Here is a 65,409-nt window from a genome sequence, read left to right on the forward strand (position 1 = left end):
AGAAAACACCTTGCGTGACATTTCATGGTTGACTAGTTCCATCCGAAATTAAACAGTTTTCTTATATGCTAATGGTGGCCAAATTTAATTCCCACGATCCTGATCCGTGAAAAAAAAATATTTTAAATCAGCATCCAGTGTTGTCTTGAATTACCGTTTAAAGATTGAATAAACAGCTCTGAAAATGGAATATTGGAGCAAATAATTAAATCAAATTTGAGAAGAAACTTTAAAATGGCGTTTTTAGGGCTTCTTTAGGATTAAAAATTCATAAAAAATTAATGGAGCAAGAAAAGAAAAATCTGAGACACCGTTTTTTAGACCAATATATGTAGATCAAATTCCACATAAAAGTTTTGGCTCTCATGTAAATGTGTTCTCAAATAAACCTAAAGTTGCGCAACATCATAATTGCAAACAAAATGCTGGCGTTGCTTATTATGGTCTATATGATGTAAACAAAATCCACAATTACAATCTTTATTCAATAAGCTTTCAGAAAATATATACTTTAATGGGGTTACCATTGATGGTTTGCACACAATTTGACTTGGAACGAAAATGCCAATTTTCCTTCCGTGGTACCTTAAACCTTTCAGAGCATTGCGTGATTCTTGCCGATCAGTGCCTTGTGAAAGTAAAAATTTGTTAACGCCAGCACATTCCAGGACACAAACGTAATGTAAATAAGGTAAATGTAAATTCTTGCCCGCTAAAGCGTATTTATTTAAAGCGTGAAATTTTAGTATTTTCTTCGATTCAAACGCTTCAAAATACTTCACACTGAATTTTGTAACTAAAGATTAATGGATTCGCAAATATTTGAAAGGTAGCTGATAATAGCTTTGAAAAATTGCGTGACTCGAGGTCTAGCCGATCGAAAGTGAAACTTGTCATGTCAGCACATTCTTTTACACCAACGTAATGGTATTTATTCACAGATTCTGGCCCGCTGAAATATATTTTTCTTTCGACGCATGAAAATTTAGAATTTCCTTTGAATAAAACGCTTCAAAATCGAATATTTCACACTAAACATTCTTTGCAGCTTTGTTTCCATTTGTTACTGATTTGTAGCTTCTAAACATCGCCTGACCGAGTGGAGGTTTGGTAAAGGGCACAGACAAAACGAAAAATAATAAACCCCGTGCAGAGCAAGAACTGCGCAGCGCAGTTAAAAAGAGCTCTTAGAGCTTACAACTGCGCTGGTCTCGTGAGCACTTTAGGGGAGCCATGTGCCCCCCCCCCCCCCCCCTTATCCCCTTTACCTGCGGCGAACAATGTTGCGACTGACAAACAAGATGGTAAGAAAACACCTTGCTTGACATTTCATGGTTGAATAGTCCCATCCGAAATTAAGCTAATGGTGGCCAAATTTAATTCCCACGATCCTGATCGGCGAAACAAAAAAATCTTTTAAATCAGCATCCAGTGTTGTCTTGAATTACCGTTTAAAGATTGAATGACCAGCTCCGAAAATGGAATATTGCAGCAAATAATTAAATCAAATTTGAGAAGAACACTAGACCTGTGTTTTGCTGAATGGGAATTCTCCGGGGAATTAATTTAGCAATGACGTAACCCTTGCAACTCAGGGCATGTTTGTCTCAGTGGTCTTCCTTTAGATTTCAGAAATCCGTAGATGACACAGCTCCAAAAATACGTAAAGCTAAAAAGTCGAACATTTTACACTTTTAAGTGTAAAATGTTCCATTTGTAGCAGTTAAGCTTTCAGAGCATTGCGTGATTCTTGCCGATCGGTGCCTTGTGAAAGTAAAAATTTGCTAACGCCAGCACATTCCAGGACACAGACGTAATGTAAATAAATGTAAATTCTTGCCCGCTAAAGCATCAATTTTTAGTATTTTCTTTGATTCAAACGCTTCAAAATACTTCACAGTCTTTAAGTAAAGACCAATGGATTCGCAAAGATTTCAAAGGAGGCTGGATAGCTTTGAAAAATTACGTGACTCGAGCCGATCGAAAGTGAAACTTGTCATGTCAGCACATTCTTTGACACCAAGGTAACGGCATCTATTTACAGATTCTGGCCCACTGAATTATATTTCTCTTTGAAAACTGACCCAATGAGAATGTTTTGTAGTTTCTATACTGTTAGTATTATTTTCGCCCCTATTTTGGTTTTCGTATTACAATAGGCGGTTGTAAAAATGCAGCGACTGACAAACTTTGTGTGACATTTCATGGTTGCCTTGTTCCAGCCGCGATTAATAATTTTTCATATATGCAAATTCTGGCCGAATTCCCACGCGCGGACGCTGAAGCTGTTTTTAGCACAGAGGGTAATTTCCCAAGCATACCGAATGACGTAAGCGGTACAGGGCATGTTTGTGAAGGGAATTTTTCTTCATATCTCTAAAATCCTTCAATGACACAGCCAAAAAATAGATTACGCAATAAATTTGTTTAGTAAGGACCAAAGGATTCGCAAAGATTTGAAAGGTAGCTTATAATAGCTTTAAAAAATTACGTGACTCGAGGTCTAGCCGATCGAAAGTGAAACTTGTCATGTCAGCACATTCTTTGACACCAAGGTAATGGCATTTATTTACAGATTCTGGCCCACTGAATTACATTTCTCTTTGAAAGCGTGGAAATTTAGTATTTTTCATGAGTCAAATGCTTCAAATTCGAACATTTCATACAAAACATTCTTTGTTAAGACAAAGAATAACCATTTGTTTCCATTTGTTACTGATTTATAGCTTCTAAACATCGCGTGACATAACCTCGACCGAGTGGAGGTCTGCGTCTGGTCACCGACAAAACTAAAAAAAATAATAATAATAATAATAATAATAACAAGAGCTCTTAGAGCTTACAACTGCGCTGGTCTCGTGAGCACTTTAGGGGAGCCATGTGGGGGGAACAAAAAATGCGCCGCCCCCCTTATCCCCTTTACCTGCGTCGAACAATGTTGCGACTGACAAACAAGATGGTAGGAAAACACCTTGCGTGACATTTCATGGTTGACTAGTTCCATCCGAAATTAAATATTTTTCTTATATGCTAATGCTGGCCAAATTTAATTCCCACGATCCTGATCCGTGAAACAAAAATATCTTTTAAATCAGCATCCAGTGTTGTCTTGAATTTCCGTTTAAAGATTGAATAAGCAGCTCCGAAAATGGAATATTGGAGCAAATAATTAAATCAAATTTGAGAAAAACACTAGACCTGTGTTTTGCTGAATGGGAATTCCCCGGGGAATTAATTTAGCAATGACGTAACCCTTGCAAGTCAGGGTTTGTCTCAGTGGTTTTCTATCAGATTTCAGAAATCCTCTAGATGACACAGCTCCAAAAAAAAATAACGCTAAAAAGTCAAACATTTCACACTTAACATGCTAAGTTTAGACCAGAGGATTTGTTTAGTTTCCGTTTGTGGCAGATTTAAACCTTTCAGAGCATTGCGTGATTCTTGCCGATCAGTGCCTTGTGAAAGTAAAAATTTGCTAACGCCAGCACATTCTAGGACACAAACGTAATGTAAATAAATGTAAATTCTTGCCCGCTAAAGCGTATTTGTTTAAAGCGTGAAATTTTAGTATTTTCTTCGATTCAAACTTTTCAAAATACTTCACACTGAATTTTGTAAGGAAAGATTAATGGCTTCGCAAAGATTTAAAAGGAAGCTGATAATAGCTTTGAAAAATTACGTGACTCGAGGTCTAGCCGATCGAAAGTGAAACTTGTCATGTCAGCACATTCTTTTACACCAACGTAATGGTATTTATTCACAGATTCTGGCCCGCTGAAATATATTTTTCTTTTGACGCATGGAAATTTAGAAATTTCTTTGAGTAAAACACTTCAAAATCGGACATTTCATGCTAAACATGCTTATTAAGACCAAAGCATTTGAAAATTTCCCATTGGTAAGTTTTTTCTAGCTTTTAAACCTTGCGTGACCCGAGCCCGGCCGAGCGGGGCATCAGTCTGGTCACTGAGAAAAAAAAAACCGCTTGCAGAGCAAGAACTGCGCAGCGCAGTTAATAATAATAATAATAATAATAATAATAATAATAAACCCCGTGCAGAGCAAGAACTGCGCAGCGCAGTTAATAATAAACCCCGTGCAGAGCAAGAACTGCGCAGCGCAGTTAATAAATCCCGTGCAGAGCAAGAACTGCGCAGCGCAGTTAAAAAACCAAAAAGACCAAGACGACAAATAGAAGCCATCTTCACCGACCATTCAGGCGCAAACAGCGCGCCGACAAAATGACGTTTATTGGTTGATCAAGCACTACATGTGCGCTCTTCGTTTAAATTTTATATTACAGATATAGAGTTTCTATGAGATTTTGTGTCTTTCAGACCAGGTGAACTGTCCGTTATAAAAAGGCCCTATTACTATTATATAGAAGTTTCCGACAGTAAAGGCTCAACTGTAATTTTCATTGGTAAGCTTACATGGGGAGACTGGACGACCCCACAGGGTTTTACTTGGGTTCTTAGTTACCCCACCGGATGAATTTACCTTGGTAATTTTTTAGCGAGGAAAAATTGGTGGCACGTTAAAATCCTACTTTTCCCATGGAAACCTTGCATTAATGTATTTAAATAAAAGCCCAGCTTAATGCCTTAGAATGAAAAAAAAAATACACTGGAGAGATCGTATTTTACGAGGGTGCTGTAGTCACAGCCAGTCTTGATAATATCAACGGAGATAGATTGTTGCTTACCGTTCAAAATCGTCCCAAAACTTTATCTTTGTGCAAGTTGATTGGCTATCGATTGGCTGTTGTAGAGCTTTGCAGCACTCGGCCTCCTCCAGTCGAGAAATGACATCTGTGCCGCCGCTGTTGGCACTGCGATAGAACCCTACTATGAATTTATTTGACGGACATGTTGACCACCCAGCACGTTGAAATTTGTCCCACCAGTTCGCACGATTACAATCATAATGACTCCAACACGAATCCTCAGTGAGGAACAAAAGAAATAGGGACATCAACAGTTTCATCTTTTCTGCTGCTGCTGGTCTACCTGTTTAGGCCAAGTAAATACAAACTGTTTGTGAATCAAGACTTCATTAGGGACCATTCAATTTTTTATGGGGTGGGGGGGGGAGGCTGGTGGGATTTGATAGATAATCACTGTTTTATATAATGGCCCCCTTTCTTCATCGAAACATTTTTACCTAGCCCCCCCCCCCCACCCCTCGAAATCGATTTTTTCATTGCCCCACCCCCTCCCCCCCCAAAAAAAGAATAATAATAATCACGTAAAATCAAGATTATCATGCCTTATGCATGACTAAAGAATGTACCAGTTGTTCAGTTTTAATAATAGACACATTACATTCCCCATAAAGCTGACATTGCCTTGACTGTTGATCGTGGAGGCCGTTTGTTAGTACGGGTTGACTGCATAAGTAACCAATACGTTGCTGGGTTAAGTTCATGACAAAGAAGGGGGGTCTAGGGGCATGCTCCCCGGGAAAATTTGAATTTTCAGAACTTCAGGAATGTTATTTTGGGCATTCTGGCAAGATTTTTAACTATTTCATAAGCCCTCATTGCAGCACTTTAAAGTATGATTTTTTTCAGTAACCCCCCTCACTGACCATATTTTTTTGCTTGGCCCCCTTTGAGGCCATATTTTTTCGAATGACCCCCCCCCCCCCTACCCTTCCCTTCAAATTCTACCAGCCCCCTCCTTCCTCATAAAAAATGAACGGTCTGTTATGTTTTCGCAGAATGAAGAGAGCGTCATCTAATTTCCGCGGTAGGGCCACTATGTCATGGGGACAAGGAATGTGTAACCACTCGATATATCATCGTGACCATTTCGCAATCACTCGACTACAATAATAATATACAAGGAGATATTCGGAACCCAATTGAAATAAAGCACGAGCACAAAGAGGATATTCGGAGCCAATTGAATTCGAGAATGATCACAAAAGGGATATTCGGGACCAATTGAATTTGAGAACGAATATACCGCGACGTTTGCGATGCTCTGTGTCAGTGATAATGCATTTGCTTCTAGTAAGGATCTGCAGCGGAACTAGCTAGCAGTGTTAGCTAGCTAGTTTGAGAAGTGTATTTCGTAGAGCAAGAAAACGCTGAAGCTGTCCGACTGAAAACACCTGTGACTGACTAAACATCTGCAAAAGCTGCTGAGTATTTAATTTATGTGGACAAAGTAATAATAGAAGTAGTAAACTACTTGCAAATCATGTAAGCGTTGGTCAATTTTACTATTTACGTCTAATGATTACAGCATATAAAGTGAGAGCTTTCATATTTAGGAGATCGTTGCCTTTAAGAGCACGAGAAATTGCGGACACTTCTATAAACACAGCTAATCTACCGCTTAAAAAAATCACATAATTTTCGGGGTAACAATGGCCTTTATTAAGCGTGCAAATGCCCTCCAAATTCACCCAAATTTTTTGACACTCAAAACTCAAATTACTACTGAAATATTTGGCTACTATTGTTGTAGCCTGCGAATACAGCCGCCTCTTATTCTATTGCTCCCGCTACTACGTGCGAAACGCGCCAACTGGGGTTATTGCATAACTAGCAGAGCCTCCCAATCAAATTCAGAATATGTAAGCGTGCTCAATACCCCGATAGTGCACGCTGATGATCATGACGTAATCGACTAGTGAAAATATCTCTGAGTAAAGCTCACACGCTGTGTTTTGCGAAAGCGATGACATCTTATCTTACAGTTACTTATCTTCGGAATATGGAAAGTGAATCCTTTCAATATTTTTCCAAGAAAACGAGCTACAAGGTAAGCTGTTTCTTATCACGAGACGGAGAGCGAAAGAGAAAATAAATTCGATTTTGCCGTCAAAGTTGCTTGTGTGCTTTTCTTCATTCAAACAACAACTAACGTGCGAGTCTCGAAGGACGAAAATCGTTTTTTTTCACGGCCCTAACGTGGAAGAATGGGCCAACCATGAATGACAACAGTTCGATGGCACTAAAACCTAGCTGCCTAACGAAAGTTTTTGCGTTTTAAGCATTAAACCAAAGCGTCTACGGCTCTGTTGTGATTTTGCCGCTCGGGAAAAATTTACTTCATCGGGCGCTTCATTCAACTACCGTTTTCAAAACTAAATGTTTATTTACATCAATTACAAATAAAATCGGTCCAGAAAAATACTTAAAACTAAGCATGGAACCAAATTCTTTAACTCTTTAAACCCTTAGTATCTGTTCGGCTGTTCTAGATAGTTTAGTTTTAATTTTCTTCCACTCGGGAGTAAACACTTTAATTTTAATTCAGCGAAAACTAACCTCAGACTCAACAGCAGCATTTGCTGCATTTGCTGTTTTCGTCAAGTTTTTTTCCTTCGCTCTACCACCGAATAATCTTAGTCAATTTATCAGCCATTTGACACAAACTGCTCCAATCGACCGCTATGTTTAACTTATGTTCTCACACTGCACACAATAAACACATTTTATCCCCCGGGGCCGGTTTTGATGCACAAATCCACCGGCAATGTTATAAAACAATTGGTTCATGCTTTTAGCTGTGCACTATCGAGTTATGGAGCACTTGGGAAGTTTGGAGAGCACTCAAGAAGCTAGAGTTGCCCTCGGCGAACTCTTACGCTTCTTTCGTGCTCTCCAAACTTCCCGCGTGCTCCATAACTCGATAGTGCACGCTAAAGCATGAACCAGGGGGGGGGGGGGGGAGACGAGGTCTGGGACCGAGTTGCGATGCTCTCACAACTTGCAACGCGATCAATTCACGATGTAGTCAGCGGGTTTTGGACGATGATGCAACAGGCAATTTTTCCCGCGAAATGGAAGCTATGGCAATCACGACGACCATGCCGTGGAATCACTTATTATAAGGGTTCAATTCTCTTTACTAAAAATCTAAAAACAGTGTGTTTATCCGAAAATTTCGTCATCATCGTGTAGTTTTAAGAACGCAGAATTGCACACAATAAATGGAAATGGAATTTTGTTTGTTTACTTCTCATCTCTGAGCTCATGAATATGAGGTCATCATGTGTTGCACGAGACATTCCGTACACCTCCCCTAGAAAGTGGCTTTTGTTGTTCCAACTTGCATATGATTATTTGCAGAAGAGCTCGGGCCACGGATGGTTCGTTGAGGTTTACCACAGAAGTAATGTCATTTTAACGGGAAAAGGATGTAACATTGGGCAATTTTTCGGTATGTATTTTCAGAATGATTATCGTAGCCTATGAATTTGAGGCGTTTTGGGTGAGAAATGGCAAACTTTGAGAATTACAGCTCATTTTGTGAACACGGGTCGGCATTCTGGCGGCTCGAGTGTGCGACCTTTCGCTTCGCTAAGTTATTTGAGAGCAATTTTAGTATTAACATGTATTATGCTAATTTTCACTCGTAGAACAAAGCTCACATGAACATGTAATAGAAGATAGATAAAACAATAAGCAGTTGATAATTTCAGATCATTTTATTAAGTTTTCAGATCATTTTATTTTTTTCAGTCGTATCTTAAGCTTTGGCTACCTGTGTTCAGACCGGGCTTTTTTTGGACCTTCTCTGACCTGGGGGGAGCCCCCCCCCCCCCTATGTATCTTCCAGAATATTAAAGCAATCACAATGAAACTTATAGGATGCATTGTATGTCCTAACATCTGTCTTTTGGTATATGTCACGTGGATTGGTGACGTCACTTCACGTGACTATGACATTACGATGTCAAAACAGCCGCCATCTTGGATCCGCCATCTTGGATTTCAAATTTTTTCCAAAATGCTAGAAAACCACCCCAAATCACTGCAAATTACTCAAAATCAATAAAAATGTGCTTTAAACTCATAAAAATGTAAAAAAAGTTCCATTTAAGTTGATTTTTATTAACAGAAACACGCAAAATTACAAATCTGGGAAAACATGCCTGTCAATATGTCGATGCCATGGTGATGTCAAGTTTCTGACACATCATCCAACCCTATCAAATTATTGCCAGATAAATTTTAGGAAAACTCAGAAAGTTTGGCAGCGTTTGGTTAAATCGTAAAAAAGTTATAAGACTTCAAAGTCAGCGCGGGCCTCAAAAGCCCCCCCCCCCCCCCCCCCCCGGTCTGAATAGGGTTAACAAGAAATCGCCGCGTAGAACACAAAAGCAAAATACTCCCGTGAAGTCAGAATGGAACACTACAATGTATAAACGAAAGAGACTAATTTTATAAGGTGGGATCTATTAAATTAAGTAGACAGAAATTTCTAATTCTTATAATATACAGGGCCACTGTAAACAAGAGCTCGTTTGACATTTCTCGCAGCTTAAAAGCTAGCTCCCGCGTATCTTATGTCGTTTATCGGATGTCACACACTACAATATAACGCAATCTACTGTTCTTCAATTGAGCAACTCTACGAAGAAAATGTATTATTAACTTTGCATCCTTGGCCTGTGAATTCATAACTACTGTATTTATTTGAGTATCCACCTTGCACTAGACACATGTTCGCATTGCGGACCTGTTATTGCCCCCGCAGGGCTTTCGCCTCTTTGAGGAGGCATTCATTGTAGCTTGCGCGTATATATAGAGAATGTACTTACAGTCAAAATGTACGGTATGTATACCAGAAAAAATCTCGATTTGTTCGAAAAAAGGCCGCGAGGAATGTAGGGTAATGATGACGTTTTGCCGCAAAGCTTCTCTGGGTATTGATGACGTATAAGCAAAAGATTTCCGAAGGAGTTATGGGTATTATGACGTTACAGTAACAGGGGAGTAGCGGTAAATGAAAATCCCTATCTTGGGTTAGAACGGTATTAAAAAGACTGACGCGGTTTCGTGTTCTTGGCTACGTGTGTTCCAAGAGCTGGTTCGAGCTTTAAGGTAGTTTGCTTTCGGGGGTTGCCTGTATCGTATACATCTTACAACCAGTAATAGACAAAAGCGTGAACTTTGTCATGTAATACAAGGCAATTCGTTTCGCTAACAAACTGTCAGATTATTTGATCCAAAAAGTGGTTTGAATAAGGATCAAAAATTGTTTTCTCAAATCTTTGAATGTGCTTTTTGGCCTGGAAATTATTGTAAGTTAATTGTGAATGTTATAAGCCGGAAAATAATCTTGCGTGTTGTCACAACGAATAATGTGTTATGTGTTATTTCCGCTAGGTGTTATTTACGCGCGCTAGGTAATTGAACTTGTGAATATTTTTAGGACGCAATGGCGTCACACAACAAGAAATTCCGCAGCAAACAGACCAAACAATGTCTTGACGTACGTGGCACAGTGAAAAAAGAAGCCTAATTTTAAAGGCGACAAAAAGACTCCACTAATCATAGATTATTGCTGTAAAACAAATTATAAAAAGGCGGGGGCAGCTTTATAGTGAGAACTATTACCAGTTATACTTGAACATATCAAAAAATGTATACCAAGAGTCAATCAAGATTTCGAGAAAATCAAGCTTGTTTGAGAACAAAAGAAAACGTCAATGGTTGCTATGGTAACCTTTGTGACAAAGTGACGGGTAAAAAAATAAAATTTGGTCATATTTGATCCTAGATAATTTTAATTTTCAAAACAACTCCCCTTCCGCTGAAAAATCTACATCGAGCCTCCTTAACTGCTCTTTTGTGCGGGTATTCTGGAATAGATTCGCAGTCTGGTGGTTTGATGTGACGAAAAATTAATTCATCTTTGTCTTTTAAACACATTACAATTGGCTTTCTTCAGAGGAAAGATTTATTAAATTATTTGATAGAGCGGTTTTCACTTGAGTGTCGAAAGTAAATTGCGTTTGCTTTGGTTTTGCATTACTACGCTTAATGATTGGCTTAAAAATCTCGCGCCACTTTCTCAGCCAATCAGGAGTAAAACCAAAACCAATCGTGACTCGCTCGCGCACGTTTTCCCGCGCTTCGTGCCAGCTACGTGTAGGCCGATTTTGATGAAATTTTCTCACCAAAATGGTCTTGCGAAGATCTACTCATTGAAAGCATAAAATGTGACACCCCCTTCCCCCCTTCCCCCATACATGATATGGTTCACAACCCCACATCGGGCAGATGGAGCTTTAGGTAAAGCTCGCCGGGTTTGTAGCCATAGCTGAAACCGTAAGCAGACATATCTTGTGTAGTTTGCATTTGCCGCACTTTCAGATTACTCATGAGTCGACCCCGGGTAGGCGGGTCACCCCACCTTGAAACGTTTACATGGAAAACACGACCCCGGCTGGGAGGGTTACCCTACCCAGCAGACCGGGCAACCCGCCTAGGCGGGTTACCCCATCTATCATGTAAACACGATGGAGAAAAAATGAGAGTTTATATGGACAGGCGGGTTACCTCACCTACCCGGGGTCCCCCACCTCCATGTAAACAGGCCCATAGATGACGTTACTTGTAAGACAAGCACCGTGGAGAGGGCCCTGGGGGGGGACACCCATATTAAGGGGACGGGGATGCTCGTAGAAAGTTTTGAAAAGAACCCCAAAAAGAGACCAATCTGGGGGTGGCTCAAGCTATTTTAGACCCCTAAAAGATACAAAAATTCTGAAAAAAGAACTTATATTTGTATATTTCCTCGCATGCAACCATAAACGAGACCCTGACGGCTAAAAATATTGCCATTTTTCCCAGAACACCCAAAGCGAGACCCAAAGTCCGAAATTTATACCCCTAAGCGAGAGAGCACCCCAATCACTTTTATGAGAAGGCAAAGGTCTTTCTTTTTACAATATTGCATTTCATTTCGCTGGTAACCTCGTTGCTTTCCTAAAGATCGTCTGGTTATTGCTCTTGATTATGTTTATCATGTTAGTCATGTTAGTTGCGCAGCCGAAGCTGACCTTGAGACCAAACTTCCTTTCAGGGTTATCTTATCTATTTCCGGCCTCGTGCTGGGCGAAACAAGACACGTCTATTATCTTTGCATGTTACTAACCGGTCCACCATTTAAAACTGACCTATAGATTGACTCTCAATCTATCTTCACAAATCATCATTGCTTCAGATGTATTCAGGAATAGTGTTTACAAATGCAAAGAAAAAAGTTCAATATCGCAACGATTAAGGAAGAGCTCGTTCTGAAAAATACACAATTAAGAAATCCTGCACTTCCGGGTTTTTTTATTCCTCTTTTTTATCACACAAAGAAATGCAACTTTTTGTCACTCGAGATCTTCATTTCTTCAGGTTTATTCTTCATTTGGTTTTGTTTCGTTTTGCAAAGTGCAGCAAGCAGATCACTTTACTCTCAACGTCTACAAAATTAAACCTGAAAGGAAAGATCACGTTATTGTAGGAATAACATCCATTCGTTTAGTATTGTGTAAGTTTATGTTGCTTTTTCTATAGGAGTGGTTGAGTCAGTAAACACCCAGTTCCTTGAAGTAAATCCTGCGTGTGAGTTTACGAGCCATGTTTCGGCTTCCTGTTGTCAACACTGTAAATTATCAGTTGGAAGTAGGAGGTCAAGGGCATTGTTAAATCCCCTTGTTTGTAGTTGCGATGTAAATGACTTCCTGTCACATAGACAAATGTGTTGTTTTAGGTATTATAACCTAGATAGAGGGCATGTTTAGTAATTGCCTGGGGCCAAATTTCTTCATCGTGAATGGAAAAACTCGTTTGTAATTGGTTGTCCCCGCTGCATTTGGCTGGCTTCTCGACGGTGGGATTTTGAGCAGAATTCTCAAACACAGCGTCGACAGCGCTCACTTACAAGAATTTGACTTTAGTATCCCGTTATTCGATGACAAAGGAATGGAAAACGGATCCCGTATCTTAACAATGCTATATCTCAGTCATTTGTCACTGACTTAGCAAAAACCATTTTCTTATTGTCTTTTGTGATGTTTGATAAACAAACGTTTCTATCTTTTTGCAAAAAATGTTCAATATTGAGCGATATTAATAGTTTAATCACATTTACCACATTGAGCATAAACATGTTCAGGACAATGACTTTGATCAGTTAACCACCATGTGAAAAGTTATTTTATATAAAGAGTTTGCATTTATCGCATGCATGGTAAATTTGTTAAAAATTGATACTTCTACTACATGTCCTACCCTAAGCAAATTTGTTCAATAATGATTAGTTTGGTCAAATTGAAAATACTTCAGACACGTTTACTAAGAGAGGAGAGATAAGTCTTCACACGTTTTTGCCATCGTAGCCGAAGCGTTCTATAACAACAACAATCTTTGTTATTTTGTACAGTAACTCTCTTGCCTTATCAAAATTAATTGCAAATTGGTGTAGAGGCTGGTTGGAATAACCATAGAGCTAATGGAGCCAGGCAGATTGTAGACATTGTTCAAAATTTGTTCAATCACTTTGTTAAATCAAAGAGGTCTATGACCTACCCGTGAATGCGTTAGATATAATTATTTGAATCGTTCCTTTGAACAGCATAGTATAGATGGAAAATATTCATTATAGGGATTAACAATAATAATCAACTTTAGTTAAAGAGGGTGAACACATAACAGGTCGCTTAGGTATAAGAATTACCTATTTCAACACTGAATACTTCGTAAACCGATGGCTCAGTGGTACAGCTCTGCATTCTAAAGCGTGAGACCAGGGATCAATCTCACACCCTGTGGCTATAATTCTTTTTTTTTTCACGGATATTATATACATATCTGTCTTGTATAGATCTCTTTTACTAATAATCTTTAAATAAATTGTGCCATGCTCTAACCTTCCCAGTCTTTTGACAAACACATACATAAAGTCACTGGTCATCGTTTCCGAATGTTCGCGATTATTAAAGGCAATATTTCATCGATTGGGAAACGTTTGTTTCTCATTTACAGGGGTGAAGTATTTTCTACACTTATTTCTTTGAACTGATACCTTTGTAAAGCTGTATTTTTATTCACAGCTGAGGGGAAAGAAATTTAGAAAGCGCCTGTGACCATCTAATTTGCATAATGTTTACAACACATCGATGGAAGGATGGCTCGACCTCCCCACTATACTCGTTCATTATGCATTCACGAGTAAAGAGGCAAATTTGGCCACAGATTTACTAGTAGTATGAATTCAGGCCACATTCGTAACTGCACACATGCAAGCTTTGCACGGGCAGGAAAATTTAAAGCAAATGTGGCATTTACGAGCATTGGCATTTGCTATAGACTGTCTTTTGGTAGTAAATATGGTGCAGAAAATGATCATTGCCTTAAAACAAACTCAAGCAAAACCGCAAAATGTGGCATTCATAATTGCTACCTATGTAAATATATTTTTATGTCCAGTGAAAACATAGAGCGGTGGATTATTTACTCGGTTATTCCAGAAGAGCGCTCCTTTGCCGCAAGTTATATTAGGACTTTTGCTTTCAAAAACTATACTATAGGCAAGATCACAACGACAACCTAATTTAGAGTGTCGGGATATTCCTGGGTCAGTAAAAGTCTTAATATACTAAGTAAAAACGGAAAGCTGATACAGCAAGGAGAAGAGACTGAGATTAAAGTAAGATAAAAAATACTGGTTTTTTTTTAAATCGTTAAATGATTATATTTGTCAAAACTATCTTAAGAAAAAAACCACAGCGTTGTTATTCTTACTTTTAAAGGGCTTCCCATTTGCAAAACGAAAGAGAATTCTATTTTGTAAACTATGTCGCAGTGCCAGGAATTTGAATTTGCTGACATTCGCTCCCTAAGCCTCACCGTGATTAAAAAAGGGAGGTTCGTCAAACGCTCATAAAGGCGCTGTATTACTATCTTTTTAAGAGGCTCACTGTCTCGTAAACGGGCTCATTAAACCTCCATACGTAGAGGGCACTATATCCTTTAAGATCGTTGCTGCAGACGCTTGAGTGTGTTGAGTATTTTTCTTTTATTCCGTGTCGATAGATTGGCGTCGCTAGTTCTAGATTACTTTTCTCGAAACCTTTTTTTTTATCGACATGAAACACACTCCAAAAGCTACGGTAAACAGAACTCGCAAACCTGCGAGATTCATCTTAAAAATTCAGTTACAAAATGCAATTTACTTACCGAACCAGCCGGCGAATTTTCCAGCCGTGTTTCCTTCCGTAAAACAGCGCCCACTCGCTTTTCTGGTGGTTGCTGTCGTGAAGGCATATGTCATCAGTTCATTGGTTTCGATTTTGTCCGTTGTTCTATTTGATTGGTTCCGATTTCTCCATTGTTTTATCTTTCGTTCACAAATATAATACATATTATGAAATAATATCCACTGGAATGACACATAGCTCAGACAGTGGAGCAACAACCCACCGGGATGGAGCTTGGCCTTGGCAACGTCACAGGGATTTCGCAGAGTTTTGGTCTAAACTGCAACCAATGAAAAACAATATCTTTGAACATCTAAACGAATAATGTTTTAAAGACACGCGGAAACGCGCTTTCGTTCAAGATTGTGATTCTCGATAATGTTTGCCATGTTAGTTGTGCAGCTGAAGCTGACCTTGAGACCAAACTTCCTTTCAGGGTTATGTTATCTGTTTCCGGCCTCGTGCTGGGCGAAATATGCAAGATACGTCTATTATCTTTGCATATTACAAACCAGTCCACGATTTAAGACTGACCTATTGACTCACAATCTATCTTCACAAATCATCATCATTGCTTTAAGATGTATTTAAGAATAGTGTTAACAAATGCAAAGAAAAAAGTTCAATATCGCGACGGTTTAAGAAGAGCTCGTTTCGCAAAATGCAGAATTTAGAAACTCTGCACTTCCGGGTTGTTTCATTCCTCTTTGAGGTTATCGCACAAAGAAATGCGACTGTTTTGGCACTCGATATCTTCATTTCTTCAGGTTTATTCTTTATTTTGTTTCGTTTCGTTTTCCAAAGTGCAGTGCGCATATCATTTTACTCTCACCGTCTAGAAAGTTGTTTTGTTCTGTTAGATAACTTAAGAGGTAAGATCACGTTGTTGTATGAATAATATCGTTTAGTACTGTGTAAGTTAATGTTACTATTTCTGTTGGAGTGGTAAAGTCAATAAACACCCAGTTCCTTCAGGTAAATCCTGCGTGTGGGTTTACGAGCCATGTTGGTGCTTTCTGTTTTCAACACTGTTATTTATCAGTTAGACGTAGGAGGTCAAGGGCATTGATAAATCCCTTTGTTTGTAATTTTGATGTAATTGACTTCCTGTCACATAGACGACTGTGTTGTTTTAGGTATTCATAACATAGAGGGCAAAATTACTGATCGGCTAAGGGGGCAAAATTACTTGATCCTGAATGGAAGAACAGAAAACAATACGCGTTTCTATTTGGCCGAGCACGCTGCACTTGACGGCGGAATTTTAAGCAAACAACTTTTTAAACACGACGCTCGCTCACAAGTATGTCGCTTCGAAATTTGACTTCAATTTGCCTTTATTTGATGACCAAGGAATGGAAAACGGGTGATCGATATCTTGAAACGAAATACCGATAGCTAATTAAATCTTAAAAAACTATAAAACTTACATCAGCTAGACACGATGCATTTTAGTTGTACAGCTGAAGCTGACCTTGAGACCAAACTTCCTTTCAGAGTTATCTTATCTGTTTCCGGCCTCGTGCTGAGCGAAACAAGACACGTCTATTATCTTTGCATGTTACTAACCAGTCCACCATTTAAAACTGACCTATTGACTCACAATCTATCTTCACAAATCATCATTGCCTTAGATTTATTTAAAAATAGCTTCTACAGATGCAAAGAAAAATGTTCATTATCGTCACTGTTTAGGAAGAGCTCGTTTCGCAAGATACGGAATTTAGAAACTCTGCACTTCCGGGTTGTTTTACTCCTCTTAAGGTTATCACAACTGCGACTGTTATGGTACTCGATATCTTCATTCTACCTGTTTATTCTTCATAACGTTTTGTTTCGTTTTGCAAAGTATGGTAAGTACTTAATTGCAGTTGAAGACTGAAACTTCAATTGAAAAATCAAAGTAATACCGGATTAATGATTAAAACATAAACTCTCTTGACCTCGTGTCGTGACTGCTTTTGTGTCTACTGTGAAATCATCAAGGAATAACTTGACAGGATTTCCTGTTTTCGTTTAACTTGTTGTGGCTATATATAATCTCCACTAAAAAAGTGTTCCGCGTAGCGAGCTACAGCAGGCTACTTGCCTTCCTTGCCTTCTTGGAAACACCATATTGTGTACACCAATATGGCGGTCGGGAAATGGCGTGAACATCTGGAACTCAGTCACACTGGCTATCTAGGCTACTGATTATCTGTACTGGACAAACAAACATTTACATTACCACTTTCCTAGGCCTGCTACTTTAACTTCTCAAATGGCCAAAAATCACAAGACAAATGTGCATTTTAGGACAAACATGATCGTAACCTTATGTCACGCACCGCTATCGCTGAAATTCAAAATGTGTTGGTAACCAAACGGAGGCCGCAACTGAGCTGAAAAGACAGATTTTATTTTTAAGTTTTTAGTTAGCCTTTAGGGTCTCGTTAGTTTTGGATTTTAGTACTTGATGACGTCACGTGAAAACCATCTATCCAGATGAAAAATACGCGCGAATCAGAAGAATCAACACGCCATAAATTATTTTCCAGTGCTAGATACTTCATACATGCAGCGATTGCTCTCACAACTGAACCATTAATCCGTGCTCCCCCATAATTGTATATGTATATTACCGTATTTTCTAAATGAAACGCCCCCGGCGTTTATTTCAAACTTGGCCTGGTGGACCCGACGCTTGTTTGAAGCCAGTGTTTAATCGGGACCCGGCGTTTATTAACGAAGTGACACTTTTTGTCATTTTCTTAACCCATCCTCCGATATCTTAGGTCAGTTTGTAAAGGCTTTTTCCCTTCATCCCGCCCCCAACAAACTGCTCCTGGGTCTCCGAGGGTGATTGTTACCAAGAGCTACAGTGTTGCATACGGCACGTTACAATCAAGATTTGTGACAAACAAAATCAAAACAATAAAGGAACAACATGGCAACAAGTCAATTCAGTGTTACGTATACAAAGTTTTGAGTTCATATTTGGCAACGCCTAGGCCTCGAACAAACGCCGGGACCTCGATCAAACACCCACGGCGTTTATTTAAAAATTAGCAGTTTTGTCCCGGCGTTTAAACGAGGCCGGTGTTAAATCGGGGTCCGGCGTTTAATCGAGAAAATACGGTACTGTATAGGAACATGACTGTACATGTACATTGCTGTGCTGAAACATCACTGTACATCTCCATGACTACACGTCTACTTGTTCCCGTGTCAATCGTTTGGAACGGAAAACCTCATTTGTAAACTATTCCTTTTTGAAAAAAAGTGGTCAGCAGCCGAACTGAGCTACTTTAAAGTGGCAAAAATTGAAAATTATAGCACATCAAGTACAAATATTTTGTTGCGAATTCACTCTCAGCTAGAGAGTGAAGGCTGTAGTAATGCTTTAAAAACATCAAAGACTCTTGGACAGGTTGTGGCGGCATAAGTGGTCCATCAGCCGATGTTCCTGGTCCCAGGGTAAAACCTGAAATATTTTGCTTGTTTCGTTCGACGCCATTACTTGAGCCCACGAGCAAATTATCCAGAGGTGTTTTGGCAGTGGCCTGGGACGCTGTGTATGCGGAGTTCAACATGGCGGACATGCCACCACTCGCCGGAGACGGTACTTGTGTAATCGTTGCTGATTTGAGGGATGATACCCGCTTTTCCGTCTCGGCAATAATGGCTTTCAGGCGTTGTGATCGGCGCTGTTTTTGTAGGGCGGCTTCTTCGACCTGTAACTCATCTAGCCGGGCCAACAGTTGTTTTTCCTCGGGATCTTCCTCAAATTCCTTGTTAGCGGCTGCACCGTCTGTCACTGGTGGCTTTTTGTTGGCCATGAGGTCTTTCCTTGGCGAGCCTAACAGAGTGGAGACCGGCCCAGTGCAGTGAGGCCCCGGCGGCGAGAGTTTGTGAATCTCGTGTGGGAGTTTGCATCCCGAACATCTGGGTCGCCGTTTTTCGGTCGTTTTGTCATCACGCGAGAGGTCTGTACTTGTGTTAGATTTGGAAGTCTCCATGGACGAAAATTTTATATAAGCGTACTTGCGTCGGAAAGTAAATCCGAAAATAACTGCGAAATACACTGGCTGCTTGCTTAACGTATGAACTTGCTGCAAGAGCATTAGCAACTAGCCTATCTAAGACATGCGACACTGAAATATTGCCATGATTGTACTTCTACTTGCATGCTGGAAAATCACTAGTACTACTTGTCTACAGTAATATAACGGCTAACAAGGTAATTGCGAAATAGGAATGACCTATACTATAGTTGGCAGACTGGGCAAGACTGCCTTGGCCCCAATACCTAGTTCGTGATTTAGACAAGCATCACCATCCGCCGATGCTTCCCATCAAGTAAAAAATAAAGAAAAAAACTGAAAATTAACATTGTCCTAATGGAAGGTTTCCCATTTGCCTCAGGACTATCCAGTGGCTACTTTGCCTAAATAGAAGGCGCACCAATAAAGTAAGGAAAAAGGTAAGGTAAGGAACTTTATTTAACCAGGGTGGCCCATTCAGCAACGAGGCTGGTATCCATTGGGGCCCTGGGACGATAGAAGTGATAAAGTGTAAACCATTTGCACGCAAAGACAGTATGAACAGCGGGTATTGTTGTGCATTATTGTTCAATAAACTGTTATAATGCCTATATATATGGTCAGAACCAGGTCAGAAAGTGATTGTTATCCGTCATCTGTATATAACAGATATTTAGTAAATAAACCCCTTCAGGCGGCTGGTATATTGGAGGATAATGCCCGAGGCTGAAAGATTGTCGAATGTTGAACAGTTGGCCGAGAAGCGAAGCTTCGAGGGCAACTGTGAAATTTTGAGGACAATCTTTCAGCCGAGGGCATTATACTCCAATATACCAGCAAGCCAAAAGGGGTTTATTTATTTTATAACCCTCCGATTAATTTCTACAACGCGCTTCATCGCCAGTAAATTTATAGGAAAAAACCTGCGTAATAAACCCGGCTTAACTGTGGTTGAAACAAATGCAAATTGATTGGCTTACGTGATTTTCAACTCTGTGATTTCATTAAAAGTTAGAATCGAATAAAGTGACTTAATTCGTTTGTTTTCTGCTTGCCTACAAAATCGGGCGACGGATATCAAATCGGACGGGGTATATTCGCTGATACCCGTCGTCCGATTTTGTACCACGTGATGCGTTTTGTCCAATGAGCGCGCGCAAAAATTAATGGGTGAGTTATAATTATAAATAAACCCCTTCAGGCGGCTGGTATATTGGAAGATAATGTCCGAGGCTGAAAGATTGTCGAGAAATGAACAGTTGGCCGAGAAGCGAAGCTTCGAGGGCAACTGTGAAATTTTGATGACAACCTTTCAGCCAAGGGCATTATCCTCAAATATACCAGTAAGCCAGAAAGGGGTTTATTTATTTTATAACCCTCCGATTAATTTCTGCAACGCGCTTTATCGCCAGTAAATGTATAGGAAAAACCTACGAAATAAACCCGGCGTAACAAATGTAAGTTGATTGGTTTACGTGATTTTTTAACTCTGTGATTTAATTAAAAGTTAGAATTGAATAAGGTGACTTCATTTGTTTGTTTTGTGCTTGCCTACAAAATCGGGTGACGGATATCAAATCGGACGGGGTATATTCGCTGAGACTCGTCGTCCGATTTTGTACCACGTGATGAGTTTTGTCCAATGAGCGCGCGCAAAAATTAATGGGTCGGTTATAACTTGCGATATACATTTAATTGAAGAAACGTTGACCACGTTAAAAGCATTAACCATGAAGGATATGGCCCAATGGAATCCTGAGTAGACAGCCTTGGTAGGCTTAGTAATACAAGCATTCGGGTCGCATCGTTCTTCGTTTATGGTTTTTTTGGGTCAACGATTCTTCAGTCAAGTGTATATATAGGTTGCCAACGATTCGTTCGAAGTCTTGCAAAGCGCTGCATAACCACAGTATTTTAGCTGTAAAGTATTAATTATTTGTTGAATAATACAAAAATTATCCTGTTTAATCTTGCGGAATATTGTCTGATTTTAACCACGGCATCATCGGCTAATTATCAAGCGATATTCCCTCGCGATTTCGCAGGACAGTAAAGCTTTGAGCCGAAAACCGATGTTTTCTTCGCTTTTCGGCTTCCACTTGCCTTTTTCGTAGCGCTAACAGCAAGAAATTATTGCCCTGCAGCAAAAGCTCCTCGTCCGCATCCGCCATGTTGTTTCATACGTGCGTAAGCTTATGCACTTTGAGCAATACCGCTGAGCCAACGATATACGGGCAACAAAAGATCGTCGATTCTGTGATCGGATCCTATGAAAACAGTTCTCTCTGCGATCGTTGCAATCGCCCGACTTAGTCATTTCTGCGATTTTGCGATCGTCTGCGATTCACTGCGATCATCTGCGATCACATATGAAAATGTGTGACAAATCACACTTGTAAACAGACTCAAGTTTATATAAATTTTATTATTCCTTGCTAGACAAACTTAATTATAACTTTTAGTCTTGGTGTGGTTCATGGAAAAAAAAAAACTTCAATTGCAACCTAAATTTTAAGCATTGTTACAATTTATTATAATAATTTATTAAGCGATGTACAACACTATAATTATTTATTAACGATTGCCATTTAACATTGTTATTAGCTTGCTTCCTCCCCAAATCATATTACAATTGTAGCTACCTCCTTATTTAATTCATTTTTACTTCCAAAACTGAAACAATTAAAATACATATATTTGCGTTGCAAACTAGATTACCCAATAGTTTAACAAACATTGATTCAATAATTCAAAAACATTCGAAACACGAAAACAAAAACTTCAAGAGCACGAGCATTTAACAATAACGCTTAATTTTTAAACCAATCGAGAATAATTTTCTTTAGACCTGTATGTATACATTCTTTCATTGGCCTGTTATTGATTACTTAAAGATGATTTCCAGTCCGTACTGCGCAGACTCGGGGTTTGTTTATGTTTTTGTTTTGAATTCGTTGAAACGTTACACTTCGGTGACAGCATACATGACGTTTTTTAGTCCGCCATTACAGTTCGTTTCGTTCAAGAAGTTCCGATGAGCTAAAACGTCGGTTTGAAATAGCGTCAAGGTTCTTCTACTCGTTATTATTTGTTCTGCAAGGATATCTGGCGTTAATAATGAAGAAAAAGGTAAGTTTGTCGCGGAATTTTTAGTTTTGCTTGTAAACATTCCCTTCGTGTGGGCTCACATAAACATTGCAGCCGAGATTGCGCAGTACGGACTGGAATTCATCTTTAATGGATGTATTTCATTTTCCTACAACTGTTACAAATGTCTCGATTTTTTCTGCTCTTGGGGTGTCTGGAAAACCCGAATAGCGAATAGCGAACCATCTAATAACGGAGCTTCCTGTGTAGAACTTTAAGAAAGTTATCGCTCTGATTGTATGTCACTTTCCTCCAAAAAAAAAAACATTTTTGTCTTGCTTCCTCCTTCAGCCCGGCACAGTTATCAGATTTGATAACCACGTCCAAAACAAACCATTAGCCAATATTAAAATCCCCAAGTTTGAGCTCATGTGACATATTATCATGGCAACAGTTTTCATTTTAATATGGCGGCCATTTCAATAAAGCTTGTTTATACGGCTCTCAGTTAAATGCGATTCAAATTGTACACTGAATTAAAGATAAAAAAGTCTTGATTTGAATTTCCTCTTCGCAGCATGCATTTAGTATAAATTCTTGTCGAAAATAACAGACAAAGCTCATTTAGATTAGGTCATCGAACGCGCGCGGTCTTATTAGATCTTAATTAGATTTCCAAACGTCCAGAGTTTATCAGCTTTTATTGTATTCCCCTTGCTTGTAAAATAGTATTTCTCCGAATTCGTAGAGACTTTTGAATTTGTCCAAGTGTACTGGTACACCAATATAACCGTGAATGCCTTTATGTGAAGCAATTTCATCACCAACGCTGCTAATATTTATTAACTAAGACAAGAACGAAACCGATACAAAGGTAGAGAAATAGAGCAGTTTTCACTTGAGTGTCGAAAGTAATTCGCATTTGCATTGGTTTTGCATTGCTACGCTTAGTGATTGGTTTAAAACTCTCGCGCCACTTTCTTAGCCAATCAGAAGTAAAACCAAAACCAATCGTGACTCGCTCGCGCACGTTTTCCCGCGCTTCGTGTAGGCTACATGTATTTGCTTCAAGTTTTGATTGGTTCACTAGATTGTCTGTGTCGTTTGTGATTGGCCCGAGTGATTACTTTGGTTTTGGTTTTACGACACTCAATTGAAAACTGCTCTAAAAGATGCGTTGTTCATTGCTTATCATACTCAGAACTTCTTCGTCTCAGTGCCGTTCGGCGGTCAGTTGCTTCAATAATCTGTTGAATAAAGAAATATTTGGGTTAATAAGCGTGACAAGACAAAAGAGATATATAAATATACCGTCTACCGCAGTCACACACTTCGAATTTACATAGCAATTGTTCGTAGCCGATATGTTCAGTATGTTGAAGATTGAAAAGTAGATGTGTATTACTCGCTCTGAAAGCATGTTGCGCGACGAATAAGTTGAATAGATCTGTTAATATTTCTCGTTCTAAAAGCGTGTATAACAAACAAAACAAAGCCCGCTCATTACAAATTCAAACTGTGACTGCGTGCCGCGATAGCGGTTGCTCATGATACCTCGTTAATTTGACTGTCTACCACAAAGCGTAAGGACTGTGGTCTCGAGTGGACGGTACCACTTCGCCCTCGAAACATAAATATGCAAACATAAATTTTCTAAATATGCAAAATGAAAGAGATAGATATACCGTCTACCGCAGTAACGCAGTTCATGAATTTACATAACAATTGCTTGAAGGATATGTCCAAGATTGGAAAGTACAACCGTGCATTACTCTTTCTGAAAGCGTTTTGCGCGATGGTTAAGTCGAAAAAACAGATAAATGTGTATTACCCGTTCTGTAATTAAGCGGCTTGCGTGAAGGATAGGGCGAACTGAAACCGTGTTTAACAAAAAAAATAAAGAAAAAAATAATAATAAATAAAGTATTAAAAAAAATTAGGCCCGCTCAAATTCCATTGCACATATAGCGGCTATACTCTAAACACTCATAAATTCAAAGACTTCGTGAATGCATGTCCTTTATCCAAATACGACACAAAGGTTTCTGACAGTGAATTTTTTCCTCTACTGAAACCACGGATGTTGAATGAATGGTATGTGTGAATTTTCTTTAGAAAAGAACTGAGTACAATATGTATAGTTGTTTATGTAAACGAGAAAACGAGATTGGTTGTTAGCACATCCACATAAGTCACTAGTAAATAGATATAGGTAAACATTATTTTAAGTTATGCCTTAAACGCTTAAAAATTTGGGATTAAGGATTCTGAGATTCATTTTAAGTGATTTTGAATCGCCTTATAATGTGCTGCTAGACAGGATCAACTGTCTCCAACTTCATGATCAACGCATCAGTAAATTCCATACTATCTTGTACAAAAGTCTATTTTTCAATGACTATCCAGCCTATATGAGAAACATGTTCTCGTTCCGTTCTACTTCATACAACCTGCGTGGAAACTATATACTGGAAATGCCCAAACCTAGAACTACAACTTTTGGTCTCCACTACTTTACTTATCTGGCAACAAAAGAATGGAATTCTCTACCTAATTTTATAAGGCTATATAACTTATCTGACTTTAAAAGGCACATCTGCAAAGCCAATTCCTGAAGCATGTAAATGACAATTTTTATTATTAGTTAATATAAGTCAATTTTAAATATGTAAATAGTAATTTTTATTTTTTGTTAAATATTAGCTTGTCAAGCTACTCTAAATTCGAGTTTAAAAAAAGTTTTATTATTATTATTATCATCATTATTATTAATTACTGTATTTTGCTCAAGTCTCGGAGACTGTCATTTCAGATTCATTATTGCTTTAAATTCTGGTTAGGCAAGAATCAATTTGAGCCACACATGCTGAGGATGAGTAGATATAAACGATTGAAATTAGAACTTACTTCCATACATTTTACAGCACCAAAGCTTCTCCAAGCAGTAGAGCTCGTTACAACCTCCCCTGTAAAATCCTGCCATGTAATATCCATAATCACACTCACTGAGACCTTGGCTATCAAACGATGTCCATATACTTTTCCATTCACAAGAGGCTTCGCTCGGTAGGTCACATGGTTTGCAGCACTCTGCTTCTTCTATGTTCGAGAGATACCCCCATTTGTTACCATTGCTGCGATACAACTCTTGAAAAAAGTATCCTTCTGGACACTTGACTTCACTCCAGTTTCTTCAAAGGAAACGAATGAAATTAATCACGGGATAAATATAAGATCAATATAATTCGGTAGTCCTTTGAACTCTCTGGATATCGTGTTACGTGAACAGCACGGTCGCATACAGTTTGACAGCTTTTAGCTTACTACCCGAAACAAAACAATGAATATCAGGTCACAAATTTATTTTGAACTCGGTAATCTCAAGATCAACCTAGAAAACGATCTAATTCCCCATTCAATGGAAGGGAGCTTCAGAACTCACATAATTTTGACTTTCCCCTTGTAACAAGAAAGTTGTTTGTTCTGTAAAACGCTTCGTTTTCATGCTTCAGTACCAGTTCTTTTCCGCGCGTCCGACATTTATGAAATCGGTGATAAACCCAAGTGGTCTACTCAAGTTCAATACAACCAAAAAGACCAAGACGACAAATAGAAGCCATCTTCACCGACCATCCAGACGCAATCAGCGCGCCCGACAAAATGACGTTTATTGGTTGATCAAGCACTGCATGTGCGCTCTTCGTTTTATACTAGAAATAGTTGACACTAGGTTGCCCCCGGTGTTAATCAGTTTTTCTTTTCTGTTCTTCTTTTTCTACATTTGATTGGAAATTAATTTTCTGTTTGGGATGTTTATGAAGAAAACGCTCCCTGTTGGCTTGTGTTTTCTAATGGTTTCTGGACTTTTCTTCATAAAAGTGAATAAACAAAACAACACCAAATTAAGCAAAAATTCGGATTGATTTATGATACGGTAAATTTAATTACAAGAACGCGACAGCAGCATCTTGACATCATTTTGTCATGTTTTGCTGTGGTAAGTGATCTCAGCTAGACGCAAGCTAGGCTTTAGTTCAGTTAGACAGTTAGTCAGTCACTTAGTTAATTAGTTAAGTTAGTTAATGAGTTAGTTTTTCATTTAAAGATTTTCATGATTCTTAGTTTTTATTTCCATTTTTACAGCTCATCTATTTTATTTGCTAGTATTTCCTTTTATCGCTGATGTAAATTTTTTAAGTAAATTTCACTTTTTAATAATATTTTTACTGTAAAGCGCCATGAGCCATGGATATGGCGCTATATAAATCTTTTATTATATTATTATTATTTATTAATATGACACGCCGGGACGAAGGTCGACCTATCGCAACTTGCGTCAATCGTTTTCGCGACTTCGTCGCTCACTGGGCCGCTTTGCGGGCTCGAACTCGCTTCACTGTGGCAAGTCTAGATCTCAGCGAGGATAAACTTTAGAAACAGCAAAACGTTTTAAAATTACCACTTGAGCCGGCCTAATTGTTTTCTATATATTTGGACTGAGAGCCCAAGCATGAAGAATGACATGAGAATGATCAACCTTTAAAAAGGAAAGGATGCCGAAAGAATTTCTAACCTCTGTCAATGCAAACGCATGCCGCGAGTTTTAAATAATCACAATGCATCTCGAGATCTCTTTTGAATTTCTTTTCTTGACGTCGCATATCATCTTGTAAATCTCGTCCGAAGGTAGACTGATCAAGACTTTTTTGTTCAAGTAGTTTACGCTTGTTAAATCGTGGTATTGGACAAAGCCTTTCTTATCGTAAATCGCGGTCAAGTTTGAAGATGTGTTCGTGCGCGTTCCTAGACAAATTTCGTCTTCGTCTTTATGAGAACGATCAACTTTTAAAAAGGAAAGGATACCAAAAGAATTTCTTACCTTTGTCAATGCAAACGCTGGACTTTCTAAAAGTCGTTCGCTTCTCGTGTCCGGTTTGGCGTGCCGCGAGTCTTAAATAATTATCTCGAGATCTCTTTCGAATATCCTTTCGTGATGCCGCATATCATCTTGTAAATCTCGTCCGGAGGTAGACTGATCAAGACTTTTCTCCGTTCAAGTAGTTTGCGCTTGGTAAATCGCGGTATTGGACTAAGGCTTGCTTATCGTAAATCGCGGTCAAATTTGAAGATACAAATTTCGTCTTCGGGGCTTTGTGAAATGACAGCACCACTCATAAGAAAAAATGTGGATTTTCTAACTTCTCTGCGAGTTAATTATCGCGAACTCTTTTCAATAATTGCATTGCTTTTGGCTTTTTGACATTGTGAAATGAATAGGCCTCGAATAAAACCTCAAAATATCTTTACTCCAAGCAAGAAATCGTTGAAGCGTTGTTATCGAGTGCGCACGTGTTTTCGCTGATGGGTTTCGCTGATTCGTTCATCTTGCGTCATATTGACCAATCACCTTACAGGCATATCACACCTCCCAATACCCCTTGTCGGCATTCTGTTCTGCACAACCCCCGATACTATTTGCGCGCCCATTTTGGTCAAATCGAAATTTTTCCTGTATATAATATATTATATATATACTGTATATACGCGCGGATTACAACGATGCCTTCTCGGGTTTTGTCCCTCTAGGCCAAAACCCTGCGGGGGCAATTACAGTGATAGAGTTTCTATGAGATTTTGTGTCTTTCAGACCAGGTGTACTGTCCGTAATAGAAAGGCCCTTTGACTATTATATAGAAGTTTCCGAAAGTAAAAGGCTCAACTGTAGGTTTTATTGGTAAGCTTACATGGGGAGACTGGACGACCCCACATGGTGTAACTTGGGTTCTTAGTCACCCCCACCGGATCAATTTACCTTGGTAATTTTTTGCAGGGAAAAATCGGTTGCACGTTAAAAACCTACCTTCCCCATGGAAACCTTGTATTAATGTATTTAAATGAAAGCCTAGCTCGCCTTCGAATGAAAAAAATATACTGGGGAGATCGCATTTTCCAAGGGTGCTGAACCACAGCCGATCGTGATCATTTTAATACAATATCAACGGAGATCGATTGTTGCTTACCTATCAAACGTTGACCAAAAATAAAGTTTTCGGCAAGTTGAGTCGCTGTTGTGATTGGGTCGTGGAGCTTTGCAGCACTCGGCCTCCTCTAGTCGAGAAATGTAATCTTTGCCGCCGCTGTTGGCACTGCGATAGAACCCTACTATGTATTTATTGTACGGACATCTTGACCACCCCTGTCTTTGAAAACTGTCCCACCAGTTTGCACGGTGACAATCATAATGACTCCAACACGAATCCACAGCGAGGAAAAAAAGTAATAGGGACACCAATAGTTTCATCTTTACTGCTGCTGGTCTACCTGTTTAGGCCAAATGAATACAAGCTGTTTGTAAATCAACACTTCATTATGTTTTCGCAGAATAAAGGGAACGTCATCTAATTTCCGCGGTAAGGCTTAAAAATGATCAAATTTGATTTTCGTTTATGGTTATTCCTTAGGAAGAAGGATACCGCTACGTAGAATTTTGTTCTACAAATTGTTTTGAATCTCCGACAAAAATGATATCTCAGATTCGACCACCAGACACGATTCAGCGAGGTTCATCGAGTCCCAGCTGGGGTAAAAACCCGGGGGGGGGGGGGGGTACTCCCATATGTGGCCTAATTTGCCCTCAGAAGTTTTCCTGTCGCAAAAGATGCGACGATACATTTCAAGGGGACGACCTTAAGGTATGTGCCGCCCGATAGGGTATGGTTTTTGAGGTTCTCGGTCCTTAATATCACTTTTGCTCCTTTTGGCAATGTGTTCCTGGTGTGATGTTTAGATAGGGTACCTAAATTCTATTAGTTAAAAAAACGCCCAGCTAAACGAAAAGCGATTTTATAAAGATTTTTGTCTTGCCGTGCGTGGTTAGCCGTTATTGGGGTCGTCACGGAACGCTTCTCCTTCCCTTGAATAGGGTGTCATTTTTCGGTTTTGGCCTTAAAAAGGGTATCAATTTTCGCTTTCTTTATCCTTAAATAGGGTCAGGATTTAAGAACCTTGGCGGCACACCCCTATCCGAAATTTATGGGAGTACCCCCCCCCCCCCCGGGGGTAAAAATCGCCGATTGTCCGTAGTTTCGCCTGTCAAAACTATTATGCTAAAACTTTTCAATATTGCCAACTAATAATTAATTATCCGGTCTCTAACACTTGCAGGCATACTGCTTCACAATGCAGGGGCAGATGTTTTAAAGGATATCTGTCTCCTAAAGTTGTCTTTGCTTTTTCCCTGGGCAACTGTGTAATTATCACAGTTTAAACAGGTGTAAGATCAATAAAAAGCGCACAGCAGTTAAGAGCAAACGTCCACAAAAATTAAACAAAATTGAATTATCCGGTCTCTAACTTTTGCGGGCAGACTGTTCCAGAATGCAGGGGCCGATGTTTGAAATGATCTGTCTCCTAAAGTCATCTTTGCTTTTTCCTTGGGCAACTACAATAGTAGTTTATCATATGAACGAAGGTTAACAAATGGTAAACGTCCAGCGTTTGGTTGTCGCGGGAGGGTAGAGAAGGGCGCCGGGGGGGGGGGTGGGGGGGGGAAAGAAAAAAAAAAAAAAAAAAAAAAAAAAAAAAAAAAAAAAAAAAAAAAAAAAAAAAAAAAAAAAAAGGAATGGTATTTACATTGCTCCTTTAATCGAACTAGATTGCAGATGTAGGACGGCGCCAGTATTTGCTTTGTTATTGAAATGTTCCTTCACTGTTTCAAGAGGTTATTTTTTCATATTTCCCCGAATTTGATTGTCATTTTCCATATCTAAATTTTGTTAAAATCTGTGACACAGTCCCTATAAGTAAAGAGGGTAGCTGCTAAATAATGAAAAAGTATGCAATCTAACATAAAATAGGCTAAAGTACAGTATACGACATGTGTTCTTCACCTTTTTTACAATTTCTCGCATATGTCTTGAACACCCATGGCCATAAAACTTTCCCTAAAATTGAAATTATGACTCTGTTGCTAATTTGGTTTCAGGGAAAAGAGTACTTTTAGAAAAAATTGCAAAAAAAATGGTTGTCCTTAACGTTTTTCCTACTTGGCAAAATGGCCGACAAGCAACATGATATGGCGTATATTCTTTCCGCTCTTCATAAAACTCAAAATATTTTGACAAAGAATTTTGTAAACTGGGAGAATGCCTCCACTCACTGGTGAAATTTCGTTTGAATTGGTTTACATTCACCCAAAATCCTTACTCGTATATTTTTTATTTTTCAAGTATAAAATTTTTGCTCAAAACGTGAACCGGAGGCTGACGTGATAATGTGTGGTTACCATGAAAGCGTACATCTACTAATCAATTTTTTTTTTTCATCCCATAAGAAATCGTACATTGTCACGTATGAGAAACCTCAGTGGAACTTGTTGAGTAGGACGTCATAGTTTGCCGTATATGAAGCACTTACCCAAATTATTAGCGTAATAGCATTGTGTCTGTACTTCACACTAGACACAAAAACTATTTCCAATTCTTACGACTAATGTTCACAAAGAGGTAAATAAATTTAATACCCTATTTCAGAATAGCTTATTTAAGTTAAGGGAGTGTCCTTGAAGCTATTATTGAGAAATTTGTAATAGATCAATAGATGTGGGACTGACAAAATTATGAAGAGTCAGTTACAGTAATAACATTGTCAAGACAGACGTGTAGGAGTGGTTGCGGATTCCCCTCAGCCTGTGGTGCATAATAATTAAAAGCGCTTGAAAAAAAACTTACAATAACAAAAGTTGGCTGATCTTGTCAGGTTTTTGTCATAGATTGCTCAAAATGTGAAATTAAAACTGGATTACCATTCTGTCACACATACCAATTTATTGGCTAGATTTAGGCCTGAAGAAAGATTGCCTAATTTTAATAAACAAATTTGCAATGCAACAGTTGTTGCCAACGGACGGGGTTAGTTCATATTATAAAAGGAGTTATCGGCAACAAATGTTGCAGATAAATTGGCCTTCACAAAATAATGAACAAACTCATCATATTATTTGACAGAAATAATGCTTTTATTATGTGCATTTGCCTTGGGCACCAAAAATGTTAATTAAGCCAGGGGAATTTTGTTGTTATATTTTGCATAATTTCATAATAAATTTCAAATATAAACAAACAATTAAAACATTGGTATTTTATTGTACAGAATATTACTGTAAACACAGTTTTCACGCAGTGAACTAGTTCTAGTGCAGCTTTGCCCATATAAACACGCCACAGCTTTCGCAGACGTCTGGTCAATGAAAGGTGTTGACACTACAGGGGCGGCAAAGTTTCTAAGCAAATAGCTCACCAATAAGCTTGTGTTGAATGGAGCTTTTCCAATGTCTTAACAGGCTTTGAAATCCCGCCCAAATGGGGCTTAATAATTCCCACGTGGGGACCAATCATCTGAATCATTCCCTTCAAGGGCTTTATATTCCCCAGATGGGCCTTATGGTGCTCAATTTATATTTTCCGAAGCGGTGGATCGGTGATTCTCAACAGCGCTGCGAAGTTTTTTTTTGCTCGCGGCAAGTACGACGAACTGCTGATTGAAAGCACCTTTGAAAGCCTTTCATTCTACCAGACTGACACATTCTTCAAAAGCTGTGGCATATACAAAAGTACCGCTTTTAAGAAATTCATAATAAAATTAGAAAACAACTGGCTTCCTCACCGAAATAATCTCGAAATCTCCTCGAAATCCGCAATCCTTGAAAGCACATGATTTTCTACGACGATCGACGATATAAGGTTCGGAACATTTGCTTTTCAAATGCAATTGGTCCACGACAAAATATCGACGTGGTTACATTACGCGCGGGGTTTTTACTTCATTTACTGAGTCATGTGGATGCTTTTGGTTCCTAAAAGAGAGCAAACTTGTTTTAAATTCACGATCTGTCATTCCAATGTAAGTCTTTGTGTTACCAGATGTTTTTCTGACTGAAGCTTCGTAGATGACGTTACCTGTGAGATATGCACCGTCGAGAGGGCAAAGGTCTTCGTTTTTTACAATATTGCATTTCTTTTCGCTGTTAACACCTCGTTACTTTCCTTAACGATCGTCTTGTTGGGGTTCTTGATTATGTTTATCATGTTAGTCATGTTAGTTGTGCAGCTGAAGCTCACCTTGACACCAAACTCTCTTTCAGAGTTATCTTATCTATTTCCGGACTCATGCTAGGCGAAACAAGACACGTCTATTATCTCTGCATGTTACTGACCAGTCTACGATTTAAAACTGACCTATTGACTCACAATCTCTTTCACAAATCATCTTTGCTTCAGATTTATTTAAGAATAGTGTTTACAAATGCAAAGAAAAAAAAAGTTCAATATCACTACGGTTTAGGAAGAGCTCTTTTCACAAAATACAGAATTTACTCTGCACTTCCGGGTTGTTGTTTTTTTCTCTTTATAAAATACGACTGTTGTGGCACTCGATATCTTCATTTCTATAGGTTTATTCTTCATTTTTTCGTTTTGCAAAGTGGAGTGAACAGTTCATGTTTACTCTCACCCGCGCCAAGGAAGTTGTTTTGTTCCGGTTTTGATAGCTTTGGAGGTAAGATCACGTTATTGTAGGATTTTAAAAGTATTGTGTAGGTCGGTGATTAATTTTTATTTACTTATCAGTTGCACGTAGGGGGCCAAGCGCATTGATAAATTCCCATTGTTTGTAATTGTGATGGAAATGACTTCCTGTCACATGGACGAATGTGTTGTTTTCGATATTTATAACATAGATGGGAAAATTTCTGAATTTTGATCGGCAGAGATAGAGGACATGTTTTCTTAATTTTAGTAATTGCCTGGGCCAAATTTCTTGATCGTTATTTGACGAACAGAATAAAAAAATCGTTTCTTATTGGTTTTTGCGCTGCACTTGGCTGGCTTCTTGGCGGTGGCATTTTGAGCAGAACATTCAAACACAGTGCTCGCTTACAAGTATGTTGCTTTGGAATTCGACTTCAGTTTCCCGTTATTTGATGACAAAGAAATGGAAACCATTTTCTTATTGTATTTTGTGATGTTTAATGAACAAATTTTTTCACCTTGCAAAAATGTTCAATATTGAGCGATATCAATGTATAGTTTAAACACATTTGCCACATTGAGCATAAACATGTTCAGCACAAAGAATTTGACCAGTTTACCACGCTGTGAAAAGTTATTTAATATTAAGAGTTTTTTCAAAGGCATGGTAAACTTGTTCAAAATTGATACTTAGACCACTTGTCCTAACCTGAGCAAATTTGTTCAATAGTATTAGCTTGGTCAAATTTGCTACCCATAGCAGACCTGTTCATTGAAAATACTTCTGACACATTTCATACCCTGAGCAAACTTGTTCAGAGGTAAGATTTCACACATTTTTGCTATCGTAGCAAAAGCGTTCAACAACAAAAACAATCTTTATTCTTTTTTTCTATCTTGCCTTTACAAAATTAATTGCAAATTGGGGTAGAGGCCAAGCGGAGCCAGGCAGTCAGTTGACTTTGTTAAAAATGTGTTCAATCGCTTTCTTAAAAAAAAGCAAATTTGCCCACAGATTTACTGGCAGTATGAATTCAGGCCACATTCGTAACTGCGTACAAGCTTTGCAAGGGTGAGGAAATTTAAAGCAAATGTGGTATTTAAGAGCGTTGCTAAAGATAGTAAGTATATAGCACAAAAAATGGTCTTTGCCTTACAACATTCTTGAGCAAAACTTCAAATATGTGCCATTTGCTTAATTGCTACCCATGTAAATTCATTTTACGTTCAATCAAAAAATAGAGCGGTGGATCATTTATTCGGTTGTTCCAAACGAGTGCTCCCCTGCCACAAGCTCGGACTTTTGCCTTCAAAAACTTTTTTATATTTATAGGCAAGATTACAATGATAAACGAATGAATAGTGCTGGGATAGTCCTGGATCAGTAAAAGTGTTAAGATACTATATAGCTAAGAAAAAAACTTAAAGCTGATACGGCAAGGAGAGGAGACTGAGACAAAAGTAAGATAAAAAATACTCTGTTTTTTTAATCGTTAAAAATTGTATTTATCCAATACTTATAAAAGTTACATACTTTAGACAAGGAATAGTTATATAATAATTCAGAGGTTTCTGTGCTCAATAGTTTCGACAGGCGAATCGAATGAAAATGGTATATTTTCACCCGAGCTGGGAGTCGCTGAATCTCGCTGAATCGAGTCTGGAGGTAAGTCGAAAATATCATTTTTCAAAACTTTTTTAAGAAAAAAAACACAGCGTTGTTATCCTTACTAAGGGCTACCCATTTGCAAAACGAAAGCGAATTCTATTTTTTAAACTATGTCCGAGTGCCAGGTATTTGATTTAATTTGCTGACATTCGCTCCTAAAAGCCTCACTATTCCCTTAAACGGGTTCATTATCCTCATACAAAGCTGGTATATCTTCCGAAGAGAAAGCTCGTGGAACGCTTATAAAAGTGCTGTTTTACTCTTTTTAAGAGGCTCACTATTTCATAAACGGGCTCATTACGTAGAGGCTGCTATATCCTTTAAGATCTTTGCTGCAGAAACTTGAGTATGTTTCTTTCATTCTGGGTCGATAGATTGGTGTCGCTATTTCTCGATTGCTTTGGTTTGGAACTCGACGAATAGCCTCGAAACCTTTTATTCGATCGACATGAAACACACTCTAAAACCTATAGTAAACAGAACTTGCAGACCTTGCGAGATTCATCTTAAAAATTCAGTTACAAAAATGTAAATTACTTACCAAAGGGTCACCAAACCAACAAGCGAAATTTCCAGCCGTGATTCCTTCCGTAAAACAGCGCCCACTCGCTTTTATGGGTGTTTGCTGTCGTGAAAACATATGTCATCAGTTCATTGGTTCCGATTTTGTTCGCTGTTCTCTTTGATTGGTTCCGATTTCTCCATTGTTACATCTTTCGTTCACAAATATAATACATATTATGAAATAATATCCATTGGAATGACACATAGCTCAGACAGTGGAGCAAAAACCCACCGGGATGGAGCTTGGCCTTGGCAACGTCACAGGGATTTCGCAGAGTTTTGTTCTAAACTGCAACCAATGAAAAACAATATCTTTGAACATCTAAACGAATAATTTTTTGAAGACACGCGGAAACGAGCTTTCGTTCAGGATAATCTCTTTGGGATTCTTGATAATGTTTGCCATGTTAGTTGTGCAGCTGAAGCTGACCTTGAGACAAATCTTCCTTTCAGAGTTTACTTATCTTATCTGTTTCCGGCCTCGTGCTGGGCGAAACAAGACACGTCTATTATCTTTGCATGTTACAAACCAGTCCACCATTTAAACTGACCTATTGACTCAGAATCTCTCTTCACAAATCATAATTGCTTTAAGATGTATTTAAGAATAGTGTTTACAATGCAAAGAAAATAGTTCAATATCGCTACGGTTTCGGAAGAGCTAGTTTCGCAAAATACAGAATTTACTCTGCACTTCCGGGTTGTTTTATTCCTCTTTAAAAGGAAAAAAAATACGACTGTTGTGGTACTCGAGGTCTTCATTTCTACAGGTTTATTCTTCATTTTTTCGTTTTGCAAAGTGCAGTGAGCAGTTCATTTTTACTCTCACCGTCTAGGAAGTTGTTTTGTCCCGGTTTAGATAACTTTAGAGGAAAGATCACGCTATTGTAGGATTAAGTATTGTGTAGGTCTGTAAACACCAAGTTCCAAATTTTTATTAAATTATCAGTTGCACGTAGGGGGTCAAGGGCATTGATAAATCCCTTTGTTTGTCATTGCGATGTAATTGACTTCCTGTCACATAGACGAATGTGTTGTTTTAGATATTTAGTTATAACATAGAGGGGAAAACTTCTGAATTTGGATCGGCAGAGATAGAGGACATGTTTTCTTAATTTTAGTAATTGCCTGGGCCAAATTTCTTGATCGTTAATGGACGAACAGAAAATAAAATTCGTTTCTAGTTGGTTTTTTTCGCGCTGCACTTGGCTGGCTTCTTGGCAGTGAAATTTTGAGCAGAACTTTCAAACACTGAGTGCTCGCTTACAAGTATGTTGCTTTGGAATTTGACTTCAGTTTCCCGTTATTTGATGACAAAGAAATGGAAACCATTTTCTTATTGTATTTTGCGATGTTTAATGAACCAATTTTTTTTCACCTTGCAAAAATGTTCAATATTGAGCAATATCAATAGTTTAACCCTTTAAGTCCTAACAACGCATATGTGCGTGGAAAATACCAGCAGTGATTGAAAAAACTCTAGCTTTTACAAATCTGGGCACATGATAGTAATGACTGCTTTTTATGGCAAAGTGATAATTTTCATAGCTTTAAAAGCCAACTAACTGACTAAAACTCTTGATTTCTGTTGCATATGGTTGTTTGTTCGGCAGCAAATTTGAAGATGCCCGTTTTCTACGTAACAGGAAAACAACAAAAAACACACATCTTTGCCTCCTTGTTCAAAATTGATACTTAGACCACATGTCCTAACCTGAGCAAATTTGTTCAATAGTATTAGCTTGGTCAAATTTGCTACCCATAGCAGACCTGTTCATTGAAAATACTTCAGACACATTTCATACCCTGAGCAAACTTGTTTAGAGGTAAGACTTCACACATTTTTGCTATCGTAGCAAAAGCGTTCAACAACAAAAACAATCTTTATTATTTTTTTCTCTCTTGCCTTTACAAAATTAATTGCAAATTGTGGTAGAGTCCAAGTGGAGCCAGGCAGTCAGTTGACTTTGTTAAAAATGTGTTCAATCGCTTTGTTAAAAAAAAGCAAATTTGGCCACAGATTTACTGGTAGTATGAATTCAGGCCACATTCGTAACTGCGTACAAGCTTTGCACGGGTGGGGAAATTTAAAGCAAATGTGGTATTTAAGAGCGTTGCTATAGATAGTAAGTATATAGTACAAAAAATGGTCTTTGCCTTACAACATTCTTGAGCAAAACTTCAAAAATGTGCCATTTGCTTAATTAGCTACCCATGTAAATTCATTTTACGTTCAATGAAGAAATAGAGCGGTGGATTATTTATTCGGTTGTTCCAAACGAGTGCTCCCCTGCCACAAGCTCGGACTTTTGCCTTTAAAAACTTTATTATATTTATAGGCAAGATTACAATGATAAACGAATGAATAATGCTGGGATAGTCCTGGATCAGTAAAAGTGTTAAGATACTATATAGCTAAGAAAAAAACTTAAAGCTGATACGGAAAGGAGAAGAGACTGAGACAAAAGTAAGATAAAAAATACTCTGTTTTTTTTATAATCGTTAAAAATTGTATTTATCCAATACTTATAAAAGTTACATACTTTAGACAAGGAATAGTTATATAATAATTCGAAGGTTTAGAACTGTGCTCAATAGTTTCGACAGGCGAATCGAACTAATCGAATGAAAATGGTATATTTTCACCCGAGCTGGGAGTCGCTGAATCTCGCTGAATCGAGTCTGGAGGTAAATCGAAAATATCATTTTTCAAAACTATTTTAAGAAAAAAAAAACAGCGTTGTTATCCTTACTAAGGGCTACCCATTTGCAAAACGAAAGCGAATTCTATTTTTTAAACTATGTCGGAGTGCCAGTTATTTGATTTAATTTGCTGACATTCGCTCCTAAAAGCCTCACTATTCCCTTAAACGGGTTCATTATCCTCATACAAAGCTGGTATATCTTCCGAAGAGAAAGCTCGTGGAACGCTTATAAAAGTGCTGTTTTACTCTTTTTAAGAGGCTCACTATTTCGTAAACGGGCTCATTACGTAGAGGCTGCTATATCCTTTAAGATCTTTGCTGCAGAAACTAGAGTATGTTTCTTTCATTCTGGGTCGATAGATTGGTGTCGCTATTTTTCGATTAGTTTGGTTTGGAACTCGACGAATAGCCTCGAAACCTTTTATTCGATCGACATGAAACACACTCTAAAACCTATGGTAAACAGAACTTGCAAACCTTGCGAGATTCATCTTAAAAATTTAGTTACAAAAATGTAAATTACTTCCAAAGGGACCAAACCAACCAGCAAATTTTCCAGTCGTGTTTCCTTCCGTGAAACAGCGCCCACTCGCTTTTATGGGTGTTTGCTGTCGTGAAAACATATGTCATCAGTTCATTGGTTCCGATTTTATTCGCTATTCTCTTTTATTGGTTCCGATTTCTCCATTGTTACATCTTTCGTTCACAAATGTAATACATATTATGAAATAATATCCATTGGAATGACACATAGCTCAGACAGTGGAGCAAAAACCCACCGGGAAGGAGCTTGGCGTTAGCAACGTCACAGGGATTTCGCAGAGTTTTGTTCTAAACTGCAACCAATGAAAAACATTATCTTTGAACATCTAAAGGAATAATTTTTTGAAGACACGCGGAAACGAGCTTTCGTTCAGGATAATCTCTTTGGGATTCTTGATAATGTTTGCCATGTTAGTGGTGCAGCTGAAGCTGACCTTGAGACCAAACTTCCTTTCAGAGTTATCTTATCTGTTTCCGGCGTCGTGCTGGGCGAAAAAAGACACGTCTATTATCTTTGCATGTTACAAACCAGTCCACTATTTAAACTGACCTATTGACTCAGAATCTCTCTTCACAAATCATAATTGCTTTAAGATGTATTTAAGAATAGTGTTTACAATGCAAAGAAAATAGTTCAATATCGCTACGGTTTCGGAAGAGCTAGTTTCGCAAAATACAGAATTTACTCTGCACTTCCGGGTTGTTTTATTCCTCTTTATTTCTCTTTAATTTTTTTCACGCACGTAAAATTTTACGCGTAAGTGGAAATCCACCAAAAGGTTATTACACAAAAAAATACGACTGTTGTGGTACTCGAGGTCTTCATTTCTACAGGTTTATTCTTCATTTTTTCGTTTTGCAAAGTGCAGTGAGCAGTTCATTTTTACTTTCACCGTCTAGGAAGTTGTTTTGTCCCGGTTTAGATAACTTTAGAGGAAAGATCATGTTATTGTAGGATTAAGTATTGTGTAGGTCTGTAAACACCAAGTTCCAAATTTTTATTAAATTATCAGTTGCACGTAGGGGGTCAAGCGCATTGATAAATTCCCATTGTTTGTAATTGCGATGTAATTGACTTCCTGTCACATAGACGAATGTGTTGTTTTAGATATTTAGTTATAACATAGAGGGGAAAATTTCTGAATTTTGATCGGCAGAGATAGAGGACATGTTTTGTTAATTTTAGTAATTGCCTGGAGCCAAATTTCTTGATCGTTAATGGACGAACAGAAAATAAAACTCGTTTCTAGTAGGTTTTTCGCGCTGCACTTGGCTGGCTTCTTGGCGGTGGAATTTTGAGCAGAACTTTCAAACACGAGTGCTCGCTTACAAGTATGTTGCTTTGGGGAATTTGACTTCAGTTTCCCGTTATTTGATGACAAAGAAATGGAAACCATTTTCTTATTGTATTTTGTGATGTTTAATGAACAAATTTTTTCACCTTGCAAAAATGTTCAATATTGAGCAATATCAATATATAGTTTAAACACATTTGCCACATTGAGCATAAGAACATGTTCAGTACAAAGAATTTGACCAGTTCACCACGCTGTGAAAAGTTATTTAATATTAAGAGTTTTATCAAAGGCATGGTAAACTTGTTCAAAATTGATACTTAGACCACATGTCCTAACATGAGCAAATTTGTTCAATAGTATTAGCTTGGTCAAATTGATTTGCTACCCATAGCAGACCTGTTCATTGAAAATACTTCAGACACATTTAATACCCTGAGCAAACTTGTTCAGAGGTAAGATTTCACACATTTTTGCTATCGTAGCAAAAGCGTTCAACAACAAAAACAATCTTTTTTTTTTTTCTCTCTTGCCTTTACAAAATTAATTGCAAATTGTGGTAGAGTCCAAGCGGAGCCAGGCAGTCAGTTGACTTTGTTAAAAATGTGTTCAATCGCTTTGTTAAAAAAAAAGCAAATTTGGCCACAGATTTACTGGCAGTATGAATTCAGGCCACATTCGTAACTGCGTACAAGCTTTGCACGGGTGGGGAAATTTAAAGCAAATGTGGTATTTAAGAGCGTTGCTATAGATAGTAAGTATATAGTACAAAAAATGGTCTTTGCCTTACAAAATTCTTGAGCAAAACTTCAAAAATGTGCCATTTGCTTAATTGCTACCCATGTAAATTCATTTTACGTTCAATGAAGAAATAGAGCGGTGGATTATTTATTCGGTTGTTCCAAACGAGTGCTCCCCTGCCACAAGCTCGGACTTTTGCCTTTAAAAACTTTATTATACTTATAGGCAAGATTACAATGATAAACGAATGAATAATGCTGGGATAGTCCTGGATCAGTAAAAGTCTTAAGATACTATATAGCTAAGAAAAAAACTTAAAGCTGATACGAAAAGGAGAAGAGACTGAGACAAAAGTAAGATAAAAAATACTCTGTTTTTTTTTATAATCGTTAAAAATTGTATTTATCCAATACTTATAAAAGTTACATACTTTAGACAAGGAATAGTTATATAATAATTCGGAGGTTTAGAACTGTGCTCAATAGTTTCGACAGGCGAATCGAATGAAAATGGTATATTTTCACCCGAGCTGGGAGTCGTTGAATCTCGCTGAATCGAGTCTGGAGGTAAATCGAAAATATCATTTTTCAAAACTATTTTAAGAAAAAAAAAACACAGCGTTGTTATCCTTACTAAGGGCTACCCATTTGCAAAACAAAAGCGAATTCTATTTTTCAAACTATGTCGGAGTTCCAGGTATTTGATTTAATTTGCTGACATTCGCTCCTAAAAGCCTCGCTATTCCCTTAAACGGGTTCATTATCCACATACAAAGCTGGTATATCTTCCGAAGAGAAAGCTCGTGGAACGCTTATAAAAGTGCTGTTTTACTCTTTTTAAGAGGCTCACTATTTCGTAAACGGGCTCATTACGTAGAGGCTGCTATATCCTTTAAGATCTTTGCTGCAGAAACTTGAGTATGTTTCTTTCATTCTGGGTCGATAGATTGGAGGTCGCTATTTCTCGATTACTTTGGTTTGGAACTCGACGAATAGCCTCGAAACTTTTTATTCGATCGACATGAAACACACTCTAAACGCTATGGTAAACAATACTTGCAAACCTTGCGAGATTCATCTTAGAAATTCAGTTACAATAGTGCAAATTACTTACCAAACAAGCCGGCGAATTTTCCAGTCGCGAGTCCTTCCCTAAAACAGCGCCCACTCGCTTTTCTGGGTGGTTGCTGTCATGAAAGCATATGTCATCAGTTCATTGGTTCCGATTTTATTCGTTGTTCTCTTTTATTGGTTCCGATTTCTCCATTGTTTCAACTTTCGTTCACAAATGTAATACATATTATGAAATAATATCCACTGGAATGACACATAGCTCAGACATTGGAGCAACAACCCACCGGGAAGGAGCTTGGCCTTGGCAACGTCACAGGGATTTCGCAGAGTTTTGTTCTAAACTGCAACCAATGAAAAACAATATCTTTGAACATCTAAACGAATAATGTTTTGAAGACACGCGGAAACGAGCTTTTGTTCAAGATTGTGATTCTCGATAATGTTTGCCATGTTAGTTGTGCAGCTGAAGCTGACCTTGAGACCAAACTTCCTTTAGGGTAATGTTATCTGTTTCCGCCCTCGTGTTGGGCGAAATACAAGGCACGTCTATTTTCTTTGCATGTTACAAACCAGTCCACGATTTAAAACTGACCTATTGACTCGATACAATCTCTTTCACAAGTCATCATTGCTTACAGATGTATTTAAGAATAGTGTTAACAAATGCAAAGAAAAAAGTTCAATATCGCTACGTTTTAAGAAGAGCTCTTTTCGCAAAATACAGAATTTAGAATCTCTGCACTTCCGGGTTGTTTCATTCCTCTTTGAGGTTATCGCACAAAGAAATGCGACTGTTTTGGCACTCGATATCTTCATTTCTTCAGGTTTATTCTTTATTTTGTTTCGTTTCGTTTTCCAAAGTGCAGTGCGCAGATCACTTTACTCTCACCGTCTAGAAAGTTGTTTTGTTCTGTTAGATAACTTAAGAGGTAAGATCACGTTGCTGTATGAATAACATCGTTTAGTATTGTGTAAGTTAATGTTACTTTTTCTGTAGGAGTGGTAAAGTCAATAAACACCCAGTTCCTTCAGGTAAATCCTGCGTGTGGGTTTACGAGCCATGTTGGTGCTTTCTGTTTTCAACACTGTTCTTTATCAGTTGGACGTAGGAGGTCAAGGGCATTGATAAATCCCTTTGTTTGTAATTGTGATGTAATTGACTTCCTGTCACATAGACGACTGTGTTGTTTTAGGTATTTGTAACATAGAGGGCAAAATACTGATCGGCTAAGGGGGCAAAATTACTTGATCCTGAATGGAAGAACAGAAAACAATACGCGTTTCTAATTGGCCGAGCACGCTGCACTTGGCTGGCTTTTGACGGCGGAATTTTAAGCAAACAACTTTTTAAACACGACGCTCGCTCACAAGTATGTCGCTTCGAAATTTGACTTCAATTTGCCTTTATTTGATGACCAAGGAATGGAAAACGGGTGATCGATATCTTGAAACGAAATACCGATAGCTAATTAAATCTTAGAAAACTATAAAACTTACATCAGCTAGACACGATGCATGTTTGCTGTGCAGCTGAAGCTGACCTTGATACTCTTTCTTTCAGAGTTATCTTATCTGTTTCCGGCCTCGTGCTGAGCGAAACAAGACACGTCTATTATCTTTCCATGTTACTAACCAGTCCACCATTTAAAACTGACCTATTGACTCACAATCTATCTTCACAAATCATCATTGCCTTAGATTTATTTAAAAATAGCTTCTACAGATGCAAAGAAAAAAGTTCATTATCGTCACTGTTTAGGAAGAGCTCGTTTCGCAAGATACGGAATTTAGAAACTCTGCACTTCCGGGTTGTTTAACTCCTCTTAAGGTTATCCACTAAGAACTGCGACTGTTATGGTACTCGATATCTTCATTCTACCTGTTTATTCTTCATAACGTTTTGTTTCGTCGTTGCAAAGTATGGTAAGTACTTAATTGCAGTTGAAGACTGAAACTTCAATTGAAAAATCAAAGTAATACCGGATTAATGATTAAAACATAAACCCTCTTGACCTCGTGTCGTGACTGCTTTTGTGTCTACTGTGAAATCATAAAGGAATAACTTGACAGGATTTCCTGTTTTCGTTTAACTTGTTGTGGCTATATATAATCTTCACTAAAAAAGTGTTCCGCGTGGATTAATGATTAAAAATAATCTTCTTGACCTCGTGTCGTGACTGCTGTTGTGTCCATTGCGAAATCATAAAGGAATAACTTGGCAGGATTTCCTGTTTTCGTTTAACTTGTTGTGGCTATATATAATCTCCACTAAAAAAGTGTTCCGCGTAGCGAGCTATATCAGGCTACTTGCCTTCTTCCTTGCCTTCTTGGAAACACCATATTGGTGTACCAATGGCGGCGGAAAATGGCGTAAACATCTGGAACTCACACTGGCTATCTAGGCTACTGATTATCTGTACTGGACAAACAAACATTTACATTACCACTTTCCTAGGCCTGCTACTTTAACTTCTCAAATGGCCAAAAATCACAAGACGAATGTGCATTTTAGGACAAACATGATCGTGAACTTATGTCACGCACCGCTATCGCTGAAATTCAAAATGTGTTGGTAACCAAACGGAGGTTGCAATTGAGCTGAGAAGCAGATTTTATTTTTAAGTTTTTAATTAGCCTTTAGGGTCTCGTTAGTTTTGGATTTTAGTACTTGATGACGTCACGTGAAAACTATCTATCCAGATGAAAAATACGCGCGAATCAGAAGAGTCAACACGCCATAAATTCTTTTCCAGTGCTAGATACTTCATACATGCAGCGATTGCTCTCACCACTGCACCATTAATCCGTGCTCCCCCATAATTGTATATGTATATTACCGTATTTTCTCAATGAAACGCCCCCGGCGTTTATTTCAAACTTGGCCTGGTGGACCCGACGCTTGTTTGAAGCCAGTGTTTAATCGGGACCCAGCGTTTATTAACGAAGTAAAACTAATTCTGTCATTTTCTTAACCCATCCTCCGATATCTAAGGTCAGTTTGTAAAGGCTTTTCCCCTTCATCCCGCCCCCAACAAACTGCTCCTGGGTCTCCGAGGGTGATTGTTACCAAGAGCTACAGTGTTGCATACGGCACGTTACAATCAAGATTTGTGACAAACAAAATCAAAACAATAAAGAAACAACATGGCAACAAGTCAATTCAGTTGTACGTATACAAAGTTTTGAGTTCATATTTGGCAACGCCTAGGCCTCGAACAAACGCCGGGACCTCGATCAAACGCCCTCGGCGTTTATTTAAAAATTAGCAGTTTTGTCCCGGCGTTTAAACGAGGCCGGCGTTAAATCGGGGTCCGGCGTTTAATCGAGAAAATACGGTACTGTACAGGAACATGACTGTACATGTACATTGCTGTGCTGAAACATCACTGTACATCTCCATGACTACACGTCTACTTGTTTCCGTTTCAATCGTTTGGAACGGAAAACCTCATTTGTAAACTATTCCTTTTAAAAAAAAAAGTGGTCAGCAGCCGAACTGAGCTACTTTAAAGTGGCAAAAATTGAAAAGTAGGATCAATTTAGGTTTCTGGGAAACTGCTCACCTACCCCCTCCCCAAACCTAACATTAACCCTTACTTATCGCTTTGGGAAAAATGTTAGGTTTGGGGAGGGGTAGGTGAGCAGTTTCCCAGAAACCTAAATTGATCCGAAAATTATAGCACACCAAGTAAAAAATGAAGAAAAAATCTGAAAATTAACATTCTCCTAATGGAAAGTTTACCATTTGCCTCAGGACTATCCAGTGGCTAATTTACCTAAATAGAAGGCGCGCCAATAAAGTAAGGTAATAGGTAAGGAAAGGAACTTTATTTTACCTAGGTAGCCCATTCAGCAACGAGGCTGGTGTCCATTGGGGCCGGGCTTTATTGGGACAATAAAGTGATAAAGTGTAAACCATTTGCACGCAAAGAAAGTATGAACAGCGGGTATTGTTGTGCATTATTGTTCAATAAACTGTTACGATGCCTATACCGTATTTTCTCGAATAAACGCCGGACCTCGATTAAGCGCCGGCTTCAAATAAACGCCGGGTCCCTGAGGCCAAGTTTTAAATAAACGCCCCCCGTTTATTCGGGGTCCCGGCGTTTATTTGCGTCGATCCAATAAGTGAAGATATTCGCTAGAAAAGCACTGCTATGACACGTACTATATGGTATACGGTTTTTGTAATTTTAATAAATGCTTTACGAACAACTCTGGCGTAATATTAACTGCGGTTTATGACGTACAACAACACAAAATTGAAAATATAGCAATGTTAGTCAATGTTCTGGCATGCTCTTTTTGTTATGACTGACGCACTCTCTTTCTTTTGTTGTAGTGCTCGCTGTCGCTAAAATCGCTAGGATCCCTCCAACGATTGTTAATCAGTTGTTTTAGCCTTAACTTAAAAATGATTGAAAATTTTACTTCATAAATAAACGCCGGACCCCGATCAAACGCCGGCTTCAAATAAACGCCGGGTCTCTGAGGCCAAGTTTTAAATAAACCCCTTCGGGCGGCTGGTAAATTGGAAGATAATGTCCGAGGCTGAGAGATTGTCGAAAAATGAACAGTTGGCCGAGAAGCGAAGCTTCGAGGGCAACTGTGAAATTTTGAGGACAACCTTTCAGCCAAGGGCATTATCCTCAAATATACCAGTAAGCCAGAAAGGGGTTATTTTTATAACCCTTCGATTAATTTCTACAACGCGCTTTATCGCCAGTAAATTTATAGAAAAAAGCTACGAAATAAACCCGGCGTAACAAATGTAAGTTGATTGGTTTACGTGATTTTTTAACTCTGTGATTTAATTAAAAGTTAGAATTGAATAAGGTGACTTCATTCGTTTGTTTTGTGCTTGCCTACAAAATCGGGTGACAGATATCAAATCGGACGGGGTATATTTAGTAAATAAACCCCTTCAGGCGGCTGGTATATTGGAGGATAATGCCCGAGGCTGAAAGATTGTCGAAAAATGAACAGTTGGCCGAGAAGCGAAGCTTCGAGGGAACTGTGAAATTTTGAGGACAATCTTTCAGCCAAGGGCATTATCCTCCAATACACCAGCAAGCCAGAAAGGGGTTTATTTATTTTATAACCCTCCGACTTATTTCTACAACGCGTTTCAGCGCCAGTAAATTTATAGGAAAAAAACAAAACCTAAGTAATAAAACTGACGTAACTGTGGTTGAAACAAATGTAAGTTGATTGGTTTACGTGATTTTTAACTCTCTGATTTCATTAAAAGTCAGAATTAAATAAGGTGACTTCATTCCTTTGTTTTGTGCCTGCCTACAAAATCGGGCGACGGATATCAAATCGGACGGGGTATATTCGCTGATACCTGTCGTCCGATTTTGTACCACGTGATGCATTTTGTCCAATGAGCGCGCGCAAAAATTAATGGGTGGGTTATAATCGCTGATACTCGTCGTCCGTGTACCACGTGATGCGTTTTGTCCAATGAGCGCGCGCAAAAATTAATGGGTCGGTTATAACTTGCGATATACATTTAATTGAAGAAACGTTGACCACGTCAAAAGCATTAACCATGAAGGATATGGCCCAATGGAATCCTGAGTAGACAGCCTTGGTAAGCTTAGTCAATACAAGCATTCGGGTCGCATCGTTCTTCGTTTATGGTTTTTTTGGGTCAACGATTCTTCAGTCAAGTGTATACATAGGTTGCCAAAGATTTGTTCGAAGTCTTGCAAAGCGCTGCATAACCACAGTATTTTAGCTGTAAAGTATTAATTATTTGTTGAATAATATAAAAAATTATCCTGTTAAATCTTGCGGAATATTGACAATATTGTCTGATTTTAACCACGGCATCATCGGCTAATTATCAAGCGATATTCCGCGCGATTTCGCAGGACAGTAAAGCTTCGAGCCGAAAACCGATGTCTTCTTCGCTTTTCGGCTTCCATTTGCCTTTTTCGTAGCGCTAACAGCAAGAAATTATTGCCCTGCAGCAAAAGCTCCCCGTCCGCATCCGCCATGTTGTTTCATACGTGCGTAAAATTATGCACTTTGAGCATTACCGCTGAGCCAACAATATACGGGCGACAAAAGATCGTCGATTCTGTGTCTTATGCGATCATATGGAAACAGTTCGCTCTGCGATCGTTGCGATCGCCCGACTTATGTCTGCGATTTTGTGATCGTCTGCGATTTATTGCGATCATCTGCGATCACATGGAAACGTTTAAAACTCACACTTGTAAGCAAACTCAAGTTCAATATAAATTTTATTATCCCTTGCTGGACAAACTTAATTATAACCTAGTCTTGGTCTGGTTCATGGTAAAAAATCAAAACTTCAATTGCAACCTAACTTTTAAACATTGTTACAATTTATTATAATAATTTATTAAGCGATGTACAACACTATAATTATTTATTAAATTGCCATTTAACACTGTTATTAGCTTGCTTCCTCCCCAAATCATATTACAATTGTAGCTACCTCATTATTTAATTCATTTTTACTTCCAAAACTGAAACAATTTAAAATACATATATTTGCGTTGCAAACTAGATTACCCAATAGTTTAACAAACATTGATTCAATAATTCAAAAACATCCGAAACACGAAAACAAAAACTTCAAGAGCACGAGCATTTAACAATAACGCTTAATTTTTAAACCAATCGAGAATAATTTTCTTTAGACCTGTATGTATACATTCTTTCATTGGCCTGTTATTGATTACTTAAAGATGATTTCCAGTCCGTACTGCGCAGACTCGGGGTTTGTTTACGTTTTTGTTTTGAATTCGTTGAAACGTTACACTTCGGTGACAGCATACATGACGTTTTTTAGTCCGCCATTACAGTTCGTTTCGTTCAAGAAGTTCCGATGAGCTAAAACGTCGGTTTGAAATAGCGTCAAGGTTCTTCTACTCGTTATTATTTGTTCTGCAAGGATATCTGGCGTTAATAATGAAGAAAAAGGTAAGTTTGTCGCGGAATTTTTAGTTTTGCTTGTAAACATTCCCTTCGTGTGGGCTCACATAAACATTGCAGCCGAGATTGCGCAGTACGGACTGGAATTCATCTTTAATGGATGTATTTCATTTTCCTACAACTGTTACAAATGTTTCTCGATTTTTTCTGCTCTTGGGGTGTCTGGAAAACCCGAATAGCGAATAGCGAACCATCTAATAACGGAGCTTCCTGTGTAGAACTTTAAGAAAGTTATCGCTCTGATTGTATGTCACTTTCCTCCAAAAAAAAAAAACATTTTTGTCTTGCTTCCTCCTTCAGCCCGGCACAGTTATCAGATTTGATAACCACGTCCAAAACAAACCATTAGCCAATATTAAAATCCCCAAGTTTGAGCTCATGTGACATATTATCATGGCAACAGTTTTCATTTTAATATGGCGGCCATTTCAATAAAGCTTGTTTATGCGGCTCTCAGTTAAATGCGATTCAAATTGTACACTGAATTAAAGATAAAAAAGTCTTGATTTGAATTTCCTCTTCGCAGCATGCATTTAGTATAAATTCTTGTCGAAAATAACAGACAAAGCTCATTTAGATTAGGTCATCGAACGCGCGCGGTCTTATTAGATCTTAATTAGATTTCCAAACGTCCAGAGTTTATCAGCTTTTATTGTATTCCCCTTGCTTGTAAAATAGTATTTCTCCGAATTCGTAGAGACTTTTGAATTTGTCCAAGTGTACTGGTACACCAATATAACCGTGAATGCCTTTATGTGAAGCAATTTCATCACCAACGCTGCTAATATTTATTAACTAAGACAAGAACGAAACCGATACAAAGGTAGAGAAATAGAGCAGTTTTCACTTGAGTGTCGAAAGTAATTCGCATTTGCATTGGTTTTGCATTGCTACGCTTAGTGATTGGTTTAAAACTCTCGCGCCACTTTCTTAGCCAATCAGAAGTAAAACCAAAACCAATCGTGACTCGCTCGCGCACGTTTTCCCGCGCTTCGTGTAGGCTACATGTATTTGCTTCAAGTTTTGATTGGTTCACTAGATTGTCTGTGTCGTTTGTGATTGGCCCGAGTGATTACTTTGGTTTTGGTTTTACGACACTCAATTGAAAACTGCTCTAAAAGATGCGTTGTTTATTGCTTATCATACTCAGAACTTCTTCGTCTCAGTGCCGTTCGGCGGTCAGTTGCTTCAATAATCTGTTGAATAAAGAAATATTTGGGTTAATAAGCGTGACAAGATAAAAGAGATATATAAATATACCGTCTACCGCAGTCACACACTTCGAATTTACATAGCAATTGTTCGTAGCCGATATGTTCAGTATGTTGAAGATTGAAAAGTAGATGTGTATTACTCGCTCTGAGAGCGTGTTGCGCGACGAATAAGTTGAATAGATCTGTTAATATTTCTCGTTCTAAAAGCGTGTATAACAAACAAAACAAAGCCCGCTCATTACAAATTCAAACTGTGACTGCGTGCCGCGATAGCGGTTGCTCATGATACCTCGTTAATTTGACTGTCTACCACAAAGCGTAAGGACTGTGGTCTCGAGTGGACGGTACCACTTCGCCCTCGAAACATAAATATGCAAACATAAATTTTCTAAATATGCAAAATGAAAGAGATAGATATACCGTCTACCGCAGTAACGCAGTTCATGAATTTACATAACAATTGCTTGAAGGATATGTCCAAGATTGGAAAGTACAACCGTGCATTACTCTTTCTGAAAGCGTTTTGCGCGATGGTTAAGTCGAAAAAACAGATAAATGTGTATTACCCGTTCTGTAATTAAGCGGCTTGCGTGAAGGATAGGGCGAACTGAAACCGTGTTTAACAAAAAAAATAAAGAAAAAAATAATAATAAATAAAGTATTAAAAAAAATTAGGCCCGCTCAAATTCCATTGCACATATAGCGGCTATACTCTAAACACTCATAAATTCAAAGACTTCGTGAATGCATGTCCTTTATCCAAATACGACACAAAGGTTTCTGACAGTGAATTTTTTCCTCTACTGAAACCACGGATGTTGAATGAATGGTATGTGTGAATTTTCTTTAGAAAAGAACTGAGTACAATATGTATAGTTGTTTATGTAAACGAGAAAACGAGATTGGTTGTTAGCACATCCACATAAGTCACTAGTAAATAGATATAGGTAAACATTATTTTAAGTTATGCCTTAAACGCTTAAAAATTTGGGATTAAGGATTCTGAGATTCATTTTAAGTGATTTTGAATCGCCTTATAATGTGATGCTAGATAGGATCAACTGTCTCCAACTTCATGATCAACGCATCAGTAAATTCCATACTATCTTGTACAAAAGTCTATTTTTCAATGACTATCCAGCCTATATGAGAAACATGTTCTCGTTCCGTTCTACTTCATACAACCTGCGTGGAAACTATATACTGGAAATGCCCAAACCTAGAACTACAACTTTTGGTCTCCACTACTTTACTTATCTGGCAACAAAAGAATGGAATTCTCTACCTAATTTTATAAGGCTATATAACTTATCTGACTTTAAAAGGCACATCTGCAAAGCCAATTCCTGAAGCATGTAAATGACAATTTTTATTATTAGTTAATATAAGTCAATTTTAAATATGTAAATAGTAATTTTTATTTTTTGTTAAATATTAGCTTGTCAAGCTACTCTAAATTCGAGTTTAAAAAAAGTTTTATTATTATTATTATCATAATTATTATTAATTACTGTATTTTGCTAAGTCTCGGAGACTGTCATTTCAGATTCATTATTGCTTTAAATTCTGGTTAGGCAAGAATCAATTTGAGCCATACATGCTGAGGATGAGTAGGAATAAACGATTGAAATTAGAACTTACTTCCATGCATTTTACAGCACCAAAGCTTCTCCAAGCAGTAGAGTTCGTTACAATTTCCCCTTTGAAATCCTGCCATGTAATATCCATAATCACACTCACTGAGACCAGCGCTATCAAATGATGTCCCTATACTTTTCCATTTACAAGAGGCTTCGCTCGGTAGTCCCCCTGGTTGGCAGCACCTTGCTTCCTCTATGTTCGAGAGATAGTTACCACTGGTGCGATACAATTCTCGAAAAAAATAACCTTCTGGACACTTGACTTGACTCCCGTTTCTTCAAAGGAAACGAATAAAATTAATCACGTGATAAATATAAGATCAATATAACTCAGTAGTCCTTTGAACTCGCTGGATATCGTGTTACGTGTACAGCACCGCCGCATACAGTTTGACAACTTTTAGCTTACAACCCGAAATAAAAAAAAGGATATTAGGTCACAAATTTATTTTGAACTCGGTAATCTCAAAATCAACCTAGAAAACGATCTAATTCCCCATTCAACGGAAGGGAGCTTCAGAACTCACATAATTTTAACTTTCCCCTTGTAACAAGAAAGTTGTTTGTTCTAGCTGTAAAACGGACGCTTCGTTTTCATGCTTAAGTACCAGTTCTTTTCCGCGCGTCCGACATTTATGAAATCGGTGATAAACCCAAGTGGTCTGCTCAAGTTCAATACAACCAAAAAGACCAAGACGACAAATAGAAGCCATCTTCACCGACCATCCAGACGCAATCAGCGCGCCCGACAAAATGACGTTTATTGGTTGATCAAGCACTGCATGTGCGTTTTTCGTTTTACACTAGAAATAGTTGACACTAGGTTGCCCCCGGTGTTAATCAGTTTTTCTTTTCTGTTCATCTTTTTCTACATTTGATTGGAAATTAATTTTCTGTTTGGGATGTTTATTAAGAAAACGCTCCCTGTTGGCTTGTGTTTTCTAATGGTTTCTGGACTTTTCTTCATAAAGATGGAAAGAGGACATACGTTTTAGTTTAAGTCAAGTGAATAAACAAAACAACACGAAATTAAGCAAAAATTAGGATTGATTTATGATACGGTAAATTTAATTACAAGAACGCGACAGCAGCATCTTGACATCATTTTGTCATGTTTTGCTGTGGTGAGTGATCTCAGCTAGACGCAAGCTAGGCTTTAGTTCAGTTAGACAGTTAGTTAGTCACTTAGTTAATTAGTTAAGTTAGTTAATGAGTTAGTTTTTCATTTAAAGATTTTCATGATTCTTAGTTTTTATTTCCATTTTAACCAGCTCATCTATTTTATTTGCTAGTATTTCCTTTTATCGCTGATGTAAATTTTTTAAGTAAATTTCACTTTTTAATAATATTTTTACTGTAAAGCGCCATGAGCCATGGATATGGCGCTATATAAATCTTTTATTATATTATTATTATTTATTAATATGACACGCCGGGACGAAGGTCGACCTATCGCAACTTGCGTCAATCGTTTTCGCGACTTCGTCGCTCACTGGGCCGCTTTGCGGGCTCGAACTCGCTTCACTGTGGCAAGTCTAGATCTCAGCGAGGATAAACTTTAGAAACAGCAAAACGTTTTAAAATTACCACTTGAGCCGGCCCAATTGTTTTCTATATATTTGGGCTGAGAGCCCAAGCATGAAGAATTACATGAGAATGATCAACCTTTAAAAAGGAAAGGATGCCGAAAGAATTTCTAACCTCTGTCAATGCAAACGCCTGTCGCGAGTTTTAAATAATCACAATGCATCTCGAGATCTCTTTTGAATTTCTTTTCTTGACGCCGCATATCATCTTGTAAATCTCGTCCGGAGGTGGACTGATCAAGACTTTTTTGTTCAAGTAGTTTGCGCTTGTTAAATCGCGGTTTTGGACAAGGGCTTTCTTATCGGAAATCGAGGTCAAGTTTGAAGATATGTTCGTGCGCGTTCCTAGACAAATTTCGTCTTCGTCTTTATGAGAACGATCAACTTTTAAAAAGGAAAGGATACCAAAAGAATTTCTCACCTTTGTCAATGCAAATGCTGGACTTTCTAAAAGTCTTTCGCTTCTCGTGTCCGGTTTGGCGTGCCGCGAGTCTTAAATAATTATCTCGAGATCTCTTTCGAATTTCCTTTCGTGATGCCGCATATCATCTTGTAAATCTCGTCCGGAGGTAGACTGATCAAACCTTTTCTCCGTTCAAGTAGTTTGCGCTTGGTAAATCGCGGTACTGGACTAAGGCTTGCTTATCGTAAATCGCGGACAAATTTGAAGATACAAATTTCGTCTTCGGGGCTTTGTGAAATGACAGCACCACTCACAAGAAGAAATGTGGATTTTCTAACTTCTCTGCGAGTTAATTATCGCGAACTCTTTTCAATGATTGCATTGCTTTTGGCTTTTTGACATTGTGAAATGAATAGGCCTCGAATAAAACCTCAAAATATCTTTACTCCAAGCAAGAAATCGTTGAAGCGTTGTTATCGAGTGCGCACGTGTTTTCGCTAATGGGTTTCGCTGATTCGTTCATTTTGCGTCATATTGACCAATCACCTTACAGGCATTTATCACACCTCCCAATACCCACTTGCGGGCTTTTTGTCGGCATTCTGCACAATCCCCGATACTATTTGCGCGCCTATTTTGGTCAAATCGAAATTTTTCCTGTATATAATATACTATATACTGCGGGGGCAATTACAGTGATAGAGTTTCTATGAGATTTTGTGTCTTTCAGACCAGGTGAACTGTCCGTAATAGAAAGGCCCCTTGACTATTATATAGAAGTTTCCGAAAGTAAAGGCTCAACTGTAGGTTTCATTGGTAAGCTTACATGGGGAGACTGGACGACCCTACAGGATGTAACTTGGGTTCTTAGTCACCCCACCGGATCAATTTACCTTGGTAATTTTTTGCAGGGAAAAATCGGTTGCACATTAAAAACCTACCTTTCCCATGGAAACCTTGTATTAATGTATTTAAATAAAAGCCTAGCTCGCCTTCGAATGAAAAAATTATACTGGGGAAATCGTATTTTCTAAGGGTGCTGTAATCACAGCCGATCGTGATCATTTTAATACAATATCAACGGAGATCGATTGTTGCTTACCTATCAAACGTTGACCAAAAATAAATTTTTCGGCAAGTTGACCAGCAGTAGTGACTGAGTCGTGGAGCTGTGCAACACTTGGCTTCCTCTAGTCGAGAAATGTAATCTTTGCCGCCGCTGTTGGCACTGCGATAGAACCCTACTATGTATTTATTGAACGGACATCTTGACCACCCCGCACGTTGAAAACTGTCCCACCAGTTCGCACGTTCACAATTATAAGAACTCCAACACGAATCCACAGTGAGGAAAAAAAGGAACAGGAACACCAATAGTTTCATTTCTACTGCTGCTGGTCTACCTGTTTAGGCCAAATGAATACAAGCTGTTTGTGAATCAACACTTCATTATGTTTTCGCAGAATGAATGATCAAATTCGATTTTCTTTTATGGTTATTCCTTAGAAAGAAGGATACCGCTACGTAGATTTTTGTTCTACAAATTGTTTTGAATCTCCGACAAAAATGATTCCTTCAGATTCGACCACCAGACACGATTCAACGAGATTTATCGAGTCCCAGCTGGGGTAAAAATCGCCGATTTTCCGTAGTTTCGCCTGTCAGAACTATTATATGCTGAAACTTTTTAATACTGCAAACGTATTATTAATTATCCGGTCTCTAACACTTGCAGCAGACTGCTTCACAATGCAGGGGCAGATGTTTTAAAGGATATCTGTCTCCTAAAGTTGTCTTTGGTTTTTGCCTGAGCAACTGTGTAATTATCACAGTTTAAACAGGTGTAAGATCAATAAAAAGCGCACAGCAGTTAAGAGCAAACGTCCACAAAAATTGAACAAAATTGAATTATCCGGTCTCTAACTTTTGCGGGCAGACTGTTCCAGAATGCAGGGGCCGATGTTTGAAATGATCTGTCTCCTAAAGTCATCTTTGCTTTTCCCTTGGGCAACTGCAATAGTAGTTTATCATATGAACGAAGATGGTATTTACATTGCTCCTTTAATCGAACTAGATTGCAGATGTAGGACGGCGCCAGTATTTGCTTTGTTATTGAAATGTTCCTTCACTGTTTCAAGAGATTATATTTTTATATTTGCCCGAATTTGATTGTAATTTTCCACACCTAAATTTGGTTAAAATCTGTGACACAGTCCCTTTAAGTAAAGCAGGAAGCTGCTAAATGATGAAAAGTATGCAATCTAACATAAAATAGGCTAAAGTACAGTATACGACATGTGTTCTTCACCTTTTTTACAATTTCTCTTATGTCATGTCTTGAACACCCATGGCCATAAAACTTTCCCTAAAATTTAAATTATGACTCTGTTGCTAATTTGGTTTCAGGGAAAAGAGTACTTTCGGAAAAAATTGCAAAAACAATGGTTGGCCTTATTTTCTACTTGGCAAAATGGCCGACAGGCAACATGATATGGCGTATATTCTTTCCGCTCTTCATAAAACTCAAAATATTTTGACAAAGAATTTTGTAAACTGGGAGAATGCCTCCACTCACTGGTGAAATTTCGTTTGAATTGGTTTACATTCACCCAAAATCCTTACTCGTATATTTTTTTATTTTTCAAGTATAAAACTTTTGCTCAAAACGTGAACCGGAGGCTGACGTGATAATGTGCGGTTACCATGAAAGCGTACATCTACCAATCAATTTTTTTTTTCATCCCATAAGAAATCGTACATTATCACGTATGAGAAACCTCAGTGGAACTTGTTGAGTATGACGTCATAGTTTGCCGTATATGAAGCACTTACCCAAATTATTAGCGTAATAGCATTGTGTCTGTACTTCACACTAGACACAAAAACTATTTCCAATTCTTACGACTAATGTTCACAAAGAGGTAAATAAATTTAATACCCTATTTCAGAATAGCTTATTTAAGTTAAGGGAGTGTCCTTGAAGCTATTATTGAGAAATTTGTAATAGATCAATAGATGTGGGACTGACAAAATTATGAAGAGTCAGTTACAGTAATAACATTGTCAAGACAGACGTGTAGGAGTGGTTGCGGATTCCCCTCAGCCTGTGGTGCATAATAATTAAAAGCGCTTGAAAAAAAACTTACAATAACAAAAGTTGGCTGATCTTGTCAGGTTTTTGTCATAGATTGCTCAAAATGTGAAATTAAAACTGGATTACCATTCTGTCACACATACCAATTTATTGGCTAGATTTAGGCCTGAAGAAAGATTGCCTAATTTTAATAAACAAATTTGCAATGCAACAGTTGTTGCCAACGGACGGGGTTAGTTCATATTATAAAAGGAGTTATCGGCAACAAATGTTGCAGATAAATTGGCCTTCACAAAATAATGAACAAACTCATCATATTATTTGACAGAAATAATGCTTTTATTATGTGCATTTGCCTTGGGCACCAAAAATGTTAATTAAGCCAGGGGAATTTTGTTGTTATATTTTGCATAATTTCATAATAAATTTCAAATATAAACAAACAATTAAAACATTGGTATTTTATTGTACAGAATATTACTGTAAACACAGTTTTCACGCAGTGAACTAGTTCTAGTGCAGCTTTGCCCATATAAACACGCCACAGCTTTCGCAGACGTCTGGTCAATGAAAGGTGTTGACACTACAGGGGCGGCAAAGTTTCTAAGCAAATAGCTCACCAATAAGCTTGTGTTGAATGGAGCTTTTCCAATGTCTTAACAGGCTTTGAAATCCCGCCCAAATGGGGCTTAATAATTCCCACGTGGGGATCAATCATCTGAATCATTCCCTTTAAGGGCTTTATATTCCCCAGATGGGCCTTATGGTGCTCAATTTATATTTTCCGAAGCGGTGGATCGGTGATTCTCAACAGCGCTGCGAAGTTTTTTTTTGCTCGCGGCAAGTACGACGAACTGCTGATTGAAAGCACCTTTGAAAGCCTTTCATTCTACCAGACTGACACATTCTTCGAAAGCTGTGGCATATACAAAAGTACCGCTTTTAAGAAATTCATAATAAAATTAGAAAACAACTGGCTTCCTCACCGAAATAATCTCGAAATCTCCTCGAAATCCGCAATCCTTGAAAGCACATGATTTTCTACGACGATCGACGATATAAGGTTCGGAACATTTGCTTTTCAAATGCAATTGGTCCACGACAAAATATCGACGTGGTTACATTACGCGCGGGGTTTTTACTTCATTTACTGAGTCATGTGGATGCTTTTGGTTCCTAAAAGAGAGCAAACTTGTTTTAAATTCACGATCTGTCATTCCAATGTAAGTCTTTGTGTTACCAGATGTTTTTCTGACTGAAGCTTCGTAGATGACGTTACCTGTGAGATATGCACCGTCGAGAGAGCAAAGGTCTTCGTTTTTTACAATATTGCATTTCTTTTCGCTGTTAACACCTCGTTACTTTCCTTAACGATCGTCTTGTTGGGGTTCTTGATTATGTTTATCATGTTAGTCATGTTAGTTGTGCAGCTGAAGCTCACCTTGACACCAAACTCTCTTTCAGAGTTATCTTATCTATTTCCGGACTCATGCTAGGCGAAACAAGACACGTCTATTATCTCTGCATGTTACTGACCAGTCTACGATTTAAAACTGACCTATTGACTCACAATCTCTTTCACAAATCATCTTTGCTTCAGATTTATTTAAGAATAGTGTTTACAAATGCAAAGAAAAAAGTTCAATATTACTACGGTTTAGGAAGAGCTCTTTTCACAAAATACAGAATTTACTCTGCACTTCCGGGTTGTTGTTTTTTTCTCTTTATAAAATACGACTGTTGTGGCACTCGATATCTTCATTTCTATAGGTTTATTCTTCATTTTTTCGTTTTGCAAAGTGGAGTGAACAGTTCATGTTTACTCTCACCCGCGCCAAGGAAGTTGTTTTGTTCCGGTTTTGATAGCTTTGGAGGTAAGATCACGTTATTGTAGGATTTTAAAAGTATTGTGTAGGTCGGTAATTAATTTTTATTTACTTATCAGTTGCACGTAGGGGGTCAAGCGCATTGATAAATTCCCATTGTTTGTAATTGTGATGTAAATGACTTCCTGTCACATAGACGAATGTGTTGTTTTCGATATTTATAACATAGATGGGAAAATTGCTGAATTTTGATCGGCAGAGATAGAGGACATATTTTCTTAATTTTAGTAATTGCCTGGGCCAAATTTCTTGATCGTTATTTGACGAACAGAAAAAAAAATCGTTTCTTATTGGTTTTTCGCGCTGCACTTGGCTGGCTTCTTGGCGGTGGCATTTTGAGCAGAACATTCAAACACAGTGCTCGCTTACAAGTATGTTGCTTTGGAATTCGACTTCAGTTTCCCGTTATTTGATGACAAAGAAATGGAAACCATTTTCTTATTGTATTTTGTGATGTTTAATGAACAAATTTTTTCACCTTGCAAAAATGTTCAATATTGAGCGATATCAATATATAGTTTAAACACATTTGCCACATTGAGCATAAACATGTTCAGCACAAAGAATTTGACCAGTTTACCACGCTGTGAAAAGTTATTTAATATTAAGAGTTTTATCAAAGGCATGGTAAACTTGTTCAATATTGATACTTAGACCACATGTCCTAACCTGAGCAAATTTGTTCAATAGTATTAGCTTGGTCAAATTTGCTACCCATAGCAGACCTGTTCATTGAAAATACTTCAGACACATTTCATACCCTGAGCAAACTTGTTCAGAGGTAAGATTTCACACATTTTTGCTATCGTAGCAAAAGCGTTCAACAACAAAAACAATCTTTATTATTTTTTTCTCTCTTGCCTTTACAAAATTAATTGCAAATTGTGGTAGAGTCCAAGCGGAGCCAGGCAGTCAGTTGACTTTGTTAAAAATGTGTTCAATCGCTTTGTTAAAAAAAGCAAATTTGGCCACAGATTTACTGGCAGTATGAATTCAGGCCACATTCGTAACTGCGTACAAGCTTTGCACGGGTGGGGAAATTTAAAGCAAATGTGGTATTTAAGAGCGTTGCTATAGATAGTAAGTATATAGTACAAAAAATGGTCTTTGCCTTACAACATTCTTGAGCAAAACTTCAAAAATGTGCCATTTGCTTAATTAGCTACCCATGTAAATTCATTTTACGTTCAATGAAAAAATAGAGCGGTGGATTATTTATTCGGTTGTTTTAAACGAGTGCTCCCCTGCTACAAGCTCGGACTTTTGCTTTTAAAAACTTTATTATATTTATAGGCAAGATTACAATGATAAACGAATGAATAATGCTGGGATAGTCCTGGATCAGTAAAAGTGTTAAGATACTATATAGCTAAGAAAAAAACTTAAAGCTGATACGGCAAGGTGAAGAGACTGAGACAAAAGTAAGATAAAAAATACTCTGTTTTTTTAATCGTTAAAAATTGTATTTATCCAATACTTGCATACTTTAGACAAGGAATAGTTATATAATAATTCGGAAGTTTAGAACTGTGCTCAATAGTTTCGACAGGCGAATCGAATGAAAATGGTATATTTTCACCCGAGCTGGGAGTCGCTGAATCTCGCTGAATCGAGTCTGGAGGTAAATCGAAAATATCATTTTTCAAAACTATTTTAAGAAAAAAAACACAGCGTTGTTATCCTTACTAAGGGCTACCCATTTGCAAAACGAAAGCGAATTCTATTTTTTAAACAATGTCGGAGTGTCAGTTATTTGATTTAATTTGCTGACATTCGCTCCTAAAAGCCTCACTATTCCCTTAAACGGGTTCATTATCCTCATACAAAGCTGGTATATCTTCCGAAGAGAAAGCTCGTGGAACGCTTATAAAAGTGTTGTTTTACTCTTTTTAAGAGGCTCACTATTTCGTAAACCTCTATTACGTAGAAGCTGCTATATCCTTTAAGATCTTTGCTGCAGAAACTTGAGTATGTTTCTTTCATTCTGGGTCGATAGATTGGTGTCGCTATTTCTCGATTTCTTTGGTTTGGAGCTCGACGAATAGCCTCGAAACCTTTTATTCGATCGACATGAAACACACTCTAAAACCTATGGTAAACAGAACTTGCAAATCTTGCGAGATTCATCTTAAAAATTCAATTACAAAAATGCAAATTACTTACCGAACCAACCAGCGAATTTTCCAGCCGTGATTCCCACCGTAAATGAAACAGCGCCCACTCGCTTTTCGGGTGGTTGCTGTCGTGAAGGCATATGTCATCAGTTCATTGGTTCCGATTTTGTTCGTTGTTCTCTTTGATTGGTTCCGATTTCTCCATTGTTACATCTTTCGTTCACAAATATAATACATATTGTGAAATAATATCCATTGGAATGACACATAGCTCAGACAGTGGAGCAAAAACCCACCGGGAAATAGCTTGGCCTTGGCAACGTCACAGGGATTTCGCAGAGTTTTGGTTTAAACTGCAACTAATGAAAAACAATATCTTTGAACATCTAAACGAATAATTTTTTGAAGACACGCGGAAACGAGCTTTCGTTCAGGATAATCTCTTTGGGATTCTTGATAATGTTTGCCATGTTAGTTGTGCAGCTGAAGCTGACCTTGAGACCAAACTTCCTTTCAGAGTTATCTTATCTGTTTCCGGCCTCGTGTTGGGCGAAATATGCAAGACACGTCTATTATCTTTGCATATTACAAACCAGTCCACGATTTAAGACTGACCTATTGGCTCATGATCACAATCTATCTTCACAAATCATCATCATTGCTTTAAGATGTATTTAAGAATAGTGTTAACAAATGCAAAGAAAAAAGTTCAATATCGCGACGGTTTAAGAAGAGCTCGTTTTGCAAAATACAGAATTTAGAAACTCTGCACTTCCGGGTTGTTTCGTTCCTCTTTAAGGTTATTACACAAAGAAATGCGACTGTTTTGGCACTCGATATCTTCATTTCTTCTGGTTTATTCTTCATTTTGTTTCGTTTCGTTTTCCAAAGTGCAGTGCGCAGATCATTTTACTCTCGCCGTCTAGAAAGTTGTTTTGTTCTGTTAGATAACTTAAGAGGTAAGATCACGTTGTTGTATGAATAATATCGTTTAGTACTGTGTAAGTTTATGTTATTATTTCTGTTGGAGTGGTAAAGTCAATAAACACCCAGTTCCTTCAGGTAAATCCTGCGTGTGGGTTTACAAGCCATGTTGGTGCTTTCTATTTTCAACACTGTTATTTATCAGTTGGACGTAGGAGGTCAAGGGCATTGATAAATCCCTTTGTTTGTAATTTTGATGTAATTGACTTCCTGTCACATAGACGACTGTGTTGTTTTAGGTATTTATAACATAGAGGGGAAAATTACTGATCGGCTAAGGGGGCAAAATTACTTGATCCTGAATGGAAGAACAGAAAACAATACTCGTTTCTAAATTGGCCGAGCACGCTGCACTTGGCTGGCTTTTGACAGCGGAATTTTAAGCAAACAACTTTTTAAACACGACGCTCGCTCACAATTATGTCGCTTCGAAATTTGACTTCAATTTGCCTTTATTTGATGGCCAAGGAATGGAAAACGGGTGATCGATATCTTGAAACGAAATACCGATAGCTAATTAAATCTTAGAAAACTATAAAACTTACATTAGCTAGACACGATGCATGTTAGTTGTGCAGCTGAAGCTTACCTTGATACTCTTCCTTTCAGAGTTATCTTATCTGTTTCCGGCCTCGTGCTGAGCGAAACAAGACCCGTCTATTATATTTGCATGTTACTAACCAGTCCACCATTTAAAACTGACCTATTGACTCACAATCTATCTTCACAAATCATCATTGCCTTAGATTTATTTAAAAATAGCTTCTGCAGATGCAAAGAAAAAAGTTCATTATCGTCACTGTTTATGAAGAGCTCGTTTCGCAAGATACGAAATTTAGAAACTCTGCACTTCCGGGTTGTTTTCAGCCTCTTAAGGTTATAACATCTGCGACTGTTATGGTACTCGATATCTTCATTCTAAGGTTTATTCTTCATAACGTTTTGTTTCGTTTTGCAAAATATGGTAAGTACTTAATTGCAGTTGAAGACTGAAACTTGAAAAATCAAAGTAATACCGGATTAATGATTAAAACATAAACCCTCTTGACCTCTTGTCGTGACTGCTTTTGTGTCCACTGCGAAATCATCAAGGAATAACTTGGCAGGATTTCCTGTTTTCGTTTAACTTGTTGTGGCTATATATAATCTCCACTAAAAAAGTGTTATAATAATAATAATAATAATAATAATAATAATAATAATAATAATAATAATAATAATAATAATAATAATAATAATAATAATAAAGACTTTATTTAATGAGGGTAACATAATTTACTGGTGGCCCAGTAGTTTGCAATATGGCCCTCCCTAATTAATTACATAATACATACTTAACTACATATTATAAACCTAACTACATGTTATATACTTAAGACAGTGATTAAAATTTAAACTTAAATCAATACAATGAGAACTAAAAAATGTTAAAAAATGTTGCTGATTTTAAAATGTTCTATATAAACCTAACTAAATGATAAAAATTTAAACTTAATTTAATACACTAAGAGCTAAAAAGTGCTACTGATTTTAAAATGTTCTAGTCCAGCATTTTGTTTTAGTAGCGTTTGGTGTAGTTTTCCTGTAAACTGTTTGTGCGATGCAGCATTACGAATAGAGACGTCAACATTGTTCCAGAGGCGGGTTGCGCTGACGTGAAAGGTCCTGCCACCTGAAATTCTTTTGTATTTAGGAATAACTACGTTGTTCTTTGTTGTAGCTTTGGTGTTGTAGCTATGCGTGTCCTTTAGATGATGTATATATGGAATGAAATAATCTGGACAGTGTCCAAAACTAATCTTATGTAATAGATAAAGCTTTCTGCTACGTATAATATCGTCTATGGGGAGCCATCCTAATTTAGTAAATAACTTCACAGAGTTATCAGAGAACTTAGCATCAAGTATTAATCGTGCACACCGTTTTTGGATTCTTAGTAGTCTAATTGTCAATTAAATTCTCATTGGAGCAATTACCCCAGACAGTGCAACAGTACTCAAGGATAGGTTTGATAGTGGCATTATATAGCAGCTTCCTACAATGAGTTGTTAAATAACATCTTGCACGCTTTAAGAGACAAATTCTGGAATTTAGTTTACTAATTAGATAGTCAATGTGTTTGTCCCATTTTAAATGTTTATCAATCTTTACTTCGAGAATCTTTTCATCAGTGGCTTCGTCTAGCCTGGTGTTGTTCAGGAACAGATCCAGAGAGTTTTTGTCTGCATGACAGACCTTCTGGGCTGTACCAATTAGTAACTGTTTGGTCTTTGTTGTGTTTGGCAGCTTTAAACCACTTTCCTGCACTGTCTAACGTATCCTGTAATTTCTGTTGGATCTCCTCACAAGTATTACCACTTGACCAGATTGTTGTGTCGTCTGCGTAGATATCTACTTCGGCTTTCTTAAGTGATAGTGGTAGGTCGTTGATGTAGATGGAGAAGAGAGTAGGCCCTAATATGGACCCTTGTGGGACCCCTAGTTTGAGTTCTAGAGGGCTGGACAATGAACCTGACATGGAGCATTGCTGTGAGCGGTTGCAGAGGTATGAAGTAAACCATTCTAGGGCTTTAGGGCTTATATGGTATTTAGAAAGCTTGGATTGAAGAATATCGTGATTAACTAGGTCAAAGGCCTTACTAAGGTCCATAAAGACAGTTCCAACAAGTTTACTATTATCCATTTCTTTCAGCCATTTGTCGGTAATGTTAAGAAGAGCAGTTTCACAGGAGTGATTGGCTCTGTAAGCTGATTGGTTGATGTAAAGCAGCTTATTTGTTTTCAAGTGTTCGTGGAATGCTAGTGATACATGTCTTTCGAGAGGTTTCGAGAGTATCGGCAAGACCGAGATTGGACGAAAGTTGCCTCTGGTGAGTTGATTCTTTTTTGTGAACAGGAGTTACCTTGGCTTTTTTAAACGCATCCGGGAAGATACCCCTTGAAATACTTGCATTGTAGATGTTTTCAAGACTTGGAGATATCGCCGGCAAGGCTGACTTTAGTAGGCGGATACTTATTTCATCCAGACCTGTTGCTTTGTTGAGTGAGATCTTTCTGAGGTCCTGTTCTATAATATTCCCGGTAATAGGTGGTATTTCAAAGGGAGGTGGTGTATTGAATGATCCGCTTTCTGTAAACTCGCTTAATAGAGCTTCAAATTCAGTGGAATCTATATTGTCCGATGCTGTAGGGGCTGATATGGACGTGAAGTACTGATTGAAAGCGTTTGCCATTTCCTCAGGTTTTGATATTTGCGCTCCATCAACTTCGATGTACGCTGGTGACTTTTTTGTCGGCTTGGTTGGTGCGACGCGCTTTAAAATCTTCCACAGATTTTTTACATCGTGTTTATTTTCCATGATCTTTTGTTTGAAGTAATTGGACTTGGCGTTTGCGATAAGCTTAACGACGCGATTTCTTATTTGTTTGTTCCGCGTAGCGAGCTATATCAGGCTACTTGCCTCTTCCTTGCCTTCTTGGAAACGCCATATTGGTGTACCAATATGGCGTCCGGAAAATGGCGTAAACATCTGGAACTCACACTGGCTATCAAGGCTACTGATTATCTGTACTGGACAAACAAACATTTACATTACCACTTCCCTAGGCCTGCTACTTTAACTTCTCAAATGACCAAAAATCACAAGATAAATGTGCATTCAGTTAAGACAAACATGATCGTAACCTTATGTCACGCACCGCTACATCTCTGAAATTCAAAATGCGCTGGTTACCAAACGGAGGCCGCAATTGAGCTGAAAAGACAGATACAATTTTTAAGTTTTTATCCACATCAGGCATAAAAGGGAACCTTATTACATGAAATTTTCGCGACACGTTAATTTCGCGAATTTTGCGATTCCAAAAAGGAAAGTGAAATGCAAAGTGACGCGAACAATTAGTGTCGCGAACAAAGCAATGACGGAAATGAGGACTCACATTATCTCAATAGTCAAGGAAGAACAAGATTAGTACCACTAAAGGAAGGAATTATCAACTCTAGAACAATAACCCATGCACGTACAAGTATTACCTACTTGTAGACATTGTGAGAATTGAACTGCTCTGTTGTTGCTATTGCCGAGGTTTAGTCCCGCCCTTGCGTTTTTGTTAATTTCGACTTTATTATTCCTTTGATGAAGTCGTTTTATTTAATTAGAGGCATGTTAAATAATATTGCCAAGGGAATGTTAATTGTGTCTTTCTCAAAAACGCGAAATTAAAGTGTTTCAAAATACAAAATTTCAAAAAATCGCGAAATTTAAGTGTCGCGAAAGATGCGCACCTCAAA

General features: G+C 38.0%; 2 protein-coding genes across 2 annotated transcripts; both read right to left on the minus strand.

The window, feature by feature from the left end:
- Window positions 1-21,427: 21,427 nt before the first annotated feature.
- LOC144665931 (uncharacterized) lies at window positions 21,428-41,348 on the minus strand. Its single transcript, XM_078527217.1, has 5 exons — window positions 41,266-41,348; window positions 38,097-38,181; window positions 28,130-28,430; window positions 25,017-25,300; window positions 21,428-23,356 (listed from the first exon to the last, which is right to left on the minus strand). The coding sequence occupies exons 3-5, from the start codon at window positions 28,408-28,410 to the stop codon at window positions 23,349-23,351; spliced, it is 573 nt and encodes a 190-aa protein (XP_078383343.1). The 5' UTR covers window positions 28,411-28,430; window positions 38,097-38,181; window positions 41,266-41,348; the 3' UTR covers window positions 21,428-23,348.
- A 6,113-nt stretch (window positions 41,349-47,461) lies between these two features.
- Window positions 47,462-60,289, minus strand: LOC144665930 (uncharacterized). Its single transcript, XM_078527216.1, has 4 exons — window positions 60,184-60,289; window positions 54,143-54,443; window positions 51,053-51,327; window positions 47,462-49,393 (listed from the first exon to the last, which is right to left on the minus strand). The coding sequence occupies exons 1-4, from the start codon at window positions 60,272-60,274 to the stop codon at window positions 49,386-49,388; spliced, it is 675 nt and encodes a 224-aa protein (XP_078383342.1). The 5' UTR covers window positions 60,275-60,289; the 3' UTR covers window positions 47,462-49,385.
- Between the last annotated feature and the right edge of the window lie 5,120 nt (window positions 60,290-65,409).

Source organism: Oculina patagonica, chromosome 9, assembly GCF_052425735.1.
Source record: "Oculina patagonica isolate OP01 chromosome 9, crgOcupat, whole genome shotgun sequence".
Taxonomy (NCBI): Eukaryota; Metazoa; Cnidaria; class Anthozoa; order Scleractinia; family Oculinidae; genus Oculina; species Oculina patagonica.

What these genes read in the sequence shown, in the direction of transcription:
- LOC144665931 (XM_078527217.1), bottom strand. Translation starts at nt 28,410, where the DNA reads ATGAAACTATTGGTGTCCCTATTACTTTTTTTCCTCGCTGTGGATTCG. An exon ending in TTTTGGTCAACGTTTGATAG is followed by an intron (nt 25,301 to 28,129) that starts GTAAGCAACAAT and finishes TTTCCTTTGAAG; the next exon opens with AAACTGGAGTGAAGTCAAGT.
- LOC144665930 (XM_078527216.1), bottom strand. Translation starts at nt 60,274, where the DNA reads ATGCCTTCACGACAGCAACCACCCGAAAAGCGAGTGGGCGCTGTTTCA. An exon ending in AAAATTCGCTGGTTGGTTCG is followed by an intron (nt 54,444 to 60,183) that starts GTAAGTAATTTG and finishes TGGCCTAAACAG; the next exon opens with GTAGACCAGCAGCAGTAGAA. An exon ending in TTTTGGTCAACGTTTGATAG is followed by an intron (nt 51,328 to 54,142) that starts GTAAGCAACAAT and finishes TTTCCTTTGAAG; the next exon opens with AAACGGGAGTCAAGTCAAGT.